General features: G+C 41.3%; 2 protein-coding genes and 1 non-coding gene across 4 annotated transcripts; 1 reads left to right on the top strand and 2 right to left on the bottom strand.

Moving 5' to 3' along the window:
• Window positions 1-17,051: 17,051 nt before the first annotated feature.
• Window positions 17,052-17,124, top strand: TRNAK-UUU (transfer RNA lysine (anticodon UUU)). Its single transcript has one exon. It is a non-coding gene; the product is annotated as a tRNA-Lys (tRNA).
• Window positions 17,125-22,651: 5,527 nt separating this feature from the next.
• IL26 (interleukin 26) lies at window positions 22,652-37,947 on the bottom strand. 2 transcript variants are annotated; one of them, XM_047788525.1, is made up of 5 exons: window positions 37,721-37,947; window positions 37,579-37,635; window positions 37,272-37,406; window positions 22,907-22,972; window positions 22,652-22,815 (listed from the first exon to the last, which is right to left on the bottom strand). In XM_047788525.1, exons 1-5 carry the CDS (start codon window positions 37,889-37,891, stop codon window positions 22,729-22,731), a joined length of 516 nt encoding a protein of 171 aa, XP_047644481.1. In that variant the 5' UTR covers window positions 37,892-37,947; the 3' UTR covers window positions 22,652-22,728. The 2 variants fall into 2 exon arrangements, with proteins under 2 accessions (XP_047644481.1, XP_047644482.1); XM_047788526.1 differs by having other exon boundaries at window positions 22,678-22,815; window positions 37,250-37,406; window positions 37,721-37,891.
• Window positions 37,948-54,574: 16,627 nt separating this feature from the next.
• On the bottom strand, window positions 54,575-59,332 carry IL22 (interleukin 22). Its single transcript, XM_047788527.1, has 6 exons — window positions 59,310-59,332; window positions 58,966-59,197; window positions 57,980-58,045; window positions 57,725-57,871; window positions 56,754-56,819; window positions 54,575-54,933 (listed from the first exon to the last, which is right to left on the bottom strand). The coding sequence occupies exons 2-6, from the start codon at window positions 59,149-59,151 to the stop codon at window positions 54,826-54,828; spliced, it is 573 nt and encodes a 190-aa protein (XP_047644483.1). The 5' UTR covers window positions 59,152-59,197; window positions 59,310-59,332; the 3' UTR covers window positions 54,575-54,825.
• Window positions 59,333-72,089: the final 12,757 nt, after the last annotated feature.

A 72,089-nucleotide genomic window follows, 5' to 3' on the forward strand; every position in this document is an offset into this window, starting at 1 on the left:
TCTACCTGGTAACTTCCTTCTTGGCACTTAAACTGTCAGTTTTGTTGTCATTCTTTGAGTGTTTTTTCTGCTTCCCATTAGATTGTAAGCACCTTGAAGTCAGGGAACAGTAAATCTTTTTTTCACAGCTATTCCCCAGTATTAGAACTGTACCCAGCATGCAACAAGAACTTGATAAGTATATGTTGAATAAACAACTGGTGGATTGAAAATGACCAACCAGGACAGTGAACCAATATCAGAACCTTGAGTTATCTAATCAATTGAATACTGCTTCAAACCAAATACCTAGATGGTCAGAATACCAGATTCCCATGACCCCAGAAGGGACACGATGCAAATGTCCCTCTCATTTGACTCAGAGATGATTGTTTCCAGAATTTCCAGAGTAGTGGGGCCATCATGTAGCTAGATCTAAGCACTAGATGATATCTAAATACACAAACAAGTAGTCTCATCACTACAGCAGTTCAAATGTACCATAGGAGGCAGAGCACAATTGAAATCACATGCTTTCTCTCTTTTTCTTTCATCCTTGCCCCTCTTAGGGGTGAATGAAATTGCAGGTCTCCAAGGGATCAAGATTCATAGACACCTGAACTCCTCAAAGTAAACTGGTACATCAGGATGGGATGTAGCAAGAGAACATAGCATCAGGTTAATATGGTAATAACTCCTGTTCTTTTTATCCTATACCATTGGGTGAGATCCAGGGGAAGGTGAACCCCAATAAAAGCCTCTTAATGATTTATTCCCAGAAAACTGGTCTCAGTTCTAAAATTGAGAGTCTCTTCTTACCTGGACCTGGATCCCTATCTCGAGGGTGATGGCAGAGTCACAGTCCTGATAAGACAATAAGTCTCTGGCTTCCTGCTCTAAGAATGCCTTTCCCCAAGAACCTAAGCTGGCTGGACAACTCTGACACATTTATGTCAGATAGGACAAATTTACCAAAATACACAGATGGTGCTGGCACAATAAATCAGAGTGAAATCTACCACCCACGTCACCAAAGGGTTACATCTCATGGGCCAGTCCCATCAGATAACATGAAAGTGAGGAATTCCCATTGTGCTCAGTGTTAATAAACCCAACTAGTATCCATGAGGATGTAGGTTCAATCCCTCACCTCATTCAGTGGGTTAAGGATCTGGCATTGCTGTGAGATGTGGTGTAGGTCTCAAACATGACTTGGATCCCCGTTGCTATATAGCTGTGGTGTAGGCTGGCATCTACAGCTCTGATTCAACCCCTAGCCTGGGAACTTTCATTTGCTATGGGTGTGGCCCTAAAAAAAGACAAAAAAAAGGGATAACATGGAAGTAAGTGGATATAAACTCCAGCAGCTCAGTGAGGCCCTTAAATTAGATTATATTATTGTTTCAATTCTTCACTTAATCACTATATTAGAACTATTCATCCATGCTTTTTGCCATATTGCAGCTACTAGATTAGACAGTTTATTTTCCCGACCCAGTGATCTTGGGATTGACCATTTAATTGAATTTGGCCAATGGCATCTTAACAGACATTATGCAAACAGATGCTCAAAATACCCTTGGCCTCCTGTACTTCTGCCATCTTCTATGAGGATGTGCCCTAGGATGCAGAATGAAAGATGTATAGAGTATGCTTGAAACTAGACCAACAGGAGTTCCCGTCATGGCACAGTGGAAACGAATCCGACTAGGAACCATGAGGTTGCGGGTTTGATCCCTGACCTCACTCAGGGGGTTAAGGATCCTGTGTTGCCGTGAGCTGTGGTGTAGGTCACAGATGCAACTTGGATCTGGCATTGCTGTGGCTCTGGTGTAGGCTGGCAGCTATAGCTCGATTGGGCCCCTAGACTGGGAACATCCATAAGCCAAGGGTATGGCCCTAAAAGAACAAAAAGACAAAGAAAGAAAGAAGGAAAGAAGGAAAGGAAGGAAGGAAGGAAGGAAGGAAGAAAGGGAAAGAAACTAGACCAACAGCCTGAAGCCTGCAGCAGAACAGCCCCAGCTGACCCAGAGACCCAGGAACAAGGCACTGTTTTAAGACACTGAGATTGAGGGGTTATTTTTTACATAACATTATCACAGAATGTATTAATCCTCACATGAAATTTCAGAATCAAAGCTCAGTGAAATGATTCCTTCCGTCCTCTTCATTAATGTAATTGTCTTCATTATTTTCTCAGTTGAGGAAGGTTTTCATCATATCGGCAATTTATAGTGTGATGACCCGGGGCCCAACTGATGAAAACTTCCTAATTATCCCAAGTGAAACTAATACAGGTTATAAGACTCTGTCCAAAGAGACCTATGTTCTTTTCCTTTGGGAGTTACTACTATTTTCACATGAGGAAATTGTTTGGAAAATTAATCTACACTATCCCTAAATCACCTGATTGAGATTTTTTTTTTTTTTAGTGGCCTCAGAATGAGTTCTCACTGATAGTCTAGTAACTTCAAAGCAATGTTGCATTCAAGTTTTTTTAAGAGCCTTATAGTAAGTTGATGTTTTGTATCAAAAGTCACATTTGACTCAAAGTGCAAGTGCCTTTGTGTCATCTCTGTCCACTAGTGGTCTCCTCCAGCCCACTGCTCCTGCAGTCCTTGCGAATGGAGGCAAGTCATTGACAACCCTTATTTCTAGTTCACAGATTACTTCTCAGAAGCAGCTTCCAAGCTATTACTTCCTTTTTGTCGATTATGTTACTGGCCCCAATTCTTCCTCCTACCTTTCATCAACACCCTTTGTCATGGAACTTTTCAGTTCCTCCCACTAAAGGGGCAGCAATATGTCCCTGCCGCTTGTCTTTGAATCTGCCTTGCATTGGCCAGGCCAATCATATAAGGACGTGCCAGAGTGGCAGTTCTGAGCCTAGACCTTAAGAGCATAGACCTTAAGAGACTTTACATTTTTACACCCATCCCTTTATATCCTTAGAGGAGGACAGCATTCCTGGGAACAGAGCCAAGCCAAGATCAGCAGGGCCATCTAGATAAGTCACATCTTGGCAAATGGACCCCAAACGGTATCCAGACTTGAGAGCCAAAAGAGTGCTTATGTATGACACTGAGGTTTGGTGGATGTTTGTTACAAAGAATTTTGTGACCATAAAAAACTGATAGAGGAGTCCCTGCTGCAGCACAAGGGGATCTGTAACATTGCTGGAGTGCTGGAATGCAGGTTCGATCCCCAGCCCAACAGAGTGGGTTAAGGTCTGGTGTTGCCACATCTGCCGCATAGGTCGCAACTGTGACTCAGATCTGATCCCTAGCCTGGGAAATCCGTATGCTGCGGGGTGGCCAAAGGAGAAAAAAAGGAAAAAAAAACTGATAGACATCTTATTTTTTAAAAAGAAAAATTTCATATCATGTATCTGCACCACTTTTTATATCTACTTACTGATAAGACCTCTTCATGTATTAAAGATATTAAACTTTTGTCATAATTTTTTAAAGAATCTTTTTCTACCATGTTTTTTATATCTTTTAAATTTGGTGAAAGTTGTTTTTTAAGTACAATTTTTTAAAATTTTGATATAATATGACCCACTGGTGTATTCTTCATGGTATTGCCTAATATTTTGTATTGACAAAGTGGGTCATCAAACCAAGATCAATTAACTACCTCTGTTTTGACTGGAACATATCTATTTACATATTCAGTTCCTTTATGTAAGTCTGGAAAGTTTTCTACAGTTATACCTTTGAGCATTGCTGCTGTTCCAACTAAGAGCAGATAAGTCCTTCTTTGGGAATATCTATATATCTCAGGTTTGGTATTTGAGGATACAATAGCGGAATTCACGAGTCACATTCTACCCAGCTGAGATATTAATAGAATACAAGATTAGATATTGGAAATTTTGAATTAGGAGAATAAAAATATCTAGTTACTAGTTAATTATGCAGATTTCCCTTTTCCCCCTTAAGTTTCAGTTTTGGCCTGTCTAGCAACACAACTTCTTGAAAGCCAAAGGCCTTACCTAGAAGATAAATATTCTGGTCTACTCTTTTCCCAAATCTCAGCGACATCCTTGCTCCTGCAACCACTTAAGAAAATAATTCCCAAAAAAAGCTGCTCCAGTAGAGGACACCAAAGTCGTAGGAAAAGGAGAAATATCGGTCATCAGGAGCATCTCTGGGGGAAGAAAACCCCTTTGTCAAGCATGTGCTCAAGTCATCAAGTCTAGAATAATCAAGACCAACCCCAGAATTGCAGTGACTCCAGGTAAGGCAAATTGCATTCTTTCAGCCAATTTTTGGACCTTATCATCTTCTAAATTTCAGGCAGTCAGAAGATGCCAACTCCAGAAGGAGACCAAGGAATAAGAGAGGAGCCCCCACTCCAGGAAATCCTTCCATATTTCACATTTATTCATTAAGACCCCAAATGTTGAGAATATACCATGTGCCAAGCACTGTGCCCAGGCTGAGGATACGACCTTGAGCAAACTTCCTGCTCTTAACGAGCTTATAGTCTGGGGAGAGAGAGTACAGCTAGTAACCAAATGTACTACTGAATATAATTCCGTTGATATTTAACTAGTATCTATAGAATGCCTCGTATGTGAGAGGTCCAACACAGGATGCTGAGGCTACAGTATGAACAAGTCAAGAAAAAGTTCCTACATGTTTCAGCTTACCTCTAATTGGGGCTGGGGAAATGATAGATGATTATATAGATAGAAGATTGATTGATTGATAATAAAATTCTAGGAAGGAAAGAAAACCGTTGTTTGAAAGCTAAAACAAGTAATCTGATTAAAATGAGAGTAGCTGTGACGGCTTAGTAGGGTGCCTAAGAGCATGGACCCTGGAGCTGAAATGCCAAGACGCTAAGACCAGCTGCTGGTCAGCAGTTGTGACACTGTGTACTTCACTTAAACCACTTATAATATTAGTAGTATAATGTGGATTATATAGGTTAAATATTTATAAAGTGTTCCAAATGGTGCCAAGCCCATAATATGCACCATGGAAAGATTTTTTTTTTTTAATGTTCAAAGGAGGAAAAAATTTGTTCCATAGGGAGGGAGGAGAATTACCAGTAGAACCAGGCCAGCTGTTTTCAATGGATGCCCACCATCATTTCTGTTGGTTAGGCATTCATTCTGATCAACTGAAGCCTATGTTTGTTTGTTTGTTTTTTGTTTTTTGTTTTTTCTTTTTAGGGCTGCACCCACAGCATATGGAAGTTCCTAGGCTAGGGGTCGAATCGGAGCTACAGCTGCTGGCCTATACCACAGCCACAACAAAACAGGATCTGAGCCACATCTACAACCTACGCCACAGCGCACGGCAACACCAGATCCTTAACCCCACTGCATGAGGCCAGGGATCGAACCCACAGCCTCATGGATACTTGTCAGATTCCTTTCCACTGGGCCACAACTGGAACTCCTAAAGCCCATGTTCTATGCTTCAACTCTGACCTCTGCAAATATTCCCAACAAGAGGGAATGAAAAGACTAGTGTTCTATGAGTTCCGTTGTGGCTCAGTGGGTTATGAACCCACCTAGTATCCATGAGGATGCAGGTTTGATCCCTGGCCTTTCTCAGTGTGTTAAGGATCTGGTGTTGCCACACGTTGGGGTGGCGTAGGTCTCAGACGTAGCTTGGATCTGGCACTGCTGTGGCATAGGCTTGCAGCTTCAGCTTTGTTTCAAACCCTAGCCCAGAACTTCCAGGTGTTGCAGGTGTGGCTCTAAAAAGAAAAAATAAAAAAGGACTAGAGTTCTAGATCTCAAAGAGGAAGGACAGTTAGAGGAAGATGAAAGAGGAAGTTGAATAAGGACACATCATACCCTGGAAGCCAGTGCCAGAATGAAGGTGAGGAGAGTGAAGTGACTAGGGTGTAAAGTATAAGGAGACAGTCACTCTCACAACCAGGCAAGTACCATTTGCACGGTGCTGAGAAGTGCTTCTTAAACCGTGCCCACCAGGTGCTCCCCTGGCTTCATCCAAATGCCAGTCCTGCTCGAGCTCATTTTATGGAGTTTGTTTACTATGATGGGGCAATGAAAAGCCACTAACAGGTTTTGAAGGGTGATGGGGATGGGCGTCCTGGTGGTATTTGCACTTTGAGAGGTTCTCACTGGGTCTCTAGACAAGGAAGATGCTAGCCAAGAAGATCCAGTGTGGGGAGCAGATGGGGCTCATAAGAAACAGTACCTGCTTGGGAATCCAGATCATTTACTGCTCCAGAGGATTCTGGAATGAGACAAAAGTGATATATGTTCTCTCTGGGAAAACTTGCCCAAATATGCCTCAGTGGCCACACAACCAGCTCTCACAGCCTATTCAAACTTGAAAAACTGTCTCTTTGAAGAGTTCCCATTGTGTTTCAGTGGGTTAAGAACCTGACTAATATCCATGAGGCTGCGGGTTTGATCCCTGGCCTTGCTCAGCTGGTTAGGGATCCAGCTTGGCCATGACCTGCAGCATAGGTTGCAGATGCAGCTCAGATCCGGTTTTGCTGTGACTGTGGCTGTGGTGTAGGCCGGCAGCTGCAGCTCCGATTAGACTCCCTTAGTTTGGGAGTTTCCACATGCTGCAGGTGTGGCCAAAGAAAGAAAGAAAGAGCGAGCAGCTGTCTCTTTGGACTTATCCTGGGATCCATGACCATCTGGGGCCCCAGCACTTAAGCCAAGAGGAGTCCTAGGCAGCTAGCAAGCCTTTGAAACCGGGTCTCGGCCCCTGGACATTGATGGGACGTCATAACTGTGAAAAAAGAGGGTGACAATGCAGAAATAGGGGCAACAAAGTAACCTCTAGGAACAACTCAGAATCCCAAAAACTGTACCTAGGCACACTGACCCTATGTCTGTGTGGGTGGATATCTAAACTATAGAGCTAGGAGGATTTTGGTTGCAAGTAAAAAAAATTCTATTTGAATTGGCCTAAAAGGATTAATTATACCACCTGACAAAAACATAGGGCAAGTTTAGGGGCATAGCTTAATTTAAAAATGAGATTCACTTCGTTGTAATTCTCTAAATGTGGGCTTTCTTATGCTGGTTTCATTCTTAGACTAAATTTCTTCCTGGTAATGAGATGCCCATAACAGTAACTGGTGTTACAATCTTTCTCATTTGCATCAGGAAGAGACAGTACTTTATTTATTTTCTTTTTAGGGCCGTACATGTGGCATATGGAATTTCCCAGGCTAGGGGTTGAATCAGAGCTGCAGCTGCTGGCCTATACCACAGCCATGGCAGCACCAGACCTGAGCCATGTCTGCAACCTACACTGTAGCTTGCAGCAACACTGATCCTTAACCCACTGAGTGAAGCCAGGGATTGAACCTGAATCCTCATGGACACTATGTTGGGTTCTTAATTTACTGAGCCACAGTGGGAACTCCCTACTTTTTAAAATTACTGATCAAATTTTATAAATCTCAAAATGATTGGGCTCTGTCTGAATAAACCCCCATGGTCAGGTCAATTCCACTGATCCTCTGTTGACTAAATCATTCATTGTAGCAAAGGCACTGACCAACGTCTATCCTCACCTTTCCCCACTCTATCCTGTTCTCCTTGTTTTATTTTTACTTCATAGTTCTGATCCTTCAACTTGTTATATACTTGTGTTTGTTTATGTGTTGCCTATTTCCCATTAAAAGAATGTTAAGTCCCATGGGGGTTGAGATCGTGTTTGGTTCCCCATGCCTGGAACTGCACCTGACATAGATAACTATTTGTTAGATGGATGGATAATGGATGGATGGATGGATGGATGACTTGTTGTGGTGTGAGTGGTGAATGGTTATTGAGGAAGCAGAGGACAGGCCTAGATATCTGCTGCAGGGAACTTAGCTATAATTGGAAGGAGAACAATAAGGTTGTAGCTAGACACTGAAGGTGAGCTTGAGGCAATTTTTCTTTTTGTAAGAAAAGTGATTTCTATATATCTATATATCTGAGGAAAGAGAGGCAGAGAGAAGAGAGCTTGAAATATGAATTGCACATTCCTAATGTCATGTTACCGGAGGAACAAATTGGCTTCCGTCTCTTACTGTGAGAAGCAAGGCAAAGCAGTTTTAATCCTTATCTTACTTTCTTTGAGTGACATCTAGAGTTAGATCAGAAGTAGTAAATCTCTTCTAGCTCTGCTTCATCTAAAGATTATCATTTGTGTGGCTCGGTGTTTCCAAAACTATTTTCTGTGAAAAAAGATATAAGATGTTACTAAGTGAAAAAGCTAACATGTTCTTGGATCAAACAACTTCTGGAAATGGATTAAACCAAGTTAAGGAATTATTTTAATGCAGAACTTCTCCGTAACTTTAATAGTCCAATGTGTAGCATAGTTCCCCACATAGAAAATACAGATTGCACTATTTTCCCAAACTTGTTAAATAAGAAAATGCTTTTGTAAGTTAAAAAAAAAAAACGACTAATATGTGGAGGAAATGCTAATATTTTGTGGAATAGAGTGAGAAATGCTGGTTTTAGTCGCATATTTGCCTTTTTCTCAGGAACAAGGTACAACCTGGATGGATGGATGGATGGATGGATGACTTGTAGTAGTGTGAGTGGTGAATGGCTATTTGTGTTTAATGCTTGTTGTCAGGTCCAAAGGATCTGCATTATTATGGTGGCCGCATATTGTTGAATTGATGTCAACTTCAATTACTTGATCCATTGTCCTTCTAAGCACTTCAGAAACTTCAGGATTTGTTTTCCAATTTTTGAGTCACAAAGTACATCCGCTATATATATATGTATGTACATAGGTATTTAAAGAGCTTGATCAGTCAAAAGAACATAGTTTTCTATAGTTAAGAAATTGTGTTTGCTATTTAAAAAGTCATCAGATAACTGAGATGAGAGAAAGTAAGGCAACTCAGAGAAGCGTGATGTTTTGTAGATTAAGGTTCAGTATGTTTCATAATAACTGTGTGATACTATTGAAAACACTTAACCTCCCCAAGCCCCAGTTTCTGTAGCCACAAAAACACAAAATCAATGATGCCTTTGCTACCAATCAGTCATTGTGAGGGTCCTTGAGGTCTGTGCGAAAATGCTACCTGATCAGGGAGCCTTTTCCTGACCACACCCTTTAAAGGGTGACCCATCTCCTGCCCTGCACCCCCATCCCTGACCCCACTCCCAGCTTGATTGTTCTTTTTAATACTTGTCATCATCTGATAGACTTTATATTTATTTTTTGTGATGAGAGTCTTTAACATGAGATCTACCCTCAGCAAATTTTCAGTGCACAGTAGAGTGTTGTTAATTCTAGGCACATGGTTGTACAATAGCTCTCCAGAATTCACTCATCTTGTGTAACTGAAACTTTATACCCATGGAATAGCAACTCCCTAAACCTCTCCCCACTCAGACCCTGGAGAAACCATTCCGCTTTCTAAGAGTCTGACTATTTTAGACATCTCAGATAAGTGGAATCATGCAGTATTTGCCCTTCTGTGACTGGCTTGTTTCATTAGCCTAAGAGCCTCCAGATCATCTATATCAATGCAAATGGCAGGATTTCCTTCTTTCTGTGGATGAATAATGTTCCGTTGCATGTATATACCACATTTCCTTTATCCATTTATCTATTGATGGACACATTATTTCCATATCTTGGCTATTTATGATGAATAATGCTGCAATGAAGAGAGAAGTGCTGCCTCTTGGAGATCCTGATTTAAGTTCTTTTGGATATATACCCAGAAATGGAATTATTGCATTTCTTAAGGAACTTCCATACTGTTTTCCACAGTGGCTATACCATCTTACACTCCCACTGGCAGGGTATAAACTTTCCAGTCTCTCCATATCCTCACCAGCACTTGTTATCTCCTGGGTTTTTGTTTGTTTTGGATACTGGCCCACCTAACAGGAATGAGGTGGTAGCTCATTGTGAATTTAATTTGCATTTCCTGATGATTGGCAATGTCAGACATCTTTTCATGCACCTATTGCCCCATTTGTATATCTTCTCTGGAGAAACATCTGTTCAAGCTCTTTGTCCATTTTTTAATCGAATTATATATATTTTTGCTATTGAGTCGTGTGAGTTCTTTTTTATTTTGGAAACCGACCTCTTATCGGATACGTGCCTTGCAAAGATTTTCTCCCATTCCATAAGTTGCCATTATATTTACTTCTTTGTTTACTTTTGTATCCCCCTAACTAGAATGATATTTTCACCTCTTTAACCTTTAAAACAGAGCCTAGAACATAACAAATCAATCTCTATTGGCTAAATAAAAATTTTTATGTGATCTAATTTATGGAAACACTTGGAAAGTGATATTAGACTAAATTAGCAGAATTGGAAATACAGTTGACTGTTGAACAACATTTCAAACTCTTGTTTTGAATTGTATGTTTCTACTTACATGCAGATTTTTTTCTTCAATAGTAAATTAACTGCAGTACTACATTGATCAATGGCTGGTTGAATCTGCAGATGTGAAACTGTTTATATGAGGAACTGTGGTTACAGAAAAACTGCAAATATGGAGGGCCCACTATAATGTAATGGCAGATTTTCCACTGTGTGGGAGGCTCAATGCCCCAGCCTGGCATTGTTCAATGATCAACAGCAAATATCAATGAAATCAGGTACCTATAAAAATTCAATATATATGTATAACAAATCACTGATAAATACTGGGAAATAAACTGATAGGCAACAGTCACTGTGGGCCACTGTAGCCACCGAAGAATCTGTAGACCCAAGGGGATGATGAAGAAAATAGAGAACTGGGCAGGAAATGGAAGACTGAAGAAGACGTCACAGTTGGACAAAACAGCATATACAAGGTCATGAAAACAGAACAAGCTTGTCTTGTGGGGGCACTTTTTAAAAAAATGGACCAGCCTCAAAGGAAAATACATGTCAAAGGACTAGCGATGGATCTGTAAACTCATTCAATCACTATTCAATAGATGTTGTTGAATAAGCTACTGCAGGCTGGACTTTGAGACATGACTGCGGATGGCAGAGGGTCTGATGATGGGCTCTTTGAACATCCGGCTCACAATATGGAAGATGCTTGCACTATCCCATGGGGCTATTGCTATTTTCAGGACTAACAAAACAGTGTGTGCAGAGTGCTCTGTAAGCCATTATAGTCTATGAGGATATACATCTCTCTCATTACCCAGCTGAAGATTGACTGGTGAAAACCTTGTGTTAGACCATGCATTTAACCAGGTGACCATAGACGGTATATTTCTGAAGTTCACGAGGTATGTCAGAATTTAGGAAGAGTGGTTGTGGGAAAAGTAGAAAAGCCATAAAACAGATTAAGCACCATCAAGAGAGAGATCTGTTTCAGGCTTTAAGAATAGAAACTGCTAGAACTAAGTAAGAAACTCAATTTTTCCCAGATTGGACCCAGGCTCTTAAAAAAAAAATCATTCTGAACTAATAAATCATTCTGTTACCTCATTTAAAAGTTGCTGGGTGGAAAATTACAAATGACTCAAGGAAACCAATTACTGTCCATAAGCTCCAACATTTATCAGAAAAATATAGAAAAAGCAAACCTACATCATGGGCCTTGACGCATTCGTCTGCCACAAATTAACCAGTTTAATAGCAAGAATCATTTTTTTTCTCAAAACATCTCTTGTTACTTTTATCCTCAAAGGCCTGATCATGTCTCTTTTCATTCTGACAGACTTGTCAAAACTTTTACTACATGTAATGGAAAATGCCTCATTAATTCTTTTGCTATGATTTTTGAGCCCCTACTATGTTCTGGGTGCTCATTAAACGTCGGCAGCACAAAGATCAACGAGGCATAACCCCTTCTGTTAATGAATCTTGATTTGGAGAGAGATTTAGACAAGGGAGTCAAAGGTTGCAGTATGCTGTGAAAAGTAACATATCCTAAGTATTTTGCAGGTATTGTGGCAGCAAGAAGAATCTAAGGAAGGAATCTAATTAGATTCGAGAATGGGAGTAAGAATACGAGATAGATAAGTAGGGTCCTAAACTATTTAGACAAGACCTCTGTTCTCCTGAAAGTGATCAGGCATGTCATCTGGAAGGAAAGGACACTTGAGATGAGACCTGAATGATAGGAGAGCATTCCAGGGACAGGAAGTAGGTAGGAAGCACAAAGGCTTCAGACAGTGAACTTGAATGTTTCAGAAAAAGTCAGCCAAAAGATGAGATCAGTCAGTTCTCAGAGGATCTTCTAGGCCAGACAATAAAGTTTATTCTTGGTGCAAGGGAAGCCACTAAAAAGATCCAACAGGAAGGGGTATGCTTTGGCTTACACTTTTTAAATACTCTGTGGAAGCCGTGTTGAGACTGGATTCAGGGGCAGGAGGAGAGTGGAGACGATGAGACCAGTAAGATGTGAGGCTTTTTCAGAGATGCCAGTGTATACTAAAGTGGGAAGGAGAAGCAGAAGGATTTGGGACATAAGGGGACAGAACTGAAAAGACATGCTGGTGAATTTGGTTTGGACAGCGGGGAAGAGAAGAAATCAAAGATAGACGTAGATTGTTGGCTTTAGCGGTTGAATATGTGGTAATTTATCATGCTATAATAATAATTCATGATTTATTGTTTTTTTTCTTTTGTTTTTGCTTTTTAGGGCCACACCTGTGGCATATGGAAGTTTCCAGGCTAGGGTCTGAATTGGAGCTGTAGCTGCCAACCTGCACCAGAGTTCACAGCAATGCCAGATCCTTCACCCACTGAGCGAGGCCAGGGATTCAACCCACATCTTCATGGATACTAGCTGGGTTTGTAATCTGCTGAGCCACAACAGGAACTCCCATGCTTTCTTGTTTTTCTTAAGTGCCAGTCACAGCTCTAACAGCTTTACATATATTACCTCATTTAATCCTCACAAACAACATTACAAAATAGGTACCATTACCATCCTCCTTATTGTACAGATAAAGGAAGGGAGGAATAGAGAAATTAAACTCACCCAGCTTTCAAATCACAGCCCACTCCAGAGTTTGCTCACTCCAGAGTTTGTGTGCTTAACAATGACTTTATTGTAGCTTGTGTTTCCAAGTTGCTGAAGACTAGAGGATTAACTGATTTGAGAAGGAGAAATAAAATTTCTGCTTTTGACATAATATGTTTGAGTTGCCTTACATGGAAATGTCAAGTACACAATTGGACGAGTGAGTACAGATGTCAGGAGACAGGTCAGCCTAGAAACATCAATGGAGTCACTGCATTGTACTGATAGTACTTAAAGCCATGGGGTTGAATTGGATGTTTCTAATAGAAACTTCTAATAGAGCTTAGAAGATGCCCCACCCCAAGCCTGGGGTCCTTTAGTTTGCATTTTTCAGAAAGAAACTCATTTGAGAGAACGAGAAGCAGAATTCAAGTGAGGTAGAAAGAATTCCAGAGGAACTACGCATTTAAAGTATAGGCTTAATCCAATCACTTGTGATAGAACATGACAGAAGATAATATGAGAAAAAGAATGTGTGTATATATATATGCATGTATAACTGGGTCACTCTGCTGTACAGAAGAAACTGACAGAACATTCTAAATCAACTATAACAACAACAAAAAAATTTTTTAAGTATTGGCTTGTTCTCAGCCAAGTTTTGTCCTCATGGTGGCAACGCGGATGCAGGGGCTCAGCCTATATCCTTTCAAGTTTAAGGTTCATAGAAAAGATTCTTTCCAGGGAGCAAATCCTGGATTCTCTCTGATTGGACCTTCTTAAATCATGGACCCATTTCTGAATTCTGCACCCATCACTGCAACTAGGGAGCTCTAAGGTAGGTATATGTTATATGTATGAAAAGCTAGAACTCCATCATCTACTGCAGCATGTATGAAGCTATCACCAGAATTTTGAAACTTACCATGGATGAAAAGTTTTAGAGGGACCTGATATCTCTAGAATTTTTAAACTTACCATGGGTGAAAAGTATTAGAGGGACCTGATATCTATGAAACTATCACCAGAATTTTGAAACTTACCATGGATGGAAAGTATTAGAGGGACATGATATCACCAGAATTTTGAAACTTACCGTGGATGAAAAGTATTAGAGGGACCTGATATCTGTGAAGAGAATTCTTTCTCAGCAATTCCAAAGAATCTCGAAAAATTGTGTTACCCTGTGAAAGCTGTCTGACACTCTATGGCTGCCCACATCTAACCCCCAAATGTGACTTCTCAGTCTAAGCCACTCTAAGCCTGATCTCAAATGGGCAGGACTCAACCATGAATAATATGGGTAAATGGAAAATAGCAAATCACCAGAGCTTCATTTTGTATCACCTGCTATACAAATAGTTCTATTTAAAGGAAACCTAACCACAAGATTGGGAAGCCATTTCACCCACTCTCTTGCAAGAGTTTCTATCATAGAAGGGTTTCTGTCATAGAAAGTGAGGTTAGGAACCAGCCATAGTTAGGATTTTCAACATCTGTGGTAGCAAGGGTTTTCTGGTTCCATTCCCTTCTCTCTGAACCTGCCATGCACTAGCAGCTTACTGAGCACCCACTTGGATAAGGCAACACTGGAGAGACAATAGTAAATGAATTGTAAAAAAATCCTCCCGGTCATGAAACTTAAATGCTATTAGAGGGAGATAGGTGACACTAAGTAAAAATAATATGTAAGTAATTTACATAGTCATATACTATGGAGAGGGGGGGAAGGGGTGCGGAGGGCCATGGTAGGAGGTGTGGAATTTTAGAGACTGGCCACTTCTCTTGGACTTTTTCCTCTGCCGACTACATTTATTTACCAGGAATTTTTTTCCTAATTAGTTAAAAACATAAAAGCAGGGATACATGAAGACCCCAGAGGACACCAGGTTAGCAACCCTGGTTTTCAAAAGGCTTCTGGGAGTGCAGTGATCAGGGCTCATCCTTAGGAAAGTGAAGTATGCATAACTCGTCCCAAGTTAGCTGGGGTGGAGTTCCTGTCATGGCGCAGTAGAAACAAATCCAACTAGGAACCATGAGGTTGAGGGTTTGATCCCTGGCCTCGCTCAGTGGGTTAAGGATCCAGCTTTACTGTGAGTTGTGGTGCAGGTTGCAGACGCAGCTCGGATCTGGCTGTTGCTGTGGCTGTCGTGTAGGCCAGCAGCTGTAGCTCTGATTCGACCCCTAGCCTGGGAATCTCCATATGCCTGCTGTGGGTCCAGCCCTAAAAAACAAAAACAAACAAACAAACAAAAATTACCTGGGATGATGGGCTGTCTTGTTTGGAGGGAAAATGGGGAACAGCATCAGGAGTCTGAAGATGTTTTGGACAGGAGCTGAAAGACAAGTTGGGGAGTCCCTTACCCCTGGAGGATTTCTGAGCCCCCAGCTCTATCTCTCACAGCAGATGCAAACACCTACACCAATGGCTGGGCTTCTTGTGCTCAGGTGAACACCCAGAGCTGCAGAGGGATGGGGTGGTGCACTCCCCAGGCTCAGCTGGGGACACAGGGAGAAGCCATCCACATTGCAGTCTCCTGCTGAGCAATGCAGACTTTGTAAGGGTAGAGAGGAAACACAATATATAATGGAGGAAATGCTTCTCTCCATTAAATTATTTGAAATGTTAAAAGCAAGTCAAATGTATTGTTTTTTGGTTGGGTTTGGGTAAGATTTCAAACTTATAATTAATAAACGACCTGACATTTGGGAGTATATAGCTCAGAAAAGAAAAGGTAAATAGGAGTTTCTGCTGTGGCTCAATGGTTTAAGAATCCGACTAGTATCCATGGGGATGTGGGTTTGATCCCTGGCCTCACTCAGTGGGTTAGGGATCTGGTGTTGCTGTGAGCTATAGTGTAGCTCACAGACACAGCTCGGATCCTGCATTGCTGTGTCTGTGGTGTAGGCTGGCAGCTGCAGCTCCAATTCAACCCCTAGCCTGGGAACTTCCATATGTTTCGGGGCCTCGGGTGTGGCCCTAAAAAGAAAAAAAGAAGGAAAGGAAATGTATCAGAGAGTATATATAGGAAAAGATGATTAATGTAACAACTTGTCAGGGACATGCAGACTAAAATAATGGGATGCCATTTTCAACCATAAGGCTGGCAAGAATGGAAAAATATTGATGATATCCATTGCTAGCAAGAATGTGGGGGAAAGTAACAACATAAGAGTTGTAGGGGAAAAAATTTGGAAGTATTTAGCATATCCTCTGACCCAGCAATCTTGCTTCTAGAAAGTATTCCTATAAAAATGAAAGCACAGGCCAGGTTACACATACAAGGATGCTTATTACAGCTCATTTTGTACGAACTAAAAAATGAAACAACAAATTGGAATGGTTGAATCGATGATGCTGTATTCTATTCCATAGAGTATTTTGCAGATATTAAAATGAATTTTATATAGGAGTTCCCTGGTGACCTAGTGAATTAAGGACCCAGTGTTGTCACTGCTGTGGCTTGGGTCTATCCCTGGCCTGGGAAGTCTGCATGCCATGGGTATAGCCAAAAAACATGAACTGTATATATATACACAACTGGAAAGATGTCCCTGATGCATTAAGTGGAAAGAGCTAGCAGAAAAGTAGAATAAATGGTGTGATACCATTTTATTTCTAAACAGGAGAAAGATATGTATTTATATTGTAGTTGTAGTTGATGAAAATAGAAAAATTATGGAAGAAGCCTTAGCAAAACACTACCATTGGCTCACTTGGGAAGATGGAGGTAGAGAGACAGAGAGATATGATTGTTTCTTCTTTGTATGCTTTGAAATTATTTCAATTTTACAAGCCCTTTTTTTCTTTTTTTGTCTTTTCTAGGGCCGCACCCACGGGCATACGGAGATTTCCAGGCTAGGGGTCAAATCCTAACTGTAGCATTGGCCTACATCACAGCCACAGCAATGCCAGATCCAAGTAGTGTCTGTGACCTACACCATAGCTCATGGCAGTGCCGGATCCTTAACCCACTGAGTGAGGACAGGGATTGAACCTGCGTCCTCATAGCCACTAGTCAGATTCATTTCCGCTGAGCCACGACAGGAATCCCAATTTTTATAATTTTTTAACCCTTAGTAAAGTATACAAGAGATAAGCAAGAGAATGACCATGGGAAAACATGGCCCCAGGAAGCTAATGCCGAGTCATTAAGAGCAGTTGGGCCTGGATAGCTCAGTCGGTAGAGCATCAGACTTTTAATCTGAGGGTCCAGGGTTCAAGTCCCTGTTTGGGCGTCTCTACCTGGAGTTTCTGTCATGGCTCAGTGGTTAACGAATCCAACTAGGAACCACGAGGTTGCAGGTTCAATCCCTGGCTTCGCTCAGTGGGTTAAAGATCAGGCGTTGCCGTGAGCTGTGCTGTAGGCTGCAGACGCAGCTCGGATCCTGCGTTGCTGTGGCTCTGGCGTAGGCTGGCGGCTACAGCTCTGATTAGACCCCTAGCCTGGGAACCTCCATATGCTGCAGGTGCAGCCCTGGAAAAACACACACACACACACAAAAAGCAGTTGGGAATTCCTTTGGAAGAGAATAAGCTTTAGCTACTGAAAGCAAGCAAAGCTGTGCCATTTGAGAACAGGTGGGAAAGCTGGAAGCTGCTTAGCCTGGAGAAGAGATTTGGTGGGAGGAGATGAAGCTGAGATGGAAAGAAGAGGAAATAAGGGCTGTCAGCAAATATTTAATGTTTGGCTTCATCACTCAATAGCCATTCTCCCATCCTTACAGAACGAAATCCTAAATTTTTAGCTGGATGCATATATATAACTTCCAGCCTTAAGCTTTCAAAGGAAGGGAGAGATCCTCCTTCCCTTCAGTTTACCTCCTCATTAATCCACCTGTCCTGTGGAAGATGGGTTACAATTACTCTAAACCCCAAGTTTTGGAACTAGAAAAAATATGTGATAAGTTTCAAAGGAAGAGATTTCAGATAAGTAGAAATAATTGCCTAACAGGCAAGATTATTTAAAGACAGAGAGGGCTCTTTCAAGAGGTGGTCTTTCTTTCTTTCTTTCTTTCTTTCTTTCTTTCTTTCTTTCTTTCTTTCTTTCTTTCTTTCTTTCTTTCTTTCTTTCTTTTTTTTTGTCTTTTCTAGGGCTGCACCCGTGGCACATGGAGGTTCCCAGGCTAAGGGTCTAATCAGAGCTGTAGCTGCCGGCCTACACCTCAGCCTCAGCAATGCGGGATCCGAGCCGCATCTGCGACCTATGCCATGGCTCATGGCAATGCTAGATCCTTAACCCACTGAGTGAAGCCAGGGATCGAACCCGCAACCTCATGTTTCCTAGTTGGATTCGTTAACCACTGAGCCATGACGAGAACTCCAAGAGGTGGTCTTTCTTAATTGTTAGTGTCAAGCACATGCTGGATGGGACCAGTGTTATAAAGAAGGGTCTGATATGAGATGCAAAGTTGGATAATGTTCCCTCATAGTTTCTTTCAAATTATAAGATTCTATGTTCCTATGAAGTCCAAATTTCAAAGCATTTCATTGCTGGCCAAAAGGAGATGCTAGGATCTCACTATAACTCACTTCCTGAGTCCTCATTTACTACAAATCAGTAGATAGGGTCATCCTAGGCTGCTTCCTCAGCACTGATCCCCCCTCCACCAGAGTTCTATCAATTTTACCTCCTAAGTAGCCCGCATATCCATTTCCTCTTCTTCAGCCTCACTGCCATGGTTTTAGGCATCGTTCCACTCCAAAAGCCTTTCCTGGATGCCTGCTATTTGCCAGCACCATGCTAAGCACCAAGGACATGACACTGACCAAGGACAGTCTGTGTCTTCAAGAAAGAGATAAGCGAGCAAACAGAAGATCACAATGCTATATGGTAAATGCCATGTCGTGCAAGAGACATTGAACCCAGACTGGGACTCGGGACTGGAAGGAGAGATCAAGGAAGGCATCCTGGAAGAGATGACACCTGCACTGAGTCTTAAAGGTAAATTACCTCAAACTTCACCTCCCCAGTGCCATGTGTCCTGACCTCCACCCTACTGCACCTTCTGCATATCTCCATGTGTGTTTCACCATGTGATGGTTTATCTTCCTACCTACCTTTCTGGGTCCTAAATTGCTGAAAAGAAATGATGAGTTTATTGATGATTATGACCTCAGCCATGACCACGTGACTAGCAGAGCGTAAGGCTTCAATAAATGTTTGCGGAATTGGTTGGTATTCATTTTCGTTCCTCTCAGCCCTAGTGAAGGATTTGACTCTCCTAACTTCTTAGGATGTGTGGACATTCACAGAACGGTTCTGCATCCGCTTTTGAGATGTTCTCCTGCTCCATCTGCTCAGCCCGGCTGAGCTTTCACTTTTTGTTCCTTTCACTGTGTGTATACCTGACCTCTCCTAAAGCCTCCCTAATAGTGACTCCCATAGCCCCCCTCCCTGGATGCGGCATGGACCACGGCTACCTGGCACAGAGACCGCTCTCCCCGACGGCTGACTGACGGGGGTAGGACCTGGGCCGTCCTGCCATCCCAGCATCCTCTAGGGGGAGCCGCAGTCATCGGCCCTATGGAATGACTGACGAAGTGCGAGTGTGCTTTCGCACCTCCGTCTCTGGAAACAATGACGGGAGCTCTGAAACCAGTTTGAAACCTGAACATCGCGGCTTGACTTTTTCTAAACTGGTCTCTGTGGGTAGGTTAAAATGACCAAATTCGAATTTCCAACTATTTCTCGAAGCTGAACCAGAATGAGGCAGTGGAAATTCGTTATAAGGCTGTTCCCCAAGGTCTGAGACACCCTCCACCTGGGGTTTGCAAGACGGTTCTACATGGGACACAAGGGAACGTGTTTCCATTAAGAACGTATTGAAGTTGATTGCCTCATTTTATTACCCTATTTGAAAAGTCATACATTTCTTTACAGTTACATCTTATTGGGGACAAGAAAAAAGTATGCTGAATTAAATTCATTGTGATGTAAATAATCATAAGGGCTCTTAAAGGATATTAGTCTTCAAAATTCATGCTAACCGGTGAAGATTATGGCAACAGCTATGCCAGAGCTGAAAGAAACCTTGGAGCTTCCCCAATCCAATTCCCTACTTTATCTACTTACTCATTCAATAACTAGTTATTGAGCACTTACTATGCATAAGGATCTGGGCGGAACTACAGTGAATCAGAGAGGAAGTGTCTAGTGGGAGAAACATTTGTTAAATATACAGAGGAATTATGACAGGTCATGTGAAGAAGTAAAGAGTGTATGAACCTATTAACAGCAAGAATAAAATCTTAAAGGATCAGGAGAAATGATCCAGGCAGAGCAGGGCTTAAGGGTGGTGTTGGGGACCGGTGGTGGGAGGGCAGAGAGTGGGAGAGGTCCTTTGAGGGTATATGGCTGGAATAAGGGAAGACCTCAGCCCATCACTGTCCAGATATCTGTACAGATGACCCCTGGAAGCTAATTTCAATCAGGATCAATTCAGAGACAGAGGCCCAAGAAGTCAAGTGATCACCATCTTTCAAGAGTTCACCCACTCCCCATGTGCTAATATAGTGTCATGTGCTAACCGGGCCCTGCTTTCCAGCCCTGTTTTGGATGCTGGGAACCCTACGGGGAACAGAACAGACAAAAGTTCTGCTCTGCAGAGCCTATGTTCTGACATGGTGGAGACAATCAATAAACAAACGAGTCAATAGGAGTTCCTGTTGTGGCTCAGTGGTAACGAACCCAACTAGTATCCATGAGGATGCCAGTATGATCCCTAGCCTGGCTCAGTGGGTTAAGGACCTGCCGTGGCCATGAGCTGTGGTGTAGGTCACAGATGCAGCTCGGATCTGTTGTGGCCATGAGCTGTGATGTAGGCCAGCAGCTGCAGCTCCAATTAGACCTCTAGCCTGGGAACCTCCATATGCCCTCGGGTGCAGCACCAAAAAATTACAAACAAATAAAGTCAATGGAAGCAGACCCGTGAAGGAGTTCCCACTGTGGCTCAGTAGTAATGAATCTATTATCCATGAGGATGAGGGTTAGATTCCTGGCCCTGCTCAGTGGGTTAAGGATCTGGTGTTGCCGAGAGCTGTGGTGTAGATTGCAGACAAGGCTCAGATCTAGTGTTGCTGTTGCTGTGGCTGTGGCTGTGGCTGTGACTGTGGCCAGCAGCTGCAGTTCTGTTTCAACCTCTAGCCTGGGAACTTCCATATGCCACGGGTGTAGCCCTAAAAAAAAAAAAAAAAAAAAAAAAAAAAAAAAAGAAGACGAAGAAGCAGACCAGTGAGAGAGAAGTGGTTTAGAGACAAGTGACGAGGGAGAAGGTTGATGTTTTCTATGGACAACCCTCAGACTATGTAGGCAGAGACCTGAAGGGAGTTGAGACTAGTCAGGTCTCTTGACTACACTGCGAGTTCTTTTTTTTTTTTTTTTTTTTTGTCTTTTGCCATTTGTTGGGCCGCTCCTGCGGCATATGGAGTTTCCCAGGCTAGGGGTCGAATCAGAGCTGTTGATGCCAGCCTATGCCAGAGCCACAGCAACGCGGGATCCGAGCTGCGTCTGCGACCTACACCACAGCTCATGGCAACGCCAGATCCTTAACCCACTGAGCAAGGCCAGGGATCGAACCCGCAACCTCATGGTTCCTAGTCGGATTTGTTAACCACTGTGCCTTGATGGGAACTCGTAACACAAAACACCAAGGCCTGGCGTTGTCTGTGTGAGCAGAAGCACAGTGGATGCTCTGTGGAATCGAACTGGCCGGCACACAAATTGCTGCCTGAAACTGCCCATGCCTACTATGCAGAAGCAAGGTCTGTTTAATGCAAAATAATGATCAGGCCATATTCGTCATTCAGCTGAAGGGCTGGCTGAGCAGTAGGGTTTTTTTAGATAGTGTGGAAAGTTTCCTGTGGTGGAATCTGAGCTGCCTTCAGACTTTTATGGAGGGAGGCCTCTACCAACTTTCTTAATTGCATGGCACCTGGAAGGAGCATAATCAATTCTCAGCATCATTTCAACTTGGTTACTTGGTAGCTAGTCTTTGAGCTTGGGTTATCTGTCAACAGCTTTCCTAGTAAACCATTCCAAGTGATTAGTTTAACTGTGTGTCCTGCTTGATCTGACCTGGTCGTTACCCCTTGTACTCAATGAAATTCTACTAGCATGCTGTCCAGGAAAGGATATACAGAGGAAAGAAATACAGTTTATTTCATTAAAAGCAAAATCTGTTAGGGGCTATGATCACAATAGGCATAATTAATAATAATCAAGCCCTTAAATAGCCGATAATCATGTACATGGCATCTATGTGAGTCTCAATAACATCATACTGTATCCCAGAAGTCTGTTGTTTTCTATCCACAAACATTACACGATTTAATTCTGGTTATACACCTTTAGATTAAATTTATGCAAGGCACTTGGGAATGACAAAATATGTTCAGGATGAAAGCAAATAGAGAAAAATTTGCCTAAATCCAAAGTTTTATTATGTTAAATTTCTCCAGTCTCTTTGGACTCCTCTAACTTGCTGTTAAAAATTTTTTAAAAGAAATACCCTACTATACTGGAGTTCCCGTTGTGGCTCAGTGGTTAACAAATCCGACTAGGAACCATGAGGTTGCAGGTTCAATCCCTGACCTTGCTCAGTGGGTTAAGGATCCGGCGTTGCCATGAGCTGTGGTGTAGGTTGCAGAAGCGGCTTGGATCCCATGTTGCTGTGGCTACAGCCCCAATTAGACCCCTAACCTGGGAACCTCCATATGTCGCAGGTGCAGCCCTAGAAAAAGACCAAAAAAAAAAAAAAGAAATACACTGCTATAAATTGATTTCTGGTAGTTCTCATTGTATTTCAAAATAATAATCACATCAATCCACTTGGTTTCTTGCATTACTTAAAGCTTTCCAGGAATTGTTTAATCCAGGAAAGAAGAATATCTAGTTCACTGATGGCTTTGTAGATTCCTTTGTTTCCAATCTGCAGATAGAGTAGAAATATTAAAAGCAGAAATCTTCCATACTTTAAAAAAAAAAAAGAGTATTCAAAAAGAAGAATTTGGAATACTTACCCCATAAAAGATTCTTTTCATCCTGGTAATGGATTTCATCTCTCTGGGCGATGAAGCACAGGAAATCTAAGAAATCAGCAGTAAATATGGATAATACTGTTGAAGAAGTACCAATAATACTCTATCATCCCCTCCGCCAACATGCTTGGAGCAGGTGTAGCATGCTGAGTGTGATATGCCCTGGTCAATAAACAGCACCTTGTCTCTGTCCTCACAGAGCTGACAATTTCATGGGGAAGATGATAAGAAAGTAAATATAAAATTGAAATTACAATGAAAAGTACAATTAAAGCTGTGTTTATAATGCCCAAGACTCCACGATAGGGCCTTGCAAGAATGACCTCCTTTAAGTTGTGTGGGCAAAGAGGGTTCTTTTGAGGAAACACATTTAAATCAGGATCTGAAAAAGGATAAGTGGGAGTTCCCATTGTGGCTTATCAGTTAACGAACCTGACTAGTATCTGTGAGGATTCGGGTTCAATCCCTGGCCTTGCTCAGTGGGTTAAGCATCTGGCATTGCCATGAGCTGTGGTGTAGGTTGCAGATATGGCTGGGATCCTCCGTGGCTGTGGTGTAGGCCGGTGACTGCAGCTCCAATTGGACCCCTAGCCTGGGAACGTCTATACGCCACGGGTGCAGCCCCATAAAGACAAAAAACAAAACAAAAATTGAAAAAGGAGAAGGAGCCAGCTATATGGCGACATGAAGAGAGAAAAGAAGGGTTTGGGGAGGATGCACAGGAGGGAATAACTCAGGTAAAGTGAGAGGTATGAAGTGGTCCTGAGTTTCCAGAAAGTGAAGAAAGCATGACTGGAGCAAATGAACAAGAGAGATGTGGAATCATGGGAGACGTGGCAATGGCAGGAAGAAGCTCATGTTTTGAAAAAGCGCCCTGGCTCTTACATACATTCATTGCATGGTGCAATATTCAGAGGTTGATTGCCAGAAGAAAGCACCAGGAGATTAAGTTTCTAAATTAGGAGGAGGAGCAAAGTAATATCATGAGACGATATTTCATAGCTGAGCTGGGGGGAACTGTCAGTCTCTTTGGAGGAGTGAGTTTTCAAACTCTGTCTGAGCACAGGACTCAGCTAGGAGTCAAGTAGGAGGAAATTCCTCATGTTCCTTTGTTCTCCCACAAATTCCTAGAGCGTTAATTAGAGAAAAGGGAAGGGAAGAAAAAGGTGAAAATGTCTAATTTGTCTATTTAGCTTTTACTCATAAAACCTTAGGAGTTCCCGTCGTGGCGCAGTGGTTAACGAATCCGACTAGGAACCATGAGGCTTCGGGTTCGGTCCCTGCCCCTGCTCAGTGGGTTAAGGATCCGGCGTTGCCATGAGCTGTGGTGTAGGTTGCAGACGCGGCTCGGATCCCACATTGCTGTGGCTCTGGCGTAGGCCAGTGGCTACAGCTCCGATTCAACCCCTAGCCTGGGAACCTCCATATGCTGCGGGAGCGGCCCAAAGAAATACCAAAAAGACAAAAAAAAAACAAAACAAAACACACACACACACACACACAAAACACACAAAAAAAAACCTTAGCATGGAATAGACCAAGGAAATGGTATGGTTCAATTCTTCTCCATTTATGTAAAAAGAAACCAAGATGTCCCAGGATGTCCCGTCCTCTTGATGAAATAGTGTCAGCACATATCAACAAAGATAACATGTCATTAAAACTCAAGGAATGGAGTTCCCATCGTGGCTCAGTGGTTAACAAATCCGACTAGGAACCATGAGGTTGCGGGTTCGATCCCTGGCCTTGCTCAGTGGGTTAAGGATCCAGCATTGCTGTGAGCTGAGGTGAAGGTCACAGACGCAGCTCAGATCCTGCATTGCTGTGGCTCTGGCATAGGCCGGTGGCTACAGCTCCGATTAGACCCCTATCCTGGGAACCTCCATGTGCCACCGGTGCAGCCCTTGAAAAGGCAAAAAACAAAAAACAAAAAACAAAACTCGAGGAATGGAAGCAGCTAAATGACAACACCTATTAAAACAAGGAGAATACAGCCACCATCAACTGACAGGTTCCTTTAGACCAGAACACCGTGGGCAGAGGGAACATTCAGGCTGTTCTCTTATCAAGAGCGAATAACTGAAATGATTTGACAGCTATCTCCTGAATGCTGTTGCAGGGGCCTAAACGTGGTGACATCGTCATGACTCAGTCCAAATGGGGACTCCACCTTCAGGTCAGACTCTGTGCTGAAAGAAAGGGATTCTCCTTGTGAAAGGGGCTTTCATGAGGTACAGAAAAGCGACAGACACAAAATGCTCCCTAAGAAGAGCAAGGAGAGTAGAAAAGGAGAAAAACAAGATTTGGCAAAAAGCAAAACAACACAAATCACTTCATAGTGTCACTGTTGTCACTAGAGTCATGTAAGTTTATGGGATGCTTTCTGGCACCTTGAGTGCCATTTACTATAAATGACCCCAGCAAAGATCTGATGCACAAGGTTTTCATTGTCTTCACTGAGTAAATATGCCTACAGACCCAGTAGGACAGTCCGATTTTACTGCCATGGTTCAGATTGCTTTCCCCAGAAAGAGGAATCTGTAAAAGAATGATTTCCTTTATCTTTTATTTCAGCAGATAGTTGCATTTGCTGAAAATAGAATGTACACCGAAGGGTCAGCAGTTTTATTCTAAGAATAGCTGAATGATTTGACACACTCAGCTGAAGCAGATACAATCTCGACTAGAGGCAATTTATTAGTAGGGCTGGAATAACCAGAGACTGGCTCCCAACCTCCAGCCCTCGACATCCTCTTGTTTGCTCCCTTCACGACACCTGTCACAATCTGAGAGTTCCTGAACTGTCTGAGAGCACTCTCAAGGAATTCTGTACAGAAAGAGGTACTATCCGTCAATTTTTAGTTGAATCCTCAGCATCTGGAATAGTGTTCAGCAATATGAGATACTCAATGAGTGTTTGTTAAATGAATGAATCAATGAATGAAATGCAAGCATCAGCTTGTGGCTTTGAGGTTCACAAAGCCCACTGGTTTATAATAGTTTAGGAGTTCCCTTTGTGGCTCAGAGATTAATGAACCGGATTAGGATCCATGAGGATGTGGGTTCAATTCCTGGCCTCCCTCGGTGGGTGAAGGATCCAGTGTTGCCGTGAGCTGTGGTGTAGGTCACAGATGCGGCTTGGATCTGGCGTTGCTGTGGCTCTGGCGTAAGCAGGTGGCTACAGCTCCGATTGGACCCCTAGCCTGGGAACCTCCATATGCCGTGGGAACAGCCCTAGAAAAGGCAAAAAGACAAAAAAAAAGGAACTATTATATTCTAGACCCTTTGATATATTTCATTTTCCCAACAAACACAGATGAGATTAATAGGTTTAGGACTTTTAATAAAATGAAAGAATAAAACAGGGTTGTTCTCACTTCCTACTTCTGTTTTTAATCAGTTTAACCAATTGCAATTTTTAAAATATTCAAAAATACAAAGATGAATAATTGGCAGTGCTTTCCAACTTGATGATCTAGTTGCAACTGAGATAATACAAATTACTTATCAAACACACTACAAAAATGGAGACACAAATATTCTATTTGCCAAGGCTTATCAGACTTTAAAATTAATTACATAAAATCATATAAAGAAATGGAGCATGCTAATTGCCAATTACTATTCTGGTTTTCAAAATGTTAATTAAAGTAAATGAAATCTTGAAAAATAGTGTAATTTTTTTTCAGTTTCAACTTTGATCACCAGCAATTTGGCAAATTGTTTTTTGAATTCAATTAAGCAACTGTCAAGTCAGAGTATTTGAGTTCTGTAAGAATCTCTAAAATCCCTTCTCACATATACTGATGTTCCAAATACCAATAAAGCAAATACCATGACTAACCAAGATTAAAAATAAAGACATTTATATTACCCATAACTTCTTTTCTTTTTTTTTTTTTTGTCTTTTTGCCTTCTAGGGCCGCTCCCAAGGCATATGGAGGTTCCCAGGCTAGGGGTCCAATCGGAGCTGTAGCCACTGGCCTACACCACAGCCACAGCAACACCAGATCCGAGCCGTGTCTGCAACCTACACCACAGCTCACAGCAACGCCAGATCCTTAACCCACCGAGCAAGGCCAGGGATCAAACCCGCAACCTCATGTTTCCTGGTCAGATTCATTAACCACTGAGCCACTGATGGGAACTCCCAATAACTTATTTTCTTTAAATGATTATACCACCTGAATCAGACTAATTAAAATATATACTATTTTATTAGGTGCTGCAAAATTCCTAGAAACAATGAGATGACATTCAAATACTGTGTTACTGGGATTCCAGACCTTGAGGTCATGAAAATTATTGTAATGCTGTATCTTAAGGGTGACTCAAGATACCAGTCTTAGTGGACTTATAAAGAAACCCAAAGGCAGGTAGGTTAGAAAAATCAGAAAGACCCCTCAAAAAGGAAAAATAATTTAAGTCCATGATTTAATAATGAAACTAAGAGAAAATAACAACTCATTGATTACCTTTGAATAATGTTAGAAAGTCAATTCTTTATATTGAAAACTGGTAAATAAAAAAAAGAAGAATTACATATTTATTCTGCCTTTCTTATACAATAAGTTCCCTCAGGACAGCCAGATAGTTAGTAAGGGGCAGGTTCTCTTTACAGAATTATCCCCTCTTATAAATAAAGATACACTATAATTTTAAAAGCACTATTTTGCAATGTTTTATGAATTAATAGATCTAAACAATAATAACCAATGACTGCTAACATAGAAATAGAGGCCATATATTACATTCTAACAGCTAAAGGAGGAGTTCCCGTTGTGGCGCAGTGGTTAACGAATCCGACTAGGAACCATGAGGTTTTGGGTTCAATCCCTGGCCTTGCTCAGTGGGTTAAGGATTCCGGCATTGCTGTGAGCTGTGGTGTAGGTTGCAGACTCGGCTTGGATCCTGCGTTGCTGTGGCCCCGGCCGGTGGCTACAGCTCTGATTAGACCCCTAGACTGGGAACCTCCATATGCCACAGGAGTGGCCCAAGAAATGGCAAAAAGACAAAAAAAAAAAAATAGAGCTAAAGGGAAAACTGATCATGTTAAGTAAGAAAAGGGAAAATATCAAAAAAAAAGACCAAGTTTAGACTTCTAGAGATAAAAAGCTACAATGTCAAAGTTCAAAAAATATACTGAATGGGACTAAAGTAGATTAGACAATGCAGAATAAAATACCTAAACTTGAAGATGTAGCAATAGAAACTATACACAATGAAACAATGGAGAAAAAAAAACAACACAGAATCAGTGAGCTGTGGAACAATTGCCTATGGCCTAATGTATATGAAATTAGAAGTTCAAGATAGGGAGCTCCCTGATGGCCTAGCATTTAAGGGTCCTGCATAGTTACTACTGAGGCTCAGGTCACTGTTAAGGCACAGGTTCGCTCCCTGGCCAGGCAACTTCCTCACGCCATGGACATGGACAAAAAAAAGACACAGAAAAATTAATTAATTAAATTTTTTAAAGAATAGGATAGAAGGAGGTACAGAAATTTTTTTCTGAAAAAAATAATGGATAAAAAAATTTCCAAATTTAATGAAAACTATAAACTCACAAATGTAAGAATTTCAATTAATTCCAAGTACAAGAAACATGATGAAAACAACACCAATTCACATTATAAATAAATTGCTTAAAACAAGTAATAAAGAGGAAATCTTTAAAAAGAAAAAGCCGAAAAAAAAAAGACGACATAAGAACAAAGAATGAGAGCAGATTTCTTGTCAGAAACAAGTCTGAAAGACAGTAGAGTGACACCATTAAGTACTGAAGATAAAGAACTATCAACCCCAAATTCTGTATTCAGAAAAAATTGTATTTCAAAAATAAAAAGGAAATAAAGATTTCTTTCTGGCATTAAAAAAACAGAATGTATCCATCCCCAGTAGAACTGCACTACAAAATACGTTAAAGACAAATGCAGGAGAGGGTGTGGAGGAAATGGAGCCCTCCTACACTGTTGGTGGGAATATAAATTGCTGGGGCCACTATGGAGAACAGGATGGAGGTTCCTCAGAAAACTAAAAATGGAGTTTCCATATGATCCAGAAAGCTCATTCCTGGGCATATATCCAGACAAAACTCTAATTTTAAAAGATACGTGCACCCCTATGTTCATAGCAACACTATTTGTAATAGCTGAGGCATGGAAAAAAAATCCATTTTTAAAAAAATGGGCGAAACGATTGAACAGACACTTCACCAAAGACAATGTATAGATTATAAATAGGTCAATCAAGAGTTATGCAACCTCATTAATGATTGTGGAAATGCAAGTTGAAAACAAAATGTGATACCATTATGCTGCAACTAGACAAGCTAACATTTTTAAACATTGACAATACCATGTGATAGCAAGAATACTGAGCAATTTAAAGTCCCACACACTAATGGTAGAACTATAAAATGATCCAATCATTTTGGAAAACAGTTTGTTCCTTAGTTCAATGTACACAGAAACTATGATCCAGTCATTCTAGTCTTAGGACTCTACCCAAGAGAAATGAAAATATCTACCCAAACAAAGACTCGTATATGAATATTAACAGTGGTTTATTTGTGATAGTGAAAGTTGAAAGAAAAGAAGACAAATAAACTTCAATAGATGAATAGATAAATTGTGGTATATCATTATAATGGAATACTCCCTGGCAATGAAAAAGGGATGAAGTAATTGATACACTCAATAACACAAAGTAAGTACAAGCTCTAGAGAGCAAGGATCAAATCGTGCCAGCCTTTCTTACCCTAGTGCATAGCACAGAACCAGGAAAATGTAGAATTAAGCCAAACTGCTATAAACCAACTTGCAAAAAGTCATTTCACAAAATCAACTTGTTTCTTTTAGCCAGTTTCAATTGACTGAGTTTTCATTTTGTCTCCAGAACACCACTTTTTGTCTATTTCAGTTCCCTTCTTACTCATTGAGAAAAATACACTAATAAGAAAAAAAAAAATTATTGACTAAAGTGATGAACCATCCTACACCACTGTGCCCAGTTTAAGAATGTTCCATTCACTGGAACATGCTCATGCAAGGTTAGATCATTTTTCTACTTCGCACAAGGGCACCCTATAAGCTAAGCAGGTCCATGGTCATAAATAGTATAAATAGTATATTGAAAAATTCTTGAATAATTATGGCGGAGACTGCTAATTATTGGCTAAAATTTCTTTCCCCTTCTTTCTAATCATAAGCTAGACTACATTTCCCAGGATTCCTTGCAGTTGTTGTGGCTATGTGATTAGATCTTGCCCTTAGAATGTGAACAGAATGATATGTGAATTGGAGGAGCATGGCTTGTAAGAAGCTGATATGTCTGCTTCCCCCTCTTACCCCCCTCCACCTGACTGAATGCAAAAGGCCTAGAGAATGGCAAAGCTACAACATGGAAAATGCCTGGATCTCTGATTCATGATTTGGAGAAAAGTAATCTCATCCAGAAAAATTCCAACTAGAATTTTAGGTAAGAAATAAAGTTCGGGGAATTTTCTGGTGGCCTAGCAGTTAAGCATTGTCACTGCTGTGGCTCAGGTTCAATCCCTGGCCCTGGAATTTCTGCATGCCACAGAAGTGGCCAAAAAACATAAAAAGAAATAAAGTTCTAAAATTTGAAAACATTAAAATTCGTGGAAGTATTTGATACAGCAGTTAACCTCTCTCTGATACTAAAATTGGTGCATACACAAAAACGTGTTCTTGATTTGGAAAATTCTTATAAATGCATTTTCTTCCAATATGAAAGAATATATTCATGTTAATGTATGCATAAGAACTATGCAAGTTGAAAAAGATTCAGTTTTTATGACCCTTCTTTATTTCCCCAGCCTCCTTCTCTCTGCTACTCACTTTCCAATTCCAAAGGCAGGAATCTGGAACTGAAACAAATTAGAATATTTCTTAAAACGAAGGAATTCTTCCATAAGAAGACAAAAGCCAGTCACCTAAAGCCAAGTAAATAAAAGAAACGATGGATTCAAAAAGTTGGTCATTTGGTAAGTTGGCTATTTAACAAATGGACTTGGGGCAGGCACATGAAATATTCTGAAAATAAGTTTGGGGAAAGAAGAGGTGAGGGAGGGAGGCAGGAAGAAGAAAGGAATGAAAGAAGGAAGGGAGGAAAAGGCTTGGTCTCAGACACTCAATGGCTACCCATCAACTATAGATCCACAAACCCTCAAAGTGCAGATAATTATTTATTTCTTTGCCTTCATCATATAGTAATACGTGGTACAATGTTATCTAGAAAAAAAAATTAATTGGTGAGAAAACAGGACTGTTTACCTGCCATGGACATTTTAACTTTGCATTTAAATTTTGAACTAAGAAATCTAAAGCATAGACATGCACTATGGTTGATTGGTGACAATAATGTCAAAAGAGTGGTACCAGTTTGTTTTTTTTTTGTCTTTTTGCTATTTCTTGGGCTGCTCCCGCAGCATATGGAGGTTCCCATGCTAGGGGTCCAATCAGAGCTGCAGCCACCGGCCTACACCAGGGCCACAGCAACGCTGGATCCGAGCCGCTTCTGCAACCTACACCACAGCTCACGGCAACGCCGGATCGTTAACCCACTGAGCAAGGGCAGGGACCAAACCTGCAACCTCATGGTTCCTAGTCGGATTCGTTAACCACTGCGCCACGACGGGAACTCCTGGTACCATTCTTTATAGCCAGTAATCTTAGAGTTCCATGGGAACTACAAAATGGGAAAAAATACTGATCAACTCTAGCTGATGACATGTGATCCACTATCTAGTTCCTGATTGTACTAAACTTAGTTTTTAAGTTTTTCCTCTAGTGACACAAAACCACCTCCACCAAGAATAATGCAGTTATAACCCAGGTTATACTTACAAAGTAATGAGATTTGGTAATAAATTACATCAGTATTCCATCACTGAAATTATAAAAGTTCCACAACCATAATGTTCCTGATGCCAAAGAAGTCCACTGTTAAAGAGAGAATTTAATACTTTGCTTTTGATAAGTGAAAAATCCACCTAGTTCAACATATAATCAACAAATTTACCCAAAGCCAAATTCTATTTATAAAATAGGCTGATGATATGAAAAATTTTATTATCACAAATTAAATATCTCTATATCATTAGCAGGGTGATTTTTTAATTCTGAGTGTGCATTAAAAAGTGTCACCAGAAACAAAACATCCACATAGAATCAGAATATTTAAAAATATGAAATATTATACAAAGTAATAATTTATAAGAGGCTGTAGGAATCCTTAGTATCTTCTCCAATTATCGATATAAAAAATAAATAATTATTGGCATTCCTGTTATGGCTCAGTGGGTTAAGAACCCGACTAGTATCCATGAGGATGCAGGTTTGATCCCAGGCCTCACTCAGTAGGTTAAGGATCTGGCATTGTCGTGAGCTGTGTGTAGGTCACAGACGCAGCTCAGATCCTGTTGTTGCTGTGGCTGTGGTGTAGGCTGGCAGCTTAGATTCGACCCCTAGCCCAGAAACTTCCATATGTTGCAGGTACAGCCCTAAAAAGAAATAAAATATAATAATTATTGGATTATCTAAGTTTTAGAAAGCAATCAATATCATATGTTTTGCTGTTGTTGCTAGTTACAAGTTCTGAGGGGGATTTTTTTCAGAAAAGCACACACCATTGCTTATGATGGACATAAATTCAATACCAATTAAGTGGACACATTAAGCAAATGGACTATATGCCCAAATTGTATATGTAAGTTAACTGGAATTGTTGTTGTTGTTGTTTTTTTTTTCCATCACCCCCTTAGAATCCTATTTAGCCTATAGCATCACAGGAACCAAAGCATTTTTCTAGAGTTCTGGGTCCTGGAAACAGAGGCTGGGCCATTTCCTCCTCTTTCCCAATCCTGGAAGGAGCCTTGGACCAATTTTGAAATATATCAATGTTCTGCAGAAATAGATCCTGTAGAGCTCAGGGCCCCTCTAAAAGTCCCTCCTTCCTGGAACCTCTCCTGCTCCATCCACACTCAAGTATTTCTGCTCTGAAACCCTAGAGCTATGCTGGTCCTGTTGTTATGATGCTTTTCCTTTTTTTTTTTTTTTTTTTTTTTGCTTTTTAGGGCTGCAACCACAGCAAATGGAGGTTCCCAGGCTAGAGGTTGAATAGGAGCTATGGCCAGATCCAAGCCATGTCTGCGACCTACACCACAGCTCGCTGGCACCACCAGATCCTTAACCCACTGAGCAAGGCCAGGGATGGAACCCGCAACTTCATGATTCCCAGTTGGATTCGCTTCCACTGTGCCACGGAGGGAACTCCCAATACTTTTCCTTTTTTCCTCTTGTTATAATTGTTTGTGAAGTTACCTTGCCTTCCCTTTCCTTCCTCCTAAAATCCTCCACCAAAATGCAGGTGCATGTGCGCTCGCGTGCGCGCACACACACACACACACACACACACACACACCAAAACTCCTAGGGGCAAAGTCTGTGTTACTCATTTTTCCCACAATAGACTCAAATAGCAAGGACCACAGGGGAAATACAAAAAGTGTAAATTATTTTCTATGTACTGGCTGTTTATATATTGACTATATTTAGTGTCCCTTTTCGATTAAGAAAATACTTCATCTCAGAGTAGTCCAACCAGAGAAGCAGAGAGGAAAGATGAGCAACATTCTCATGAATATTTTCATCATTGATCTTTTCTGATTAAATTATTTTCCTCTTTAGTATTTGCTTATTAAAACGTTCTTTTTCAAAGACTCTTCATGGACACATCCTTTAAATTCCTTTGTAAGTAATTTTTTTCCTGAAATATTCTTTATGGGAACATACTTCATGAATATGAATACCTTCAATGACTATATTCATTAATTCTTTAAAAGAATAATTAATTAGATACAGAGTTGTTAACTAGTAACTAAAAGAGAAAGAGAAAGAACATAGATGTAGTAACTACAGGAAGCATTTCCATCTGCAGGAACAGGGGGACAAAGGGAAGAGGTTGAAAGAAAAACTGGAAATGACAGCCCTTGTAGAGAGTGACCCATTTGACTTTTGCAGTGGAGGGTCATTCTTTCATTTTTTTTTTTTAGGGGCCGCACCCACGGCATATGGAGGTTCCCAGGCTAGGGGTCTAATCGGAGCTGCAGCTACCTGCCCACACCACAGCCACAGCAAAGCGGATCCCAACCGCTTTTTGGAACCCACACTGCAGCTCACAGCCACGCTGGATCCTTAACCCACTGAGCATAACCCACTGAGCGAGGTCAAGGATCAAACCAAATCCTCATGGATGTTAGTCGGGTTCATAACCCACCGAGCCACCACGGGAAATCCTGGAGGGTCATTCTTGACTCAGAATCACCTCACTGAGGGATGTCTGCATCCAATTACAAAACAAAAACAAAAAAGCCCTAGATGACCCTGATTGGGCGGTAGATGGTATTTCTGGTTTTATTTTTATTGTTCAACTCCAAATTCTCTAGACTGAAACATGGATTTAGTTTCAGAATAAATTCCTGGAGAGTCTGCCCAGGTTTCAGGGGGTTAGAGACACAGTATGAAAGAGGAAAGCTTTAAAACAACCAGTAGAGCCTTTAGAAGGGTGAGAAATGTTTTCTGTAATTTGCAAAGTTTTGATTTATTGCCATATTCAAGAATTAATTATAGCCTGAGGTCCCTAGAATGAAAGGGGGAAAAGAGAAGCAATGTGATAATTACACATCTGGTGAAGGCCCAGCTGCTTCTGCTTAGGAAGGTTGCCCCCAGCTCTCTCTCCCTGAATTAAAGCAAATGGTCAAAAAAAGAAGAAAAGATTGCTTGTAAATTAATGTCGCCTGCTTCACATTTTATAACTTCTCCCTGCTAAACTCTGCCCTAACCGCTAATGTAGAATTCCACATAGAGCAAATGCTCAGTAAATTTATATTAAATAGATACCAGCTACTGTGGCCCAAATTATAAAATTGACAGAAAGTTTAAATGCAAGGCCTATTATTAAAATTAAACCTATTTCCCTAAAGCAAAGTCTGAGACTTTCTAAATCTCAGGCTAATCCTATGACTTTCTTTTTCACGGTTTCAGAGAGATGGCTGGTTTACTCCAGCACATAAACTCAGCTTGGGAGACAAATTAACTGAAGCTTAAGGTCAGTTTGAGGTGAGAGAATGTAAGAAGGCAGGAAAGCCCAGAGGAAGGGGGCGCTCGCGGGTAGTTACTGGGTGTTGTGTTCATATTTGGCCATCAGGGGGAGCCAGCCGCTTTGGAAAGCCAGTAACAAGCTCGCGAGGTACCAAGCTGCTCCCATCCTTCTGTGACCCGCCCCCATGAAAGAAGCATCTCTTGACAGATCAAGGTTCCTTTGGGAAATAACTTCTATCAAAACAAATCAAGAAAAGTCAGAGTTCTTAGATAACTCTATTTTTTGTAAGTTTTTCTCCTAGAACACAGCTTGGTTTGGGTTATACCTTTTTTCTCTCTAGGTATTTGAGCTAAAGAAACCAAATCAAAGGTAAAAACAGATGTGGCTTTTGGGAGTTCCAGGTGTCCAAATATACTGTGCTGCACCGTATCAGGCAAGGATTTCTAGTGCCTCACCATCATTCACAGACTTCATTTAGAATAATATTACATTAAATTGGATGCCTAGAGCAAAAAAAAATAGCACCTACATCAAGGAACCAAGGATGCTAGCCAAAAGAGAAACGGAAGAGACTTCTTAAAAAGTGGGAGGTGGCGCAGTGGTTAACGAATCCAACCAGGAACCATGAGATTGCGAGTTCGATCCCTGGCCTTGCTCAGTGGGTTAATGATCTGGCGTTGCCATGAGCTGTGGTGTAGGTTGCAGACATGGCTCGGATCCCGCGTTGCTGTGGCTCTGGCGTAGGCCTGTGGCTACAGCTCCGATTCGACCCCTAGCCTGGGAACCTCCATATGCTGCAGGTGCAGCCCTAAAAAAAGAAAAAAAAAAGAAGAAGAAAAAGAAAAAACTATATAATTGTTCAACTTAAATTTGAGACTATAATATTCACTGTCTTAATAATATAACCTTATAAGTTAAGTATAGAATTAAGCAAAGATAAGTGATGATCTTTCCACTAATTATTTTGGGCAAGAGAACTGGCCCAGACATTCACTCTATGTTCTGCTGAGAGGTACCAGTGTGTAATTGTTATCTTTGTTGTTATTTCAGTGGTCTATGAGAGTTCATGGAAAGCTATGCAACCCAAGTCCCAAACAAGAACGTGATTTAAACATAAACTAACCAAAGAGAACATAAATTTGTTGAATTGTTTTACCTCACTGACCAGCTCCCCCTCATAAAAATGCCTCTGCACTATAGGCTTGGACTTGTGTTACTGAGCAGTTTCCTGGACCACAAGAAAAAGATGTCCTGACTCTTAAAGTATAAAAATCCACTTTCATCTGCCCAGCGTTTAAGTCTCCGTGAACCTGATGCCCAAGGGCAGAAATCTCGCTTTCTTCTGCCAGCCCAAGGAGTGGAATTGTCATCACTACCCTCCCTTTGTACCAGCTGCAAGTACATCCGTAGGAGGCTGGAGAGAGCACCCTTGGAGCCCAAACAATGTCACAGGAAAGATTCGACACCTCCCACAGAGGCAAGCCAACTTATACTGTGCAGATCCTGGCTTGGTTTTTTTGCCTTGTTTTGTTTTTCTGCACTGGTCTTTCATACTGTGAATATTTTTATAGAACTGTGATCATTTTTACTTGCTCAATTAGTTCCACGCTGCTTAGGAAGTAATAATTAGTACGGTGACGGTGACCGGACTGCAGCATCAAATAATTTAGGTACCAAAGGCACACTGTTTAAAAAAGGTTTGACCAAGACTTGGCTTTATAAAAGGTACAACTCTAAAAACTTGCCAAAGTAAGAAAAAGTCCATCTAAAAGCTTTTATCAATATGGGACAGAAAGAGAGGGAGTGGGGAGAGAAAGAGAGCGCGAGAGGAAGGAAGGAAAGAAAGAAGGAAAACAACATCCTGGAAAAAGGGTGCTTGGCAAATAGTTGGTGCTTAAGAAATATGTGTTAAATGAATGATGAATTACTTGGGAATCATACAAAGAAAGAATCCTTTGAAAAATTAAATATATACTGGAGGAGCATTCCACATTATTTTAGCTCTCATCAATGTGCTTTATACACCATTCCTTAAGAAACAATACATTGTGGCATCACGAGTGATGCAGGGTTATTTGAGACTGTTTCCCTGGTGATAGACTTTCCATTTGGATTACAGGCGAGCAATTACTCACCCTTTGGGGTGAAAACCACTTCCTTCATGCTGTTTTCTAGATAGAGTGTTAGGATCAAACTCACCGTATTTGCTGTGCATACTTACACAGCGGCTCAATTTCTGCCTGAGACTGTGAAAGTCTTCCACAAAGTCTGTTTCCTTGCACGCTTGTAATTGGAGTCGACCAAAAACATCTTCCATGAAGAAAGACAGAAGCTGTTCTTGGAATCTGCAGTTTTTCTATAAATAAGATATCATCAATTGCACGAGGTAAACCATGAGTAGACTTTGTAAAATGACCCTGAAACATGCCCTTGATTAATACTTTATGGTCATCTGGAAAAACTAAAATGCAAAGAAAAAAGCATCCAACAGGTAGATACGTGAGAAAGCAGAAGAACCTCTGGCTTACCATAAATAGCTTTTTTGTTTTCTTTTTTAATAATTGTATATTTTTAATGCGATCTTCCTGCAATAAAGCAAAGAGAAATACATTTTATCCAGAATTTCAAATGACCCTTACGTCCTCGTTCTAAGCAGAGGCTAATACTTACTGGGATGGTTGCCTTGAGCCTTGCTGCCTTGACATAGAGGGTATCAACAGCTTGGGACAGTGTTCCTCTTGGGTAACAACTTTCGGCGAAGGAAGATTGCTTGCGCCTGGCAATGGCAAGAGACAGAGTGACAAACAGCAACCCAGACCTCAAAATGCAATTCACCTGCATTTCCCGCTACACTGCTCTGGGCTCCTGTCACTCACAGCAGCCAGACAGTTACTCATGTCGGTTAGATGAGAGGATAACCTACTTACTTGAGCCCTCAAGGTCACGTCTCCAATGAGATGCTGTGAAAGATAACTTACAGTTTATAGAGAGGAAGATCACTTTGGTTGGTCTCTATTTTTAGAGCTTGCTTCATAATCAAAAAATGTTGACCACACCATCTGTGACATTAAGCAAAAGCTCAAATTTACTGGTAAAGTTGGGGCCCTGTTTCCAAAAAGAATTCAGAACTTCAGCTGCATATTACAACAGACTTCATTATTTTAACAGTTATGCCATGCCAATAAAATAGCCTGACCTCCAGGAGACCATGTGATTTTTTTTTTTTTAATTCCCAATATGAAAAAAAAAAAACAAAAACTCCTTTTCGAACCAGTATCCCAGAAAAATTTAACCAAAGGGTACAATGAGAAGCCCCAGGTCACCTGCTCATGACCTCATATAGGTTTGACATTTATCCTGTGCCAGATCCTTCACCGGGCTCCCCCCTTCTTCCCTCAGAAGCCATCGTTCTGTAGCCCAGCATTAGGACCCAAGAGAAAAGTTTTCCAGTTGTTCTCAAGAATTTTTCCAGCTCAGAAATTGTACCTCCCCCAATATATTTAACATTTTTTGAACCTGGATCCAGGATTAATACCTACAATTTAATAGTTTCCTATCATCTCTCATCTTTTCCTCTAACTCTAGACTTCCAGGAGAGTGCAAACTCCGTACCTTCTCATCTTTGAATCCTCAGCACCTACCATGGTGTCTCATGTAAAGAAGAAGTATGTTCAATATTAGTTGAATAGTATTTCCCTTTCCACATCATAAGATGCTGCTATAACTGCTTTGCTTTTTAATGCATTACTTTAACAAATTTTTATCAAGGATCTGCCTATACAAAGAACAGTGCTTGGTACTAGGGGGCTATGCATGAAAGCAGATGCTCCATGGTCTCCTCTTCTCAACTCTGTCCCAGTTCTTCCATGGCAATAGTATAGTTTCTTTGGCGTAGCAGCCCCAGGATAAGAAGTGGACAAGCTCAGAGCCATAAACCAAGAAGCAGAGCTAGGTCACTTTGGCGACCAGGATGGATGGAGCCATGGTCAACCCAGGCAAGTTAATCCTAGGAATCTGGTTGCAAGAGATCCACCAAAACTAGGCAGATTCGAGAGTTCCCATTATGGCTCAGCGGGAAAGAATCCAACTGATATCCATGAGGACTCGGGTTTGGTCCTTGGCCTCACTCAGTGGGTTAAGGATCCACCGTTGCCATGAGCTATGGTGTAGGCCTGCAGGTGCAGCTCCAGTTTGACCCCCAGCCTGGGAACTTCCATATGCTGCAGGTGTGGCCCTAGGAAGACAAAACAAACAAACAAACCTAGGCAGAGTCAATAAACTAGCATCACAACCCAAGACTGATTTCTAAACCAAGGCAAATGGTGCAGGCAAAGGAGCAAAGAAAAAGTATAAGTAAAAGGTCCAAACACATGGGAATGTTTTCTGTTGTTTCCCAAAGTAAGCAAATCTCTTTGAAGAACCCCAGCCTCTTTCCATAGGAGCACCTCTGCTGACAGGACACTTCCGCTGAGTGAGAGGAGAACGCTTCCCAAAGAGCTAAAGCAGAAGACAGCTGTTCAGGAGTGAAGTTCCCTGAAGTTTTATAAAAATTCAGGAAAAGGAATTTTTCATAGCTGGGAGTAGTTTACATGGTGTTGGAACTGGGACCTGAAATAGCCTAAGTTGTTGTTGTTGTTGAGCAGAGTAATCCCTACTGTTCAAATTCCTTTAGACAAAAGAGTGTGACGACTAGGAATCAAAAGCCCACCTGCCTTGAGAGGTCAGGGGCTTAACATAAACACCCTGAGTGAGTGAATATAGGACAAGTGGGACTAAATCGCTTATACGACCATCAAGTCGAAATTCTGCCCGTTTCTGTAGCCCATTAACACACGGTGTGGGTGCAATAAAAACTCCACACAGAATACTACTGGGGGCCATATACTGCCTTGAGAAACTCATTTGGGGGCCCTCAACCACACCTAAGTGCAAATCCAATCGCTAATATTGATCAACTCTGTGTGAGTGTTGTTTTTTAACCTCTGATAGTTGCCTTTCCACAAATGTCTTAAGGCCCTCAAATCCTCATGAGCCAAGGAAGATCACACATATCCCAAAAATGTGTGGCCCTAGGAGACAAAATAAACAAACAAACAAACAAACCTAGGCAGAGTCAATAAACTAGCATCACAACCCAAGACTGTGAGTTTACAGCCGACTCAAGAAAACTGTGGTTGTTTCTTTTTTATAACTGAAAACTCTCTCTCCCCTATTGATCATTGTCATCCTATACCTTAGCCAGCAGACCTGCCTTGTTAGGGTCCTTTAAACAGTCCAGTCTGACCTCAGAGGATGAAGAGTGGTCCTTTTGAAGAGGATACTCAGGGCACAGGTCCTGAAGACAATTCCAAAAGGGGTTCCAAGAGTGTCCCAAATAACAGAAGAACCAGTAGAATAAATACATAATGTCCTTAGAGCACCAATTTGGAAGATAAGTTTCTGTTCAGTTGACTCTATTTTCATTATCTCACTTTCATAAGTTTCTTTTACAAAACAGTGTAAAAAGTACTGTTCATTATAAGAATATTTCATTTTGAAACTCAGATCCACTTCTCATGAGTTGTATGGCCTTGGGAAAGTTACTAATCCTCTCTAAGCTTCATTTTTTTGACATTATTAAAATAAGAAAATAATTATACCTACTTCAGAAGGTTGTCATGAGCAAAAAATACAGTCATATAAATAGAATACTTAGCACAGTGGCAGCTAACAACACTCTGGAAGCGGTCGCTCTTGCATTATTCGTTTTCAAATAATAAATTTGTCTTAGTCTGTTGATGTACCATAACAAAATACCAGCCTGGGTAGCTTTCAAATAACAGAAATGTATTTCTCACAGTTCCAGAGGCTGGGAAGGCCAAGTCCGGTCTGGTCATATTCTAGTAAGAGTTCTCTTCTGGGTTTGCAGACTACCAGCCTTTCAGGGTGTCCTTACATGGCAGAAGGAGTGACGGAACTCTCTGGACCCCCTTTTATAAAGGCACTAATCCCATTCATGAGGGCTCAACCTCATGACATAATCACCTTCCCAAAACACCACTTCCTCGAGCCATCACCTTGGGGTCTAAGTTTCAACATATGAACTGGGGTGGGGGCGGCGGGGGAACACAAATGTTCAGACTACAGCAAAATGCATGTGTAATTCTCTGAATCATGCTAAATTTTTTTTACAGGCCTTGAGAAGCTTTGAGAAATGTTTAAAGAAAGTGAGAAAAGGGAAGGATGAACAATGATCTGACATTTTAAGAGTATGTGGGCATGAGGAATTCAGTTTATCCCACACGCACATCCAGAGGGCAGACTAGGACTAATTAAGTGGATATTTTAGGGTTGCCTCTCCTAGGAAGTATACAAGAGAATGTTCCGACACTTTATCTGCCCAAAAGCACAATGCCAGCATGCCAGCAATTTCCCTTGGAATTTAAGTCCCCTCCCACCCAGAAGAATGCTGGCAGCCCTCTCTGATGGCCAAGCACATCCAATGAGCAAAGTGAGCTCACCAGCTCTTGCAGAGAATCGCAGCTCACTTTGTCCTTGGTGGTGTTACTTTGCATCTGCTCCTCTGTAGGTGTGGGGAGGGGATTTAGAGGAGTTCCCTTGTGGTTCAGTGGGTTAGGAACCTGACTAGTATCCCTGAGGATGCCGGTTTGATCCCAGGCCTCGATCAGTGGGTTAAGGATCCGGCGTTGCTGTGAGCTGTGGCGTAGGTCACAAATGTGGCTCGGATCCCACGTTGCTGTGGCTGTGGCATAGGCTGGCAGCCACAGCTCCAATTTGACCCCTAGCCTGGGAACTTCCATATGCCATGGATGTGGCCCTAAAAGGAGGGGGAATTTTTGATTTTCTATACCATTTTGTTGACGCTAAGATGCTTTTTTTCATATTCGTGTCTCTGAAATCACAACCTACTTTGTAATCCATGGAGGCTTACAATTGCATCACTGAGTCAGAGTCTATTGTGGTCCCTAATGACGCCACTTCAGTTGAACTGTGTGCATGGTTGTTACTTTGGGTGTTGCATGTAAATGCTGTTCAAATGGTTCTGGAAAGATTGCCCTGTGATTTGGCATTGAAGCTAACAGTGATGTGTTCCCAGAAAGGCACAGAACAGCAGTGGACTGCAAATCTGATGTTAGAGAAGCAAATTTTTGGAGTTCCCATTGTGGCGCAGTGGTTAACAAATCCGACTAGGAACCATGAGGTTGCGGGTTCGATCCCTGCCCTTGATCAGTGGGTTAAGGATCCGGCGTTGCCATGAGCTGTGATGTAGGTTGCAGATGCGGCTCGGATCCCGAGTTGCTGTGGCTCTGGCATAGGCAGGCAGCTACAGCTCTGATTAGACCCCTAGCCTGGGAACTTCCATATGCCTCGGGAGCGGCCCAAGAAATGGCAAAAAGACAAAAAAATAAAAAAAATTAAAAAAGGAGTTCTCTCTGTGGCTCAGTGGAAATGAATCTGACTAGGAACCATGAGGTTGCGGGTTCCATCCCTGGCCTTGCTCAGTGGGTTAAAGATCCGGCGTTGCCGTGAGCTGTGGTGTGGGTTGCAGACTCGGCTCAGATCTGGCGTTGCTGTGGCTGTAGTGGAAGCTGGTGGCTACAGCTCCGATTGGACCCCTAGCCTGGGAACCTCCATATGCCGCAGGTGCGGCCCTAAAAAGACAAAGAACATTTAAAAAAATTAAAAAAAATTTTAAAAAAATAGAGAAGCAAATTTTTATCTTCGGAGGAATGACCCAAAACAAGTATTTTTTTGTTGCAAAGTAACAGCCAAGTGCTAAGTATGAAGAAAACACTGCATTATAGTTTATTCAGCAACACTTTTTTCCCTTTCTTAGTGGTCAAGTAATGGTGCAGCGTCCAATACATAGTATCTTAAATTTGTTGAAATAGCATGTTAATGACTTCAGTGGTTGGCATGGTTCCTTAGGATCATAAACCCTAAAATCAACCCGGATGCAAGTAGATAGATCTATTTAAAGCAGTCATCCAATTAAATAAACAAATAAAGCCACTGAAATCCAACATTTTTCCCAGGATAGAGTCAGAATATATAGATAAGAAATAGATGGATAAAGATGTTCAATACAACGATAGCTTGGTTTTGATCCCTTCAGAAATGGTAGGTCTTACTCTATGGAACAATTAATTCCACCTAAGAGAACTATTTGTCTCGTGTTTACATCATCAGAGGGAGGGATAAGAACAGGTAAGAGAGGGGATGATGGGTGTTATAAAAAGATCTGCAGGGAAAAGGAGTGGGGTGGAGAGGTTGGATGCATGTAGAATGACAAGGAAACGTGCATGGATTCACTGAGGGTCTCAGCCTATGTTTCTGGCCCAGGGTCAGGTGACTTGACTTTATGCTTCCACCCTTCATCATTCAGTCATTCACCAAAGACTTATTGAGTGCTTACCATCTCCCAGGCTTACTGGAGCTTGTTGGGAGGAGAACATTTTTGTATCCTTTTAAGTGTGAGGCATAACTAAATGCCTCCCATTCTACTTGAGGGTGCAGTCAGTCTGAAGGCATCTGGTATTGCTCCATTTTTCCAAGGAAGAATCTGAGGTCCAGGGAAATTGAATCACTTGCCCAGGGACACTCAGCTCAAAGAGGTAGAGGATTCCAGCCATGTTGGTGAGACTCCAAACCTGTGTGTTTCCTACCGCTTAAGCAGCCTCCTTTTATGCTGAGAGCAAGATACAGGTGTGTCTGAGGCTGTGGTGGACCCCATAGAAAATAGGAGACCAGACAGTGATCTAAAGAAGAGGAACAAAGTAAAAAAAAAAAAAAAAAGAAGAAAAAAAAGAGAAAAAAAAACTAAAAAAAAGTAAAACAAAAACAAATTTTTGTGTGCATATTTACTATGAAAATATCTAATTTGGAGTTCCCATCATGGCTGAGTGGATTAAGAACCTGACTAATATCCATGAGGATGTGGATTCAATCCCTGGCTCCACTCACTGGGTTAAGGACCTGGTGTTGCCATGAGCTATGGGGTAGGTTGCAGAAACAACTTGGATCCCACATTGCTGTGGCTGTGGCATAGGCTGACAGCTAAAGCTCTGATTTGACCCCTAGCCTGGGAACCTTCATGTGATGTGGGTGCAGCCCTAAAAAGGAAAAAAAAAAAACAAACTAATTTTATGTGATTCTTCATAAAGGTTTTCCTTTACTTGGTCTTTCCAGCACTTGTGTAAGAGGTAAAGGACGGCTTGTTTTCTCCAGTTTCCAAGTAGGAGAGCTGAGATTGAAAGAGAGGTCAATGACTTGCCTGAAGGCACAAAGACAGGAAGGAGCAAACCTGGACTTTGACCCACGTCTGTACACAGCAAAGCCAATGGTATTTCCACTGTACCATTTTGACTCTGGGTTAATAAACAAACAAAATAACAAAATGGGGAGTTCCCGTCATGGCGCAGTAGTTAACGAATCCGACTAGGAACCATGAGGTTGCAGGTTCGATCCCTGTGGTGTAGGTCGCAGACACGGCTCGATCCCACTTTGCTATGGCTCTGGTGTAGGCTGGCAGCTATAGCTCTGGTTCGACCCCTAGCCAGGGAACCTCCATATGCTGCGAGAGCGGCCAAGAAATGCCAAAAAGACAAATAAATAAATAAGTAAGTAAGTAAACAAACAAGATGTATGTATGAGTCCAAGATCTTCTGAGGGGTAGTGTGAGAATAAACCAACCACCAAAAGTTATCATCCATTCCAATAGTGATTATGCAGCATCAGTCTTCATAGATCTGTAGGTTTTGGTTATCTTAGCATTTTCATTTTCAACATGTTGGTAGCACGCATATTGGCCATTCACATCATCCATAAAACCTGCAAAGAATATGATACTGTAAAGAATGATTTCAAAATAAAAAATAAGAAGTCAGACACAAATTTCCTATAATAACCAACCACAAAGGGTGACAGAAAGAGACCTCTGCTTTTGTCTCCTCACTCTTAGCCCAGCACAAGGAAAGGGAGAAGAAAGATACACAATGACACAGTAATCTTTGTATCTTCCAAAGTTTTATCAAAGCACATGACTTAAAAATAGACTTTCTATCTCATTTTCTGAGTGCATCAAAAAGAAGGTTCACAGTAATAACTGCAAGAATTGAGACAGAGTTTAGAAATCACAGTAGTAAGAGCCCCAGAAATAGATGTATACTTTCCATCAAAATGTATTAATTGTTGGTCCATCTCTTCAGCCCTGTGGCTCTGGTGTTCCTGATAGACTCTGCTCAAACTACTCAGTGCACTTAAACCTGAACTTGCAGGCTACTCCCTGAAGGACTTCCCCTCAGAGTAAAAGTCAAGTCCTTTCAATGCCCTAAGGGTCTACCTGACTTTGATCTTCTCCCTACCTTTTGGCTTCCTCTCCTCCTGCTCTTCCCCTGTGTGTCTGCTCTGGCCACAATACCTCCTTGTTGTTCTGCATACTCACCAACATGCCTGTACCTCAGAGCCTTTGCACTGGCTATTCCCTCCACCTGAAATGCTTTTCCCCCAGATATCTGCACGGCCAGCTCTTTCAAGTCTTTGCTTAAATACCACCTTCCCAGCTCGACTTTCCTAGGATCGCTCTTAAGGGCTGAATGCCGTCCCTGCAAAATTTACACATTGAAGCCCAAACCTCCAGCACCCCAGAATGTGGCTGTATTTGGAGGTTGGGTCTTTAAAGAGGTAATCAAGTTAATTACGTGACTGGGCAGGCCCTAAGTCAACATGACTGGTGTCCTCATAAGAAGAGATTAGGACACAGACACACACAGAGGAGAGTCCATGTGAAGACACAGAGAGAAGGTGGCTGTCCCCACACCAAAGAGTGAGTCCTCAGAAGAAAGTGACCCTGCTGACATACTGAGGTCAGACTTCTAGCCTCCAGAACTATGGACAAATAAGTGTCTGTTGTTTAAGTCCTTTGTTACGGCAGCCCTTGTAAATCATATAATATATTCGTTAACTTTCTAGACAGATCCTCTGTCTCTTTTTCCTGTTTTATTTTGTCCTAACCTCTTCTCATTATCTAACATATATTTCACCTATATATTTTGTTAACTGTTTCCCTATGCTAAAATCTAAGCTATATCGGGGCAGGGACTTCTTCTTCTTAATCATTGCTGCTACCCCAATTCTAAACAGCAACTAGCACATAGTATGTGCTCAATAAATACTGTTGGATTACTGCTTGCACACCCATCATCCTCCAGAACACCTCGTGAGGTGAGAGAGGACCAAAGGGCAGTCAGGGTTCTAAGGAGGAAGGAGAAAGAAATTTGGGTGCTGACATAAAAATCATAAACCCTGCTTTGGGAGGCCCTCTTTAGATGTTCCTTTCTTCTCGACTCACTTCTGAGCTATGTTGGACAGCCACAAGCAGGTCTTCTAGTTTTGCCTATGAGATCTACAGAGCCCACAAAGGGCATCCCCTCCCATGCCTCCAATATTTTTTCCTGCCTCCCCTCTACATTTCAAATCAAACCAGACGTGTAGGAGGATCCGATCGGCTGAGCTTCTGGGCTTGATGGGAACCTCATATGCAGCTCAGCACTGGGGGATGCTGGCTACTGCTTTTGGTTCTGTATCTTTCTCTCACAACGTCCTACACACCAGCTGGTCACTTTACTGCAGTTAAAAGCATCTGTGTTTTTGTATTGCAGGCCTGGCTGTTCTCTGATAGCAGGAACCAGCTAATAAGAAATCTTTTATTCTTCCCATAAATTTGTTTTGGTGCTAATGTCTTCTAGGGCTTCTGCCCCGAATCAATGTATTTATTAATTTCTTCAAAATTATATATATGCACACACACTATTCTACTGATCATAGCAGATCTGATCAATAAGATAGGAGTAATATATACATGTATGCAGATCTTATGGATATTGAGCCCCTCCTGTGTTCTAGGAAATATTCCAAGAGGTGAGAAAACAAACAAAACCCTTACCTTCATGAAGCTTAGGTTCTGGTCAGGAATTGACTTGGCCCACGTGCCTCAGAAAATAAAGCCTAATGCAAAGCTTGAGTGCTGATGCTTTCCTGGAGAACAGAGAGAATGAGGGAAAAGAGAAAGGAAGCCACAGGAGTGTCAGAAGGATCCAGAAACGATCACTACAGTGAAGATGGAAACAAGAGAGTCAAAACGAATTTGAGACGGCCCACAGATGTGATACAGAGATTTACTTTTTATTGTAATAAAAAATAAAAAGCTCACTGTCATCAAAAAACAACTAACAGCAATGCAGATTTACCAACAGTAACAAGTGTACCACTCTGGTGGGGGATGTTGATGGTGCAGGAGCCTATGCTTATGTGAAGGTAGAGAGCATATAGGAAATCTCTCTACCTTCCTCTCAATCTTGCTGTAAACCTAAACGTCTAAGAAGATGAAGTCTATTTTTTTAAATGGCTATCAAGATGAAACAGTACCATGGTCATGGTTACAAGCCATGGTTCTGGTGTAACAACTTGTGGTTGATAGGGAAATTTTAATGCAAAAATAAACAAATGGGACCTAATTAAAAAAGCTTTTGCACATCAAAGAAGACCGTCAACAAAACAAAAGGCACACTACTGAATGGAAGAAGATATTTCAAATACATTAGATAAGGGATTAACATCATAAATATATTACAAAAACTCATACAATTCAATAAAAAAAACAAGCAGCCCAATTAAAAATGAGCAGAGGACGTGAATAAGCATTTTTCCAAGGAAGACATGCAGATGGCCAACAGACACATGGAAAGATATTCAACATCGCTAATCATCAGGGAAATGCAAACCAAAACCACAATGAGATCATCTGTCAGAATGACTGTCATCAAAAAGACAAGATATAGCAAGTGTTGGTGAGAATGTCAAGAAAAGGGAACTTTTGTATGCTCTTGGTAGGAATGTAAACTGGTGTAGCCACTGTGGAAAACAGTATAGAATTCCCCTAAAAAACTAAAAATAGAACCACCATATGATACAGCAATTCCACTCCTGGGTATATATCTGAAGAAAATGAAAACACTAATTTGAAAAGATACATGCACCCGAATAGTGATAACATTATTATTTGCAATTGCCAAGAAATGGAAGCCATCTAATCTATTATCAATTGATGAATGGATAAAGAATATGTAGTACACATATACAATGGAATATTTCTCAGCCATAAAAAAGAATGAAATGTTTGTGACAACATGAATGGACATGGAGGGTATAATGCTTAGTGAAGTAAATCAGAGAGGGACAAATACTGTATGATATCACTTACATGTGGAATCTAAAAAATGAAACAAGTGAACAATTATAATAAAACAGAAACAGACTCACAGATACAGAAAACAAAAGGTGGTTACCAGAGTGGAGAGGGGTGGAAGGAAGGTCAAAATAGGTAAAGGAGATTAAGAGATACAAACTACTAGGTACAAAAGAGATAAGTTACAGGATAAGGAATATAGGAAATATTATATAATAGCTTTGTATGGAGTATAATCTATCAAAATATCAAATCACCATATTGCATACCTAAAACTAATATAATACTGTAGGCCAACTATACTTTAACAAAAAAGAAGAAAAAATTTAAAGTGCAAAGTATTGATGCAATTAATGTGTCTTATCACCTCAATTTGGGTTAAGGGTCAAGGCATAAGTGCCCAAATCCTATTGTTCATTGCATTCCCATCCACAGCTGAGTTTCCAGAAACTGGAAACTGGATGTCATATAGAAATAATGTTACCAACTTTGGGTCATCTGCTCTGCTTCTGCCAATGTGACCTGTGCTCCAGCCATTCTGGACCTCTGACCTTCCCCTGACCACTCTGTCCCCTTTCATGTCTCCATTTGTGGACTTTTTAATGATGGCCATTCTGACTGATGTGAGGTGATACCTCTTTGCTGTTTTGATTTGCATTTCTCTAACAATTAGCGATATTGAGCATATTTTCATGTGCCTGTTGACCATCTGTATGTCTTCTTCGGAGAAATGGCTATTGAGGTTTCTGCCCATTTTTTTGATTGAGTTGTTTGTTTTTTTTGCTCTTGAGTTGCATGAGCTGTTTGGGTATTTTGGAAATCAATCCCTTGTTGGTAGTATCATTTGCCAATATTTTCTCCCATCCCATAGGTTGTCTTTTCGTTTTGTTTATGGTTTCCTTTGCTGTGCAAAAACTTTTTTTTTATTTGGTCCACAAACGTGGCATAAGGAAGTTCCCAGGCTAGGAGTCAAATGGGAGCTACAGCTGCTGGCCTATGCCATAGCCACAGCCACACCAGATCCGAGCTGCATCTGTGACCTACTCCATAGCTCACAGAAACACCAGATCCTTAACCCACTGAGTGAGGCCAGGGATCGAACCCACATCCTCATGGATACCTGTCAGGTTCATTACTACAATGAACCACAATGGGAACTCCCTGCAAAAGTTTTTAAGTTTAATTAGATCCCATTTGTTTACTTTTGTTTTTATTTCCATTACTCCAGGAGACAGATTTAACAAGATACTGCTGTGATTTATGTCAAAGAGTGTTTTCCTATACTTTCCTCTTGGACTTTTACTATAAAAGTCCTGGTCTTTTATTTAGGACTTTAATCCACTTGAAGTTTTTTCTTTCTTTTGCTTTTTAGGGCCACGCCCACGGCATATGGAGGCTCCCAGGCTAGGGGTCTAATCAGAGCTGCAGCTGCCAGCCTATGCCACACCCACAGCAACATGGTATCTGAGCTGCATCTTTGATCTACGCCACAGCTCACAGCAACACTGGATCCTTAACCCACTGGGCAAGGCCAGGGATTGAACACACAACCTCATGTTTCCTAGTCAGATTCGTTTCTGATGCATCATGATGGGAACTCCACTTTATTTTTGTATATGGTGTTAGAGAATGTTCTAAGAGATGACATTTGAACCTGCTGAAATGCTTCTTATCCTTCAAAAGATCAGCTCAGTTGCAATTTTGATGGCTCAGCAATGCTGATCATCATCTTGTCCTCTGTCGGTTCCTCTGCCCTAGCACATTTCGATCCACTTGTGCCCCATGCAGTCGTGTGCTTATCTTCCTCAAATGAGACTGCGGGCTCTTTGAGGACAGCATCCAGATCATATCTAACCTTATATTGTCCCAGCCTCTAGCACAACATCGTGCAGACCTTATGAGCTGAATAGGTGCTTCCTGAACCAAATTGAATTGAAATGTCTAAGGGTATCTGTGAGTCAAGCAGACATGTAAGATTCATAAAGTTCCGGGGTGGCCACTGTGCCTAAAAATAGCACCTGCGGTGATGGCAAGATGAAAATGTCACAGATGAAACAACTCAAAAAAGCACTTGACAGCATGAGGGTTTCAAAAAGAGATAGTGCCTACAAGTAAGGACATCCCTAGTCAGTTGCTAGGTGGTGCTGAGGTTAACATGCAGGCACACTGAAGGAAGATATGAAATGCAGAGAATGAGCCAGACAGCTAAACCCCATAGAAATAAGGGAGGGACGTGATTCAAAGAGGCACATAGGGTCACCCCGCACATCCTTAGCAGCTATAACAAGGAAAGAGTGGGAAGAAGGGCCACACAAAAGGGAAGCACCCAAAACACAAGGCCAAGAGTCAGAATTATTCAAGTGTAATTACTCTCTCATCCTCTAGTTGGTGGAGTTGCCTGACTTGACTCACTTGTCCGCCCAGGGTGGCAGCAGCAGGAAGGAGAGCGCCTCACACAGGAAGGACCAGGAGCACTCCTGGACCAAAAGGCAGAAGAGAGCTCTTTAAGTCCTTCAGGTAGTCCCGCCTGATGACCTAAACATCTCCATTTCCTGTGGAGAAATCTACTGGAAAAAATGGAAATTTTTTTGGAGTTCCCGCTGTGGCACAGCAAGTTAAGTATCCTGTGGGGCTCTGTGGTGGTGCAGGTTTGATCCCCAGCCCAGAGAAGTGGGCTAAGTATCTGGCATTGCTGCAGCTACAGCATAGGTCGCAGCTGTGGTTTGGATTCGACCCCTGGCCCAGGAACCTCCTTATGCTGGCAGGGTGACGTCATAAAAACAAAAACAGCAAAACACAATTCATGCCCCCCCGTGGAGCCAACATTTGAGGCTTCATTACAGATGTGAATCAGGGGCAGAGACACCTTGCATATTCAGAGAGCCAATGGCTCCTCCATCTCCAGAGGAATCTTGGGAGTTCTTGATGATCCTGTCCCTTTGGGGTTGATGCAGTTCTTCATTGACCAGACTATTGAGCAACTTGACAAGACAATCCAGCAACTCCCCTTGGTCCAGTTACAGCCTGCCTAGCCCTCATGGTGTAGCAATAACACAATTTCTTCTTGGTGATTAGGATCAGCCATTCCAGCTTTCTTCCCGTTTTTTCAATGGTAAACATTTCCTTGAAAGTAGATTTTAAAGATAAATTTACTGCAGAGGTGGTTGCCTCGGAGACAATAATAGCACCTCAGCTTCCAACTCTTGGTATCACTGCATTCTCCTCGTCTGATTTAAGTGTCTTCATTCCAGTCTTAAAATCTTAACCTCTTTTCAGGACATAATCACCTGCCTGTCTTTACCTGTCTTTACTTTCTTTCCCTTTTTTTTTTTCCTTTTTAGGGCTGCACTCTTGGCATATGGAAGTTCCCAGGCTAGAGGTTGAATAGCAGCTATGGCTGCCAGCCTGCGCCACAGTCACAGCCACATCCACGCCAGATCCAAGCTGCATCTGAGACCTACACCACAGCTCTTGGCAATGCCTTATCCTTAACCCACTGAGCGAGGGCAGGAATCGAACCTGCAACCTCATGGTTCCTAGTCTGATTTGTTTCCGCTGCGCCATGAAGGGAACTCCTACTTTCATTCCTATGTGAAGCCCTGCATGCTAGTGAATAATACAGGAAGAAGGACCAGAAGAAAAGCTAAGGGATCACTTTTTCTGTCAGTGAATATGATCCATATGTAGCTCTTGTTTCCCAGGCACCAAGGCGAGTGTCACAGTAAGAGTCATACACCAGTTTTCTCTGGCTCTACGCCCATCAACTTCAATACAATCGCCACTTTCTCCTCAGATGGTTGCATTGGCCTTGCCTCTATTCACACATTCCCCCACCCCCACCGCCCCAACCTACTCTCCACCCAGCCACCAGTGTGATCTTTATGGAACATGAGTCATACCAAGTCTTTCCCACTCTCAAAACCTTCTAGGACCTTCTCGTCAGTCCTAAAGGCTGGCTAGTATCTCAGGGGGCTTGTGTCCCATGCAAGCTCACAGATTAGCCTCCTTAAATAACTGTGTGTTGCCATCTGCTGCTGAAGGAGACATGTAAGTTTTCTGCCAATGCCAAGAACAGGAGCAGTGCTGGCCATGCCAGCCAGTAATGCAAAAAAAAAAAAAAGTTTGAGAGAAAGAAAAGAAAAGAAAAGAATTGTTATAGCACCTGCCAATGATCCTGTCAAAACTCCCTGTAAAGAATTTGGACTCTCTCATACAGCTGCCAAATTTACCAGCACTGCTCTCCAGACTTGAAGAGGACCTTATGCTTTATGTCCCTGAGCATTCAGAACCTTTAAATCTTTTTATTTCAGACTCCTTGTCCTAGGGCAGCAGCACGTGCGGATCCAATTTTAAAGGTTTTCTTCCATTTATGGCTCAGTTTCTGGAAGACGTATCTAAAACAAGTACAATACCACATTTTTCTCAAGTCATGACACTGAGATCCCTTTGGAAGAAGAGAGCCCTAAATCTCAGCTTACCCCAGAAATAACTCTCATGCCATCATCCCTCAAGCTTAGCTTTGGTACCTTTCAGGTTTTGGAGCCCATTCCAAAATTATTAACTCCTCTTTATCGCACGAGTGAACATGTAGTTTACATGTGCTCACAATCACCACCAGTCTTTTATTTTTTTAATGAAAGTATAGTTGCTGTACAATATTATATATTACAGCAGTACAATATAGTGATTCACAATTTTTATAGGTTATACTCTGTTTATAGTTATTATAAAATATTCACTATGTTCTCCGTCTTGTACTATATATCCTTGTAGCTTATTTTACACTTAATAGTTTGTACCTCTAATTCCTCTACTGTTAGATTGTCCCTCTTCCTACTGATAACCACTAGTTTGTTCTCTAGATTTTTTTTTTTTTTTTTTTTTTGCTTTTTAGGGCTGCACCCGCGGCTTATGGAGGTTCCCAGCCCAGGGGTGGAATCGGAGCTGTATCCACTGGCCCACACCACAGCCACAGCAACACCAGATCCAAGCCGCATCTGCGACCTCTACCACAGCTCATGGCAACATCGGATCCATAACCCACTGAGCAAAGCCAGCGATTGAACCCGTGTTCTCATGGATGCTAGTCGGCTACGTGAACTGAGCCACGACGGGAACTCCTGTTCTCTAGATCTTAATCATCACCAGTCTTGACCTAATCTTGCAGGAACTTGGCAAATAATTGGTGAGTAGTCCTGTAGAAGTGACCCAAGGTTCCTGATTTTTTGAAGAAGGAAACACTTTAGACGGCTGACCTCTGACGTCCCCTGACCTCTGTCACCCACCTTCTGTGGAAAGACCTGCACATGCTTCAGTGCTGGTGTCATTTGTCCATTCTTCTAGATAGAACGACGACTTTTATCTCTACCTCTTCTTTCTCTTCTCTGCACCACTGTACACGTTTGGAAGATGGTCAGCTTTCCCCCTCTTGGCACGCTTCATAACATCTTGCTTATCTTCCACCCACAAGACCTCTCCATCAGGGCTCAACTCCACTGACTGATAAGGTCCCCAAGCACAGTCAGCTTCACCTTTATTTCTTAACTTACAGGAAAACTAGAGGACGCCCTTTCCAACAGGCTCAAACTAGAATGAAAAGCAGTTCATCTACAATAATAGAAGCTACTTGTATTTCTCCCCCAGCAACATCATTCCTTTCTTTTATCCACAAACGTCTATTGATACAGATGGAGTCTTTCCAATGTCTTACCTGTTTTTCTTTCAGAATCGCATGGTGAGTCAACCCAATAAATCTATACAGGCAATCCAGCAGGTCACCCAGAAATCAGACCCAGTTCAAGAAGGGTCAATTACTTCTAGTGACATAATGTTTTTTAACATGGTTCTGGTTCAGTTTTCTCATCTGTAGAATGGAGAGAGTACTAATAGCCACCTTATTTGCTTCAAGTCAGGAATAAAACCATTTAAACAAGTTCTGGGTCCATTTAGAAAACAGGAATGATTATATCATGATGATGATGGTAATATTAAAGGGAAAAAAATCACAAAGCCACAAGATTTAGGATATTGAAGCATTTATTGAATTCAAATAAACATATTATAGTTCCAAAATTGTCATAAAGATTAATATTATCCATATATTTAAGTCACAATGTCATATAATTTTCCATAAATACATCTGTATTAGTAAAATGACATAAATAAAATATGTACTTATAACAATAAATTAATTAATAAATATATTGATTATGGACATGAAGTTATTTAGGGTTTTTTTTTCCCCTAAGGAGATGGGAAATAATCATTTTTGTGGGAGAATAGACGATTGCTTAAAAGATAAATTTCTGTGTATAAAATACCACCACCAACAAAATGTTATTAATAGACCTAGTTATGCTTGGAAGGTCTGCCTTCTGGTCTTCTGGACACAAGTGATACCATTCTTTTTTAAGCTAAGCAGGGCTTTGTTTAGAATCCAACCTTGACTGTGAAGTTTGGCTTCCCATTTTCCTTTTGGTAAAAGAAAACCTCAGGGGATCTTATTGTTATTTCTAACAGGCAGGAAAGGTTAGTTATCCATTTTCCAGCTGTGCCCTGGAAGAGTGCATTCATTCTTCAGGGCCATAAACAGCAAATACAGTTCTCCAATTACTTTGATCTCTCCACTCTCTCCAAGCTGTGAAAATAAGAACACACAAGTATATTAGCATTTATAGCGTGCTTTCTAAAGAGGAACACATTAGAGGGAGATGAGCTGGTTAGGCTGCTGGGACAGCAACCAAGTTTGTAAAACTTTTGCAAAAGAGTAGTAGAAAGAAAAAAAAGGAAGAAAGAAAGACAGGGTAATAATAATAAATACCCTTTTAGCAAGAGGATAATGTGACTTGCCAAAGACCTCTTGCCCTATGGTCTATCATTATTCTGCTGCAGCCTGGCTCTCTGCTTTTACTTCCAGTGACATGGAATTCCTACGCTGCAAGACTGCCCTCCCAAGTCCAATAGCACTGAAGTTTTTCCTCATGCTGAGCTTTCTCTGAATAACATTCCTTTCTTGATATGGTTTCTGGAGCTACAGGGTGAACTACTCCCACCCTCCCCAAGAAAATGTAACCACTCTTCAATGTGGCAACCTAATGTGGAAGTGAATTATCTCAAAATGGATTAAAAACTTTAAAAGCTCTGTTTTCCCACACAGATCACCATCAGATTTTTCTCTCCCATCCTTCTCTCTTCTAAAGATGACTAAGTGGGCTGGTATCAGGGATTTTTCAACCCAGAAGTGCAAAATATTTCTTGGCTCTGGCAGGCTAATATTCAGCCATCCACATCTAGCTAAGAGTTCTATGACAAGAGAATTGATTTCACAGCGAAAAATGATAAATCCTTCAGTTACCAAAGAAGAAAAAGACATGTTCATTGAATCATGTTCGGGAAGAAATGCTTTTTATAAAAAAAAAAAAAATCAAGACGGAGGAAAGGTGGGGGGGAGAATTGAGACTACGCTTGTTACTGAAAATTCCATCAACGGGGGCCTTCGTGTGTTTCTGAGGTTTAATTGCACCTGCTCGCCAAATCATCACTTTCGCTGCTGCTCATCATAACTCTGGTTTTTGGATGAGTCACAATTGCTAGTCTGAGGCTTCCACTGTTCTTTTCCAAAAATAGGCCGCACAGCAGTGTCATCACTGTAGACATACACACTAACCTATACCAGATAGATGCTCCCTAGCATTGTCGAGGGAGGGAGAGGCTAGAAAGGCAGGAAAAGGAGAGAGGGAGAAAGGAGAGTTTCCAGCTGGGACTCTCCTTTGCCTATCATGAATTCATTACTCATATTTTCATTCTATTGGAAACTTTGTAAAAGAAATGAGGAGTCGTACACTCTTGCATTTAAATTAAAATCAATAGCTGTTGGGTATTATATTTTAATAATTAAATATAAGTAGCAGACATTCATCCTAGAGGCAAGTCCCACGCTTGTTTTGTTCCAGATCTATTTCTCCATGTTTTAAATCACCAAATGAATGGCTTCAAAAATCACTTCACATAAATTTGCCCCCAGGCCCTTTTCTGGTTTTGAACAAATGCTTCCTCAGATTAAATAAATCAGTAGAAACCCTGCATATTCCTAAGAATTAATGAGACTTAAAGTCATGTCCATTGTTTCTGGCTTGGGTGGGATTCCGAAGAGAAGACCTGTGTTCTGTTCTGCCTCAGGTCCCCCTGACACGGGGGAAGTGGGGGTGGAGGTAAGGAGATTAGAAGACCAAAGTCCCTGGCCAGTTCTAGAATTCTCTGATTGGCAAATTTTAGAAATTGATTTATAAATAAATAGACCTATCGACACACATAAGCACCTAAATAATCAACTCAATGGCAGGGGAATTGAGTACAAAATCATGATGTGGGGAGATAAAAAGAAAGGAAAGGAAAGAAAAGAAAACACTTGTCTCTTCTAAGATCAGGTGATTTAGCATTAAGAGTAATTAGCAGTACCTTTTTCACTGTGTCTTTAAAGTTGTTCACATTTCTCTGGATATGCTGGTCATCACCCTTAATACGCTACAAAAGGAAAAGCAGAGTGACAGTTTTAACATTGTTAGATTGGAGCCTTATGAACCTCAGCCTCCCTAACTGAGGTATGTTCCAATTCACCTGGAATTAATGTTCTTAGCAATTTCGCCCACAATGACCTAGATTTCACCAGTGACCTAGATTTTCTGAGCTCTTGAATTCCCTTGGACACCAAAATCCAGTCATTTCACTTACATGGGACCCCAGTTCACAGGTTCACCTTTGGGAAATGCTACAGAGGTTGAAGGGTGTGGAAAGTGGTTTATGCAAATCCTGTCAAGAATAAAACCATAACTGCACCTCATCAAAAAAATGTGTGCTCAGAACAAGAAAGATACACAAAACATCTTATGTGAACAGCAGGCCTTCTGCAATAAATACTAGGCCCGCTTTGCTCTGCTCACTCCACTCAAACCTTTTTTCATAGTCTTAAATGTTCAGAGGCATCAAGCTCACATGCCTCTGATTTCGGCACTTCCCCTATCAAAAGAGCAGCGTCTTTGCCCATCCGTCACCAAGAATTAAATCTTCCCCTTTCCCTCTTCCTCTCATTCTCATCCCCTCCCTCCATCAACTTATACCTGGTGGGTCCATTCACACCAAAAGGCATTTTTCCCTTACAGTGCTCAACAGCCTTTCTCATCTCACATAACCTGAGTTGCTTTTCCCCCCAGGGACAAATATCCATCATCATAAACTCAAAAATGTGGCTCAACTAAAGCAAAAGCAAACTGTGATTCTGAATGCTCGCTGGAATGGTGTTGCTGAGGCACTTATTGCTGCCTGCACAAGGAGGGGCAATGAGGGTTGGGGAGTAAACGGGCTCTACACAGAGGAAGGAAGGGAGGGCAGGCCCTCGGGGTGGGTGGACTCAAGCTGGGAGAAGAACTTACGCATTGGCTTAGCTTTTTGCTGAGGCTGTCCAGGAAGGACGCCACCTCCTGCATGTAGGGGTGGAATCTATCAGAGTTGGGGAACAGCACTTCTTCAAGGGTGAAGTTCAGGACCTGCTTCACCAGGTAGCAGCGCTCTCTCATCTGCTGATGGAAGGGAAACAGCGGGGGTCACATGAGGCAGCATGCAGAAGACCCAGCCCATCACCACCACGACTCCAAATAAGCACAAATAGCATCACGGTGATGGCTTACATTGACTCCCTGGAACAGATTATTCCCAATGAGACGAACGTCTGTGTTGTTATCTGCCAAACTAGCCTGGAAGGGAAGAAAAGACATAAGTTCCTGGGCATCAACGCATTAGAAGAAATGTCTGTAAGTAAAGTTGTACTCTATCTCCTCTCCTCAGAGCAGCACCAAAAAGACTAAAGAAAGAATTCAGATGTGTGCATCAGTTGGAAAAAATGCTCAGGGGTCAGGGGAGGGATAAATTAGGAGTTTGAGATTAACAGATATACAATACTATATGTAAAATAGATAATGAACAAGGACCTACTACACAGCACAGGGGATTCTACTCAATATGTTGTTATTATCTATAAAGGAAAAGAATCTGAAAAAGAATCTATGTATATACGTATGTGTATACATATAAACACACACACATATATATATATAACTGAATTGCTGTGCGGTACACCTGAAACTAATGTGACATTGTAAATCAACTATATTTATATTAAAGAGATAAATAAGATACAAGGGTATAATATATAGCATAGGTAATATAACCAGTATTTTATAATCACTCTAACTGGAATATAATCTTTAAAAATTGTGGGTCATTACATTGTACACCTGAAACAAATAGTGTAAATCAACTAAACTTTGTTTAAAAAAAAAAAAAGGACAAATGTCAATTTTCTCTTCAAAAAATAAAAGAAAATGAAATAATGCTCCAAAGAGTAAAGGGAAAAATGAATAATCAGATGGGCTGCTAAATGACCCCTTTTCGAGTAAAACTCAATATACATATCCTAAAGGCCAAAATAGAAGGTCTTCTGGTAAAGCTCCATCTCCAAAGAGTCTCAGAAGAGCCATAGAACATGATGGCTGGCCTAGCAGTAGAGATAAATGTTGGTTTCTTAAAGATCTTAGACGTGCCCTGAAGAAATGGTAAGAACTCTTTGGGTTCCAGGTAGCTACGATGTGAAGGAAAGAGAGACTGAGCTGAGTACCTCCTGAGCAAGCGTGAAGGTGCGGTTGGTGATGTAGGGCTGCTGGAAGTTGGACTGGTCAAGCTTGCAGTGATGAGTGATGGGCACAGCCGCTCCTCCCTGTGCCCACAGGGCGAGGAGAAGGAGGCAGCTGGCGGCCAGAGTCTCCAGAAGGAAAGGGCTCCCAGATGTCCGCAGGGCAGCCATGGCAGACGACACGAACTTGAGCAACTGGCGACGAGGGAAGGAGAACCTGGTATCAAGGGGACAAGACACAGAAACAACACAAAGGGAAAAAAAAATTAAGTATCGAGAAAGTACCACACCAAACAAACAGGTCATGCCTAGTTTGCTGGAGCACTTACCTGTTTCGGTGATTCTGCTTGTGATGAGAAGGTAGAAGCTGCTGCTTTTATAGCCCCCAGGACACCAAATTGTGTGTGTGAAAAAACATGACATCAGCATCATCTAATTTCCAGTGCTGTCTTCTGAGAATTACCTAACCACCGTAGGAGCCCACAAAGCACCACCTCGCGTCCTTCCCACCTTGTTACGCTAGTGTTTCCCTAAAACGTCACTATTAGGGCGCGGAAGGTGCTTTTACAGACAAATCCCAGAAATTGTCTAAACCCTACATATTTTCAAAGAAAACAATTGTTTTGTCTTTGTAGATTCCAGATTTAGTATAATAGTGTTTGATCTCCTATAGTAAGTGAGTAAGCATTTTGGTCATGGTCTCGTTTTCCTACCAGCTTCATAGATTCTTATCTCATTAGAGGAGATCAAAAATAAGGGCCCTATATCCTCTGCTTTAAAATAAACAGTAAGGACAGCTTGGAGATAATTCCATTTTTAAAAATAAGTTTGCCTCCTGTTTTTAATATGAATCCTGAAGAAGATGTACCTTTAAAAAAAATAGCAGAGTTGGCTAATCTCAGCACCATTTTCCTCCTGTTCTGTGACTTTAAGTGACCACAACAACTATACGAGATGCAAACACACCTTCATTTTTTCACTACATGATAATCAATATCAATTTAAGTTCGGAAGAATTAACGCTGACCATCTGATCGCTATTTTTCTTAACATGCAAGTGTGTTAGAATATAGTAGATATAGTAGTTCCCTTAGAAATTTCACCTGCATTCTTTGTAAACAACACAGGTCTCAAAATGATATTTCTAAACATCTTATAATATTTTTTATTTTATATATATGGAGGTCTAAAGAAGAGAATCTGGCAATTGAGTGGTTACATGTGGACTTCAAATTATTAAAAAGACATTGAGTTCTAAATAACATCTCAAAACTAGACAGAAACCCTCCTACAGGGTGGAAGCAGGGGACAAGGGCATTGATCTATTGCATAGCGAAGGAATGGGAATTTTGCAAATTCCTTTGATCACATTTGTCTTCTCACAATGAGTTCAAATCGGAGCATTGAAGAAGGGATGTGAATAATTGTAGAAACTTGAGCATTTTTGTGAGATAACACAGGCCTAGGTGAGGAGACACAATGAAGGGTTAGAACAGCATGAAGACATGAGGCGTTTGGGAAAGTGGTCTTAGGAGAAAGATGCAAAAGGGAAGGTTAGGGAGAATAAATAAAAACAAGACCTGTTACAAACATGTGCTTGCGGTTGTTCATGAGCTCAGGATGAGAACACTCTTATTTTCCAATTTTCTATTATATAATATAGGACCATTTTTGCCCAGAACTTTATATAGTTACATTAACATTAGAGTTCATCTATACAGTGGATTAAATGGGTTTTGATAGGTTTGGCTGGGAAATCTTATAAACATAATTTTTTTCACATGAGATAATAAGTTCTGACATTATTGAATTATATGCTTTTGAGGAAAGAATCTCTCTCTTTGTATCTCCAACACTCAGAACAGTGCTGCACACATGGAAAGGACTCAGTAAGAGCATGTTGACTGAACAGATAAATAGATCTAAGTTAAATCATTTCCTAAATATCTTTGGGAACATGCATGGAGATAATTTGGTAATATTTGGTAATATTAGGTATTGAGATAATACCTTTACAGTATTTCTCATGTTGGGGTTAGACCCAGTATTACCTGCCAGCTTCATTGTTGTTCCTGCAGAAGGAGTGAATAGCTCTGAAACAAAAATAGAATGCCAGAAAATTGCAAACCAGTCTTTGGTAGCAGTGATATATCTGTTATTCAGATGTGGCCCTGACGGACAACTATTAATAAGACAGTATTAATGGAACCAAGATCTTAGGTTTTAGTGAGCTTGAGCAGTCCCACAAAGGTGAAAATCTGCTCCAGGGCTGTATGTGGATTTCTAAACAGTCATACAAGGAGTCTCAAATGTATTTGTTTTTAGGAGAGATTGTCTATATAGCATAAATCTCTGTCTGTGAAATCTAGAGACATATGTGTGCTAAATAATTTCAGATCGTAACGGGCCTTCTCTTCAGTTATTTCTTTGTGAGTTTTCACGTTTCTCCCAGAAGCCACCCCAGATAAAGGTCAACCCCAGTGTCATGATCCCTGGGCCCCAGATAGACTGTACCCCCTGTCAACTATATGCAACAATTTACCAGGTCTAATTGAGTTCCCAGGAGGGCTAACCAGAGTTCCCAGCCAGAGGTAGGCTTTTCTGTCTATCCCTAGCACCCAGAACTGTGCCCCACGCACAGCAGGAGATGAGTAACTATCACTGACTGCGTGATTACATGTCTTTCCATCTCATTGGCCAGTATTTGGAAATCCGTTAACACATTTCTTTAAAGGACTCATCTCTCTAGAAGTAGGACCTTAGGTATCTTTGGTGAAAAGTTTTGTGTTCATCCTACTCCTCAGTACAGCTCGTGTGATCACTGTTCCATACAAGCTTCCTCGTGTGTGTGTGTGTGTGTGTGTGTGTGTGTGTGATCCCACCCTCATTATTCTCCTTTCTTCTGCAATGAACACTCACCACCTACATCTGTCATAGACCACTGCTCTAATGTATTTGACATACTGTCCCAAATACATATGCATCCTGGTAAAACAGCAAGTGTTGTTTCGCATGGGGGTGGGTATTTTTATTTCACAGGAATTGTTCTCCTTCTTAGTCTTTCACCGAGCATGTGCTCTTGCTCAGTGCCTGTGTGGCTCCTATTCCTAACATGACCTTACAGACTGTGTCTCCATGTTTTACTTGGATTTTCCCCCTTTGAGGGGCACCTAAGCCACCTCCCACTGCCTGCTCTGTAGACATCACAGCACTAAGCAACTTCATCCAAGTCATTTTCATGGTATTTTTGGAAAATACCTTTGAAACATTTGCCCAGGAGTAGGTCCATTGGGTCATAGAGATAAATGAATTACCTTTTACTGTCCACTGCCAGATTGCTCACCAGAAAGGCAGCATTGATTTATTCTCTCCTATCAGTGAAGAATTGTTTCTGTTTTCTTTCATCCCCACCTACACTCAGGATCATCCAGCTTTATTGTCATCAGTTTGGGGAAGTTTAAAATGCTATCTCGTTATTGTTTGTTTGTTATTTATTTTTGTCTTTTGTCTTTTTAGGGCCACACCAGCGGCATATGGAAGTTCCCAGGCTAGGGGTCGAATCGGAGCTGTAGCTGCCAGCCTACACCACAGCCACATCAATGCCAGATCTGAGCCGTGTCTGCAACCCACACCACAGCTCATGGCAACGCTGGATCCTCAACCCACTGATCGAGGCCAGGGATCCAACCTGCAACCTCGTGGTTGGATTTGTTTATGCTGCGCCACAATGGGAACTCCTCGTTATTGTTTTAATTTGCATTTTCTTTATGCATTTGTAGCCTCTTGGGTTTCCTTTTATGAACTGATTGTTTATATCAGTTGCCCATTGTTCTAATGGGCTTTGGTCTTTCATTGTTGTTGTTGATGACAATTTGTAAGAGTATCTGATATATTTTATATGTTCCTCTCTTTTTGGTTGTAGACATAACAAACACTTCACTCAATTTGTGTTCTATTAACTTTGTCTACTTTGTTGAATAGAAAACTTAATTTGGATGTCATCGAAGACATTATGTTTCATTATACAGTTTTTAGTTTTCAAGGCTTTGTGTAAAATATCTTGCCATCCCTATGTCACAAAGATATTCTATCTTTTCTTTAATTTACCCTGTAATTTTGCCTTTCACCATCAGGTTTTTAATGCTTTTTTGTAGATGATGAAAAGTAGGGTATCGGCTTTATTTTTCTCCACATTGTGAGCCAGTTTTCCCAACACAGTTTACTAAACAGTGAGTCCTTTAACTTAGGTGAATTTCCCATTTTTAAACAGGTATCTTTGAACTCTTTATTTTGTTCTGTTGGTTTATTTTTCCCTTTTTGTTCTTGAGCCAGTTCCTTATTTTTATGAGGATTGTCTTTATCTCTAGGCAGGAAAGTCTACCCTATTTTCTCTACCTTTTTAAGCCTGGCTTAGCTATGCATGCACTTTTTGTATATATTTTATACTAATTTTAGAATAGATTGTCAAGTTCCTGGAAAAAAAGCAGTAGAACCTTTGAGATATCATTTAATTTGAAAAATAATTTGGGGAGGATTAGCATCTTCATAGTTTGAATTTGTTTCATCCAAGAGCATTTACCATCTCTCTACTATGTAAGATCTTCTTTCATAGTGTTTCAAAATTGTCTCCCTGAGGTCTGGTATATTCTTTAAATTCCTAGCTATATAAGTGAGATAGTCAGCTGTTATTAATCACTTTCACCTAGGTGTGAATGAGTACCAACTTGGCTTGGGGAAAGAACTATTTATTGGCTTTTCACCTCCTGAGAACACAAAGAGCATGCGCGCTTTTTTTTTTTTTCCTTCACCTTCAGTAGAGAGGAGATGTATAGGTACCTAGCAAGGAGCAAAGCTAGAGACCGGGGTTTCCAAAAATGAACTTTATTTACTTTTTAGTTCTGCTCTCAGATAACCTGTCAGTAGTCAGTAGCCAGGACAACTTCCTATCATGCCGAACCACCTGCCCCCCTCCACTGTTAACACCTTGCCCACAAAGACACTTGTCAACCATAGTCACCTTTCTCTTCTTCCTCAGGACTAAATCTTGTGAATCTGTACTTGACCTCATCTTAAAGGGGACACTGTACCCACAGGAACGTGTCATAATATAAATGTCTATTTTCCCCTCTAGTAACACGAAGTACTGAAATCTGTTTAAGTGACAGAAGAAAGCAACATTTATGCAAGCCCTCATACTCTACTGCATAAAAATAGAATTTGACATTGGCTGCTTACTGTCTGCCATCTGCCATCACAAATTTTTTTTTTAAATCTATAGGTCCATCGCAGTCTCTCTTTCATTGATTATTTTTTTATTACTCAATGAATTTATTACCTTTATAGTTGTACAATGATCATCCCAATCCAATTGTATAGGATTTCCATCCCACAATCCCAGTGCATCCCCCCACCCCCCAAACTGTCTCCTTTGGAAACTGTAAGTTTTTCAAAGTCTGTGAATCAGTATCTGTTCTGCAAAGAAGTTCATTGTGTCCTTTTCTCAGATTCCACATGTCAGTGAAAGCATTTGATGTTGGTGTCTCATTGTATGGCTGACTTCACTTAGCATGATAATTTCTAAAGGAACGAAATACTGGCATTTTTAGCAACATGGATGGACCTAGAAATTATCATTGATTATTTGGACTAGCATATAGGTATTTAAAAAAATCATTATACCACCATTCCAGATATTATGTTATCTAATATACACCAGATATTCAAAGTCATAGGTCGTTACCTGTATTCAGTAAATTTTTATCCCAACTCTTTAATTAATTTTAGGATTTTTAATGTTTCTCATAATCATTTCTCAGGTTAAGTATAATTTTAAGACATAACTTTAAAAAGTTCATATTAAAAACTCTATATATCTTGGTCCAGTTTGACCAGACCCTCTTAGTCTCTGATGGAAAAACCGTGGGCCAAATAAATTAGGCACTTCCTACATTCTTGTGACCCTGTTGAACTTGTCAAAATACAACTGATCAAACACAGTTCCAATTCTGAGGTGATTTCGTTTTAAAATATCACAAATGTCAATCCTCAGAAAAGTCCCCTTTGCTCTTTTCTTTGTTATTGTCCTCATGCAAAAGCTGTGTGTGCTACAAATAGGGTGAGCCATCACTAATTTAGGTTAGTTGGACAAGATGTCACTCTGAATTAGTTGCAGGTCTGAAATGCCGTGTTTTAAAAGAAATGCCATTTTGCTGTTATCTCCAAAGTCTTGCAATGAAATAAACTAAGCTAATACTCTATCATTCTATTTAACAAATATCTGTCTTGTTTCCACTGGAATATTTTACCAAGTAAGGATTCTTGAACCCATATTTAATACTACGGAAAAACACAGTAATATTATCATAGTGATTGTGTTGTAGTAGGCTTAGAATTAATCTGAAGTGGCCTTACCTTTGAGAGAAAACATTGGAGTGCCTAAATACTGATTAGAGGACTGGAATTAAAACTGTACTCATATTAGTTTATTAACACACATTTAGAAAAATTTTAAGTGCCTCCAGGCCCTTCAGTGTGTAGGGAGGGAATTAAATACAAGAACCAGATGGAAATAGGGCTTGTAATACCTAACGGGCTAGAACAGGGAAGAGTTAGATATAAATAATAAAGTCATAGATGAGTGGGATCAGCTATCAGCATGTCCATTTGAATGAATCTAAGAGGAAGTATCTAAGTGAGGTTTACCAGGAAGGGGAGCAGAGGCAAAGAGCGATGCATAGGGTGCTGAATGAGAGAAAAGTGGTACTTTGCTTTATTCATCCATTTACTCATTTTTTTATTTTATGATTTTTATTTTTCCCATTATAGTTGATTTATAGTGTTCTGCCAATTTCTATTGTACAGCAAAGTGACCCAGTCATATATATGTGTATATATTTTTTCTCATGTTATCCTCTGTCATGTTCTATCCCAAGTGACTGGATATAGTTCCCTGTGCTATACAGCAGGATCTCATTGCAATTATTTATTTATTTATTTATTTATTTATTTATTTATTTATTTATTTGCTTGCTTGCTTGCTTTTTTAGGGCCACACCCATGGAATATGAAGATTCCCAGGCTAGGGGTTGAATCAGAGCTGCAGCTGCCAGCCTATACCTCAGCTCATAGCAATGCCGAATCCTTAACCCACTAAGTGAGGCCAGGGATGGAACCCGAATCCTCATGGATCCTAGTCGGGTTCGTTAACCACTGAGCCACGAAGGGAACTCCATACTCACTCATTTATTCATTGTCACATCAGCTTCATAAGAGTGCAGCCTCTGCCTGGCACAGTCCTTAGAACATCACTCTCTATATGTCTGTGATAGTTCAGTAAAAATTCCTCAGAATCAGTCACACCTTTCCGGCTGTGACCCAGTACATATTTTTCTCTAATTTGGGCAGTGATTTCCAGGGCTGCTTCTGCTCAGTTCTGTACTCCGCAAGAAGTGGTCAGTGTTGCCCTTCACCATCTGTCCAGGATTCTCTTCTTAGGTCATGGACAAAACCAGGGTCACACCTGCAGATTTCTGGAACTAATCCTACATATTCCAGATTTAATCTCTTTTCAGCCCTTCTCTCACAAGCACGATAATTCCTACTTCTTTATCCTGAGAACTCAAAATCATAGTGACTGTTGAATATCTGTCATGTGCCTTCTGCTATCTTGGACTCTGGGGAATGTAAAATGACAAAGACACAGTCCTGGCCTCTACAAGTTTATTAATGCAATTGATTCAATGACATTTTAAATTCAACTGCATGTCCCAGGCACTGGGCTGGATGCTAGGGCTGCATGAACAAATAAGGTGTGTTTCCTGATTTTGAAGCAGTCGGTGTAATAGTGATTACTCAAAGAGAAAAAGAATTATTCTATGTATCATTGTCCTACAAATACAAATTAACACTAAATGAATAACACACGTTACAATGGACTTATATCCCTTACAGTAGAAGCGAATGGTTAGAAACTGGTAGAGAAGGAGTTCCCTTGCGGTGCAGCGAGTTAAGGATCTGTGTTTTCACTGCAGTGGCTCAGGTTTGGTCCCTGATCCAAGGGAAATTCCTCATGCCGCAGGTGTGGCCAAAAATAAGTTGGTACTGGAAACTCCTTCAAGACTTCAGGTTACCATGTACATTCACCTTCAATGTGGCCACCACACGTTCCCCGAAAAGAGAAACACATGAGAGCGTGAGCTGTTTACTGAACCTCAAAGAAGGACTTTATTCAAAACACTAAGGATGTGGCCAGAGATGTTCCTGCTTGCAAAAGATCTTAGGTATGACCTTTTTCACTCTTTTTCATACCAACACCTAGTCACAGCTCACAATTTGTCTCTTCTCCCCACTCCCCGTTCTCCAGCCCCACCTAGAACCTCTGTTTTCAAGTTTCCTAAGAATCGAGTTGAAATTCTTGAGCTTGTCATCATCTCTGTCTCTGCCTCTGATTTGTTCTGATAATCACTTAGACATTCTCAGGCTGTGATCAGCCTGCCCTGAAAAGGTACCCCTGGTGGGCTTTCAGGGACTCCGCCAGATCCTTTGAGACTGAGGACAAAAAGGCCATTTCATCACATCAGCAGGGTTTCTGTTGGAAGGAAAGGAGGTGGTTTATGTGTGGACAGCATGACACTGAGTCACACATGTTCTAGTCTTTCTTTCCTTTTCCTGGCTGACAACGGGGTCAATTGTTTGTCTCTCTCAATAATTATTATCTGCAATGAGAACAGATTTGAAGCAAAACTGTGGAATAAAATAAATGTGCTTTAAGACCTTCATCTCTTCATTTCTACACCATGTCATTCATTTACCATTGTTTCTCTCCTTCTCTCGAGTTTCAACCTCTACTCCCATCTGTAAAACAGGGTATTAGTATCATTAAACTAATATTACCCATAATTTTCAAGTTGCTCCCCTAGGTGTAATCTCATTTGCTCTTCATAATAGCCTGTCAAAATATGTTACTCCACTTCTATGGATAAGAAATATGAGGCTCATGGAGTTCCCATCATGGCTCAGTGGTAACGAACCGGATTAATATCCACGAGGATGAGGGTTTGATCCCTGACCTTGCTCAGTGGGTTAAGGATCCGGAGTTGCTGTGAGCTGTGGTGTACGTCACAGATGCAGCTTGGGTCTGGCATTGCTGTGGCTGTGGCATAGGTCAACAGCTGAAGCTCCTACTCAAACCCTAGCCTGGGAATTTCCATAGGCTGCGAGTGTGGCCCTAAAAAAAAAAAAAAAAAAAAAAAAAAGAGAGAGAGAGAGAGAGAGAGAGAGAAAAGAAAGAAATATAGACTCAGAAAGAAGAAATAACTTTCTCCAAGTCAGACTGCTTCACGGTGACAACTTCAGTACTAACAAAGGGCTTTTGCCATCACTGTGCTGTCTGAGTGACGTCCCAAGAGAAATGCATCTTCGGTGATAAGTCAGGTATTAATGATCCAGGCAAAGGACACACTTGGTCAGCAAAGAAAGTTTCCTGGAATCCATGAAACTACACCACTTCTTCTTCCACTAATTCATGTAGTACCTTGTGTTTATTCCTATCATGGTACCTGTCAATCTGAATTAAAATATCCTGGTTGGCTTCCTGTCTCCCCAAATAGATAGGCAGCTCCATCAGAGGAGAGACATGGACAGATCAGTTTTTATTTGCTTCTCCATGTAATTTCATTCAATATCATGGTCTGTCTGTCTGTCTGTCTCTCTCTCTCTCTCACACACACACACACACACACACACATGCACACTTTATAGTTGGTCTAGGGATGGCTGGAGTAAAGTGAAAAGAACAAGAAGTAAGGATACGTCTCCTCTTCATAATATCCAATAAATCACATGGTTACTTGACCTGAACACGGAGAACGGTTTCTTTTTCTTTTTTCTTTTTTCCAGCCACACCTGCAGCACATGGAATTCCCAGGCCAGGGATTGTAGGCTGTGACTTATGCCACAATTGCTGCAATGCTGGATCCTTTAACCCACTGTGCTGGGCTGGGGATTGAATTGCACCTCCACAATGACCCAAGCTGCTGCAGTTGGGTTCTTAACCCACCGCACCACAGCGGGAACTCCTAGAAACTTTTTATAGGGGCAGAGAGAGAAGGTCAAGGGGAATACCGTGTGGCACCAAGGAGAAAGGAGGAGCAAACTGCCCATCTCGTGATTTTGTGGAGGATAAAGCCTGCACTCACCCAGCCCTTCTGTGATTATTCTTTGAGCTAAGATCAGACCTGGAAGATTTACTCAAGGAAGGTCATATCTCAGGAAAGTGATCCAGTTCTTCCTACCAAGCTGACACATGTGCCCCCAGAGTGGCCCAATTATAACGACCACCTAAGTACACGGCTTTTCTGCTCTCTCCACAGTGGCAAGGCCATCCTGAGGGCACTCTAGATGAAAAACTGATACTGCGGGTAATTATTAGTCAAACCCATTTCATCTGCTTTCACTAACGAAGATTGTTTTAAGACTTGCATGTCCTCCAAGGGGCTCATAGCCTAAACAATAAGATATTTGCCCAAGTGGTTTTCCAGGAACTTAGAGTCAGCTGTGTCTAGTTGGAGCTGAGTTGGTTAAGCCTGGATAGGACCGCTGAGCCTCCAACTGGCCATGTGTGTCTGCTTAGTGACCTTTTGACATCACAGGGATGAAAACTCTACCCTCAGATGGTGCTAAGCACCTCTGTGTTTGAAGGTGCCAAGCCTGTAGCTCAGATGCACCTGTGCAGAACCAAGATTAATAATTACTGCGCCTAGGGGGAGGGGATGGATTGGGAGCTTGGGGTTAATCGATGCAAACTATTGCTTTGGGAATGGATTAGCAATGAGATCCTGCTGTGTAGCACTGAGAACTATGTCTAGTCACTTATGATAAAGCATGATAATGTGAGAAAAAAAGAATGTATACATGTATGTGTAACTGGGCCACCATGCTGTACAGTAGGAAAAAAAAATTGTAGTGGGGAAATAACAATAAAAAAAATTTTTTTAAATAATTACTGCACCTTTTTCCAATCAGCTTTCCCCATGCTCCCCATGCCTCAGGTCACCCTGCTGCTTTGTTTCTCATCCCATGAATACCCTAAGCTCCTCGTCTTTAGGGAGGTGGATTTGAGACCTATTTTCCCATCCTCTCGTTTGCCTGCCTTGAGAATAAACCCCTCTTTGCTGCTAACCTCCACGTCTCAACATTTTGTCTTGCTGCGTTCAGGCAAGCGAACTTGGTTAGGTAACAGAGCCACGATGGCAAACCACAATCAATTCCTTCACTAGACTTGTTTTCCTCCACTATTCCATCCTTCTGTTGACACCCAGGCTGCTCAGGGTTTCCAGTATTTCCCCAATAGAGCCACAACCTCAGCAGAAACACCCATGCCCTGGATCTTACCTTCTGCTGCAAAACTTACTGACCTGACCTGTGTTGCTGCTACCCACTGTGGTATCACGTAACCGAGATAATAGTGGCCAACGAATCCCTACCTAGGCATGAATGGCTAAGAAATTCTAAATGCAGATAGGCCTTTTGGGGGATTCTTTTTTAATATGAAAATACTATGCTATTTTTTTTGTGATTTTAAAAAAAATTTTAATTAAAATATCGTTGATTTATACTGTTGTGCCAATTTCTGCTGTACAGCAAAGGAGAGGGGAGAGGGCATGGGAAGGACTGGGAGTTTGGGTTTAGTAGATGCAAACTATTATATTGCAGGACTCTTTAACATCTTGACTCAAACAACTGAGAGGTGGGAAATTTGCACAAAACGACAAGGTCGTAGAGGGAAGATTTTGGATATGCGTCTCTGGCAACTTCCTGTACCTCGTACACATGTGTTGGGCTCGGCCCTTCCCCTGACCCTCTGACTCTCTTATAATATTAAAATGTCTGTGACTTCTTTGGAAATTATTTGTGGTTGGCTGCGTTCACTGTGATTGAGAAAGAATAGATGGTTTTTTATATTTTCACATAAGACCTCAGGATGAATGATGGCGTTATTGGGCACCAGGTTGATTTGGGGGACTGTATGGCTTGCTTCCTACCAGGTGGCCACGAGTGAACTGCCTCAGGATATCCAGAAAACCTCTTCCAGTGACCCTTCTGAGAATGTGTTCTAATACCATATTTGCCTATGGGATTCCCCTGTGTCACCCTTGTGGTTTCGTGTTCTCGACAATGACTCAAACAATGAAGAGGATTGAGGGAAAGAACTGGAAGCCAACATCACTTTACCTCAAGAGCCACAAATGCTTCCTTCTTTCATTTTTTTCACACCCACGGATGGAACCCAGAGTCCACCTTTATCTTTTGTGATAATCCACTTTCCTAGATGTCTACGTTGGCAAAAGCATCATTCCTTGTAATGAACTAAATTAAACTGAAATAAATGAAAAGTTCCGACACTTCCGATAGAAGTTCTGTCCTGAAATCCTGATCTATCCACAAAGGACCTTGCTATGAATTTAACCAAAAGCCACCTCTCCCCACAAGTCAATCCCATGAGAGCATTTAGTGAGTGACTGCTGCCCGCCTGACTCTGTGCTGGTCCTCATTATGCAGGAGGAAAGACACATAAGGAAAAGTTCATCTCATAATCGAATCCAGGAGACAAACAAAAAAAAAGAAGCAATTTGGAAGCATTAAAGTAACAGATGGGGTTGATATTAAGTATGTGATGCAGATCAGGGTGAGTGTTGGGTTGCACCCCAAAGACCTGCAAGAAGCCCTGTGCTTGCCCAGCCTCAAGACTGAAGATAGAGCCCAGAGTCAGCCACAGAGACATTGATAGTTTAATGGATGGAGAAGCTTACTTGTCTGAAGCAGGGTCCTAGAGCAACACCCCCACTGCACAGGCACTCTTCGCCATGGGGGCAAGGGGAGGCTGCCAGTTATAAGGAGAATTGACATCAGGTTGGCTCATCAGTTACCAAGGAAACCAGCAGAGGAGCAGACCCCTCACCACCCCTTTGATAAGTTATCAAAGTGGAGATGCTCTGATCTAAAGATTAGAACAATCACTAGCTGGGAAGAGGACAAGAATGCAGTCATTTACCGATTAGGCTAAGAGGGAAGCTCAGTCATATAAGTAGGGTGGAGGTGAAAGGAGGACT

Source organism: Phacochoerus africanus, chromosome 7, assembly GCF_016906955.1.
Source record: "Phacochoerus africanus isolate WHEZ1 chromosome 7, ROS_Pafr_v1, whole genome shotgun sequence".
In the NCBI taxonomy this organism is placed as follows: Eukaryota; Metazoa; Chordata; class Mammalia; order Artiodactyla; family Suidae; genus Phacochoerus; species Phacochoerus africanus.

Bases quoted from the DNA above. Each gene is read 5' to 3' on its own strand.
- IL26 (XM_047788525.1), bottom strand. From the start codon at position 37,891: ATGCAGGTGAATTGCATTTTGAGGTCTGGGTTGCTGTTTGTCACTCTG. The intron at 37,636-37,720 runs GTAAGTATTAGC...GCTTTATTGCAG, and splicing joins GGCTCAAGGCAACCATCCCA to GAAGATCGCATTAAAAATAT. The intron at 37,407-37,578 runs GTAAGCCAGAGG...TCTTATTTATAG, and splicing joins AAACAAAAAAGCTATTTATG to AAAAACTGCAGATTCCAAGA.
- IL22 (XM_047788527.1), bottom strand. From the start codon at position 59,151: ATGGCTGCCCTGCGGACATCTGGGAGCCCTTTCCTTCTGGAGACTCTG. The intron at 58,046-58,965 runs GTACTCAGCTCA...CTTCCCTTCCAG, and splicing joins CCTTCACGCTTGCTCAGGAG to GCTAGTTTGGCAGATAACAA. The intron at 57,872-57,979 runs GTAAGCCATCAC...CCCTTCCATCAG, and splicing joins ATCTGTTCCAGGGAGTCAAT to CAGATGAGAGAGCGCTGCTA.